This window comes from Hevea brasiliensis, chromosome 5 (genome assembly GCF_030052815.1).
Source record: "Hevea brasiliensis isolate MT/VB/25A 57/8 chromosome 5, ASM3005281v1, whole genome shotgun sequence".
Lineage (NCBI taxonomy): Eukaryota > Viridiplantae > Streptophyta > Magnoliopsida > Malpighiales > Euphorbiaceae > Hevea > Hevea brasiliensis.
The window spans coordinates 25,826,641-25,898,729 of record NC_079497.1 but is presented as its reverse complement, the minus strand read 5'-3'; the positions used below and the strand labels follow the sequence as shown (position 1 = coordinate 25,898,729).

Below are 72,089 nucleotides of genomic sequence, written 5' to 3'. Positions count from 1 at the left end.
AATTCATGTAAAAAATATCAAAAATAATAATAATCATTATTTTAGCACATATAAAATAATAATAATAATAATAATAATAATAATAATAATAATAATAATAATAATAATAATTGTGACACCCCTTACCCGTCTACAGTATAGCCGAGTAAGATATATCACACAGTGTACCGGACATCCTATTTTGTTTCAATCATTTTTTTATCCTTCCTAATTTATTTTTTTTTTCAAAGTTATGAAGTACAATTTGTGAAATATAATTCATTTAAGTCATTTATTGAAATTATAATTTATTTGAGGTTCTGCAAATTTTATAGAAAATCCAGCAGAGTACCGGTTAAAAATGGAGAAAACAGTTCTTCGGAACCTGTGAAAAACACTTCCAATATTTTCAATCAATCTCAAACTCCATTTCATCAATAAAATCTCAATATTTTTTTCAACAACATTTCCATTTCTCAATTATTCATCTCATAAGATAATCATGTAAAAGTCATAAATAAATATTCACTTTTTCATTCATAAACACAAATTCCACTATTTACATTAATACCAAAATACATTACATAAGTTTCAATTACATATGAGAAAATAAAATTTAATTACAAAATACCCAAAATGAAACCTAGTGTCCTACCAATGCACTGACGTCGGTGAGGTGACACGGACACTATGCAGAGCTGCAGAAGGTCTCACCCAGTCTGTCGTCTACTGGGCTCTCGGTTGGTCTCTCCAGAACCTACGCGTGGCAAAAGCAACGCGCTAAGCAATAATGCTTAGTGGTGCCAATAATAAAATAAAAAAAAATAACAGAAAATAAATATGCTGTGAATGTATTAATGTCTCATTGTAAATAAATTTTCGATGAGTATTTGTAGTCTTACTTATTTTGTACTTGTTATATTCATTATTTCATTAAATTTATCCACTTTCATTTTTGGTTGCCTAAGTAACCTATACTGGACGACTGAACTGGATAAACGGGTAAATTGGCACTGGGTATTAAGTACCTCGGGCCGTCACACCATCGTCACATATGTGTCTCCCGGTATGCAACAGAACAGTTAATAAGCCGAAATAACATTAGGCACAAGGCCAGGTCTCAACACAATGTCAGAATGGCTAAAAGCCATGAAATCACAGAATGGCATAATGCCATGTGCAGTACTACTAACTGAACCCTATTGACTTGCCAACCTATCCAAACCAATCTTGCTAGGTGTACTAGGGCATGTTATACTTTTAAATTTTACAATTCTTGAAATTTAAGTTTAGGTGTTACTATTCATTTCATTAGCCAACTAAAATATTGACTTTTGCATTGACAATAGGCATATTGGTTTAAATATTATCAACATACCACATTTTGCATTTTAAATTTATTGGTATTGGTTGCCAATACCAATTCTAAGCTTAAAGTTAATTAGACATAATTTTCAGTTTTCAAGCTTTGGGTTTACTGTTCCATTGGTCATTTTTGTAGTGGGAATTTGGCAAAATGATCAACACGAAAGTTGTTTCTTATTTTGTCTAGTTGAATTTCTTTTTTTGAATCATTCCATTTAGGGTTTTTTAGCTCAAGTTATGGCCCAAAGACCACAACTGGCCGGATTGAATGTTTGTCCAGAATTTCTGGACTGACCAAATCTACAGTGTTATAAATAGTGACTGCAACTCACTTTTTGATTATGTTCTGCTCATAATTTGGGTTAGGTTTCTTCATGAAAGTTGTTGGTCTATATCTCAGCTTATTGCTGGTAAAATGTCAGGTCAATTGAACCTTTCTACACTAAGTTATGGTCAAATGACCAAACACTGTTCATTTAGTTATTTTGCCCAGGCAGACTGCAGGTCACCTGGATTAGGGCAAGCTTTTGGTCCACTTGATTTGGTTTTATGGGCATGGTTTCTTCACCAAAGTTGTGCCATTATGTGTTTAGTTTCATGTCCAATTTGCCTTACACCAATTGAACCTCTACAATTCAAGTTATGGCTGCACAAACCTACTGGACTCATACTCAGTCCTGCAGGTCAGCCAAGGTAGCTCACCTAAACTCAAATCCAACATCCTTACTCACTTCAATTCCTTCTCACACACATTCAAATGGTCACTAATTGACCATTACAAGGTTAATAAACCATTACATGAGCAAACCCTATTGTTGTTAATTGTCCACATTTTCCATGTTTATACATGCCTAAACTTTGTATTTCACTTACACAACTCGGTTCAATTACTCATTTAATACCAAGGGCAGCCCATGAACCACTTTACTTCAAGCAAACTCATCAACCCTAATCAACCCTAAGCTGCAAAAATTATAGGAAATAAATACACATAATTTTTATTTTGTTTTTCTTACATTTTCTACTTACTCATGGCATTAAGCATGAATTAAGTAAAAATAGTAAGAGTTTGGACACTAACCACTTTTGACCACTTTCTTGGCTTGTTAAAACTTCAATCTCCCTTCAATTTTCTGCTACTTAAAGCTTCCTCAAGGTTTAGGGATAATTTTTTTGTGAAGGAAGTTTAGGGTTTTGGGGTGGAAAGCTTAGGGAAAATAAAGCTTGAGCAAGAGCTTTCATGGAGGTCTTTTTTTTTTTTTTTTCTCTCTCTCTCTCTTTCTCTCTTGGTTCAGCCCGTATGAAGAAGAAACTGCTGGTTTCTTTTTTTTTTTTTTTTATCTCATTTTAAGTTCATTTTTATCTCTTTTTATTAGTTTGTCAAATGATGATTGGGTGGGGGTATGTTAATGACATCATGTGATGTCATAATTCCTAATTTCTTTCATTTTTCTTTCCTTTTCTTTTCTACTCATTTTCAATTTAATTTTTAGCAATATTTATTTACATTTTATGTCATAATAATTATTTAATTAACTGGACAAGTCGGCCAAGAATCGTCTCTGAAGGCGAAATGACCAAAATGCCCTCCGTTTGGCTTGTTGAGCCAAAATCGTATGTACCGATCGAAAATTTTTTCCAAATATTTTCTTGGCATTCTAATGCCATAAAAACCTCAATGACTCTTCTTTGGAGTCTTAAAAATTATTTTATGAATTTTTTCCTAGGTCTAGGGCTATTAGTTGCGAGGACCGCAACTTCCCTCTAGGTTACCCATCGCTAGGGCACCGGCTTATTTAACTTGGTTGTATTTTATTTCTAAATTTTTATTATTAATATTTGAGTTGATTATGGTTCCTCACTTTAGTTTAAATATTTTTTCGGACATTCTAACTGTCCGGACTGATACTGGTCACTGGAACAGTAGAATATACGGAGTTGCTACAGGGAGGAGGGTGTTACAACTCTTATCCTCTAATTTAAATTTCGTCCTCAAAATTTACCTGATGCAAACAGTTGAGGAAACTGTTGTCTCATCGTCTCTTCATTTTCCCAAGTTGCCTCCTCGGTGTTGTGGTGCCTCCAAAGCACTTTCACCAGTGGAATCTGCTTATTTCTCAACTCGTTTACTTCCCAAGCTAGGATCCGTATTGGTTCTTTTTCGTATGTCAAATCCGGTTATACTTCAATTTCTTCCATGGAGATGACATGTGAAGGATCTAAGCCGTATCTTCTTAACATAGATACGTAGAACACATTGTGGATCTTGTCCAGCTCTGGTGGTAAAGCTAGCTTATAGGCCACTGGACCCACACGTTCAATGACTTCATATGGGCCAATGAACCTAGGGCTTAACTTACCTCTTCTTCCAAACCTCAGTACCTTCTTCCACGGTGACACCTTGAGGAACACTTTGTCGCCAACTATGTATTCTATTTCTTTTCTTTTCAGATCAGCATAAGATTTTTATCTGTCTGAGGCAACCATTCAGATTGGCTTTGATTATCTTTACCTTCTCCTCAGTCTATTTCACCATGTCTGGCCCTACTAGTTTATCTTCGCCCAATTCAGTCCAGCACACTGGAGTTTTACATTTCCTCCCATACAGTGCTTCATACGGGGCCATTTGGATGCTAGCTTGGTAGCTATTGTTATATGCAAATTCTGCCAGTGGGAGGTATCTATCCCAACTTCTCTTAAACTCAATGACACAACTCCTCAGCATATCCTCAAGGACTTGACATATATTTCATGTTATTATTATCATTTCAGTTTAATATTTGTACTAGCTCAATTGGTTTTAATTGTTTACCTGGATTACTCTTTCTAATTGCCCATCCGTCTGAGGATGGAAAGCTGTGCTGAAGTGGAGTTGTGTACCCAAGGATTCATGCAATTTCTTCCAAAATCTCGATGTAAACCTTGGGTCTCGATCAGATATGATGGAAAGTTGAATTCCATGCAGTCTAACTATCTCACTGATATACAATTCTACTAACTTCTCCAGTGAGTAGTCAGTCCTAACTGGCAGAAAGTGTGTTGACTTTGTCAATCTATCTACTATCACCCATACTGCATCATGCTTTTTCTGGGTGAGAGGTAGACCACTTACAAAATCCATGGTGACCCGATCCCATTTCCATTCAGGTATGCGTATAGGCTGTAGCAAACCCGATGGAACTTGATGTTCTGCCTTGACTTGCTGACATGTCAAGCATTTAGTCACATAGTCAGCTATGTCCTTCTTCATACCAGGCCACCAATACTGAAGCTTCAGATCATGATATATTTTTGTACTTCCTGGGTGCATAGCATACACACTGGTGTGTGCCTCTTTACGATACTAACCTTCAATTCCCCATTATCTAGTACACACAGTCTTCCTTTGTAGTATAGACACCCATATGTTTTCACTTCATAGTCAGTTTCTTTCCCTTCTATGATTTTTCTCATAATAGCCTTTAGCTTCTCATCTACCTTCTGCCCATCTAAAATTTGCTATAGCAGGTTTGGCCTCACTTGCAACTTTGCCAAAATAGCTCCATCTCGAGCCAAGGATAGATGGGCATTCAATGATCTCAAAGTTGTGATGGATTTTCTGCTCAAAGCATCGACAACTACATTTGCCTTCCCAGGATGGTAGTCAATCACATAATCATAGTCCTTCAGGAACTCAATCCATCGCCTCTGTCTAAGGTTGAGCTCCTTCTGGGTTGGTAAGTATTTTAGACTTTTGTGGTCTATGTAAATGTAGCACTTTTCACCATACAAGTAGGGCCTCCATATCTTCAGTGCGAAGATAATTGCTACAAGTTCTAGATTATGGGTAGGGTAATTCTGTTCATGTTGCCTTAGCTGCCTGGATGCATAAGCAACCACCTTCCCCTCTTGCATCAACACACACCCGAACCCATTATGAGAGGCATCACTGTAGACCACAAAGTCCTTTCCTAACACTGGCTGTGTTAACACTGGTGCCTCTGTCAACATAGCCTTCAACTTCTCAAAACTGATCTGACACTTATCATTCTAGTCAAATCTGAGATTCTTGTGTAACAACTTGGTCATTGGAGTAGCTATTAAGGAAAATTCCTTCACAAATATTCTGTAATACCCAGCTAGCCCCAAGAAACTTCTGATCTCAGTTGTATTCTTGGGAGGCTTCCATTCCATCACTGCTTCTATTTTCTTGGGATCCACTCTAATCCCATCAGCTGACACTATATGTCCAAGGAATGCAATCTCATTTAACCAGAAGTCACATTTGGATAACTTAGGATACAGCTTTTTTTCTCTCAGGGTTTGCAGAACAATCCTCAAATGCTCATCATGTTCTTCCCTGGTCTTGGAATACACCAAAATATCATCAATAAAGACCACTATGAACAGATCTAGATATGGATGGAAGATACGGTTCATAAGGTCCATGAATGCCGCTGGTGCATTTGTTAGGCCAAAGGGCATCACCAGAAACTCATAATGCCCATACCGGGTCCTGAACGCAGTCTTTGGCACATCTGCATCCTTCACCCTCAACTGATGATACCCTGATCTGAGATCAATTTTAGAAAATACTCCTGCTCCTTTCAATTGATCAAACAGATCATTAATTCTAGGCAACGGATATTTGTTCTTCACTGTCACTTTATTCAACTGCCGGTAATCGATGCACAACCTCAAAGTCCTATCCTTCTTTTTCACAAACAGTACTGGAGCTTCCCATGGTGACACACTGGGGCTTATGAATCCCTTATCCAGTAACTCCTGTAACTGGATTTTCAGTTCTTTCAATTCTGTGGATGCCATCCTATAAGGAGCAATAGAGATTGGTGCTGTACCCGGCAGTATCTCAATAGCAAATTCGACTTCCCTTTCTGGTGGCAAGCCAAGCAATTCTTCAGGGAACACATATGGGAAGTCTTTTGCTATGGGTATGTCACACAGATCTGGCTTAGCCTACCTCGTATCCACCACATATTCTAGGTATGCTTCACAGCCTTTTCTCATCAGTTTTCTTGCAACTGTGGTTGAGATGACATTGGATAAGAAATCTGTCCTTTCCCCCACAACTGTAATCTCATTACCCTCAGGAGTTTTCAAAGAAATCCTCTTCAGTTTACAATCAACCATTGCCTGATGACGTGACAACCAGTCCATTCCCAAAATCACATCAAACTCATGGAAAGGTAACTCAATCAGGTCTGCCAAGAATTCATACCCCTGAATCCTTAACGGGCAACCCTTGTACACTTTGTTCACTACTACACTGTGGCCCAATGGATTAGTGACTAGGATGTCTTGGTCACTCTCCCCTACTAGTATTCCCCTTTCTATGGGTAGGTTGATGCAGATGTATGAATGAGTGGATCTTGGATCTACCAATACATGCACAGATGTATTGTAGAGGGAGAACGTACCCTTGATGACGTCCAGGGCATCTTGCTCCTCCTGAGCTCTCATGGCATAGGCTCTGGCAGGTGGTCTACCCTCAGGCCTCTCTGCTGGGTCAGATGTAGGCCTCTGTGATGGTCCCACTGCCTCAGATTTGCTAAATTTCCTACCCCTTTGTGGTGCAGGAGTAGGTCTGTCTGCTTGTGTTGGAGCAGCTGTAGTAGTTCTGCATGGACAGTTCCTCAGTTAATGCTCTGTCGACCCACACCTTAAGCAGGCACCAGTCACTCTCCAACACTCCCCTTTATGCCACTTTATGCAATGTGGACATGCAGAAGATGCTGGGGTTGGTCCCCTAAACTCCATCCCTGGAGAGCTGTCCACTGATGGTGTGGACTGACCTCTCCTAGGGGTGAACTGTGGCCTGGGCCCCTGAGACTGACCCTGACCTTGTGGTTGACCTGAATTCTGTGCAGGTGGACCTTTGAACTTCTTCCTAGGTGCAGGAGATGAGCTAGACTGACCTGGGTCCCTCTTTTACTGTCTCTCTCTTCTGGTCTGCTCACTTATTCTAACCTTTTCAACTTTTATTGCAGCTTCCACTAACTTGGTGAAGTCTGTGATTCCCAAGGCAGTAATCATGATCTTTATGTTGTCATTTAATCCCTCTTCAAATCTCTTACACCTTTCGACCTCATTAGGGACTATCTCCCTTTCGTAGTGGCTCAATCTGACAAATTCCTTTTCATATTCGGCAACTGTCAACTGTCTCTGCCTCAAGTTAATGAACTCTCTTCTTCTCTCTTCCAGGTATACACTACCCACATATTTCTTCTTGAATTCTGGGAGGAAGAAGTCCTAAGTTATTACTTTTGGCTGTGCTTCACTGGACACTGTATCCCACCATTCATATGCATCATCTTGCAACAGAGATATAACACCTTCTAGGTTTTGCTCTGGAGTGCAGTGGAGTTGTTTTAAAACCCTTCCTATTCTGTTCAACCAATTTTCGGCAGCAACAGAATCATCTTCTCTCTTGCCAAAGAAATCCACTACTCTAAATTTTCTCAGTCTTTCCAGGTGTGATTTCTGCTGTGGAGGTGGTGGTGGTGGTGGTATTAACCCAGCCATTTATCTGAAAGACTTGGCCATTTGCTGAAACATGGCCTGTGGAGGCTGAGCAGGCTCTGCTGGAGCTAGCGGAGCAGGTTCTCCCCTACCCCCAATCTCAGCTACTGCAGGTGGAGCATGACTCTCCACTTCCTCCTCAATTGCCCTCTGAGATGTGGGGTCCATATCCTAATCAAAATAACAAAGACAAACAGATCTGCATTAGTGTCACCTCGACTCTTACAAATACAATGCATAGTATGGACTCAATCTAGGCCTAGAAACGCCTAAACCGTGCTCTGATACCACTAAATGTGACACCCCTTGCCCATAGCCGAGTAAGATATGTCACACAGTGTACCGAAACACCCTATTTTATTTTAATCATTTTTTTATCCTTCCTAATTTATTATTTTTTTTTTCAAAGTTATGAAGTATAATTTGTGAAATATAATTCATTTAAGTCATTTATTGAAATTATAATTTATTTGAGGTTCCGCAAATTTTATAAAAAATCCGGCAGAGTACCGGCTAAAAATGGAGAAAACAGTTATTCGAAACCTGTGACAAACACTTTCAATATTTTCAATCAATCCCAAACTCCATTTCATCAACAAAATCTCAATTTTTTTTTAAAAAACATTTCCATTTCTCAATCATTCATCTCATAAGATAATCATGTAAAAGTCATAAATAAATATTCACTTTTTCATTCATAAACACAATTTCCACTATTTTCATTAATACCAAAATACATTACATAAGTTTCAATTACATATGAGAAAATAAAAGTTAATTACAAAATACCCAAAATGAAACTTAGTGTCCTACCAATCCACTAACGTCGGTGAGGTGACACAGACACTATGCAGAGCTGCAGAAGGTCTCACCCAGTCTGTGGTCTACTAGGCTCTCGGTTGGTCTCTCCAGAACCTATGCGTGGCAAAAGCAACGTGCTAAGTAATAATGCTTAGTGGTGCCAATAGTAAAATAAAAAGAAATAACAGAAAAAAAATGCAGTGAATGTATTGATGTCTCATTGTAAATAAATTTTTGATGAGTATTTATAATCTTACTTATTTTGTACTTGTTATATTCATTATTTCATTAAATTTATCCACTTTCATTTTTGGTTGCCCAAGTAACCTATACTTTGACGATCGGATCGATAAACAGTAAACCGCACTGGGTATCAAGTACCTCGCCGTCACACCATCGGTCACATATGTGTCTCCAGATGCATAATGAGCATGTAATAAGCTGAAATAACATTAGGCACAAGGCCAAGTCAACACAATGTCAGAATGGCTAAAAGCCATGAAATCATAGAATGGCATAATGCCATGTGCAGTACTACTAACTGAACCCTATTGGCTTGCCAACTTATCCAAACCAATCTTGCTAGGTGTACTAAGGCATGTTATACTTTTAAATTTTACAATTCTTGAAATTTAAGTTTAGGTGTTACTATTCATTTTATTAGTCAACTAAAATGTTGACTTTTGCATTGACAATAGGTATATTGGTTTAAATATCATTAACATACCACATTTTGCATTTTAAATTTGTTGGTATTGGTTGCCAATACCAATTCTAAGCTTAAAGTTAATTGGACAAAATTTTTAGTTTTCAAGCTTTGGGTTTACTGTTCCATTGGTCATTTTTACAGTGGGAATTTGGCAAAATGATCAACACGAAAGTTGTTCCTTATTTTGTCTAGTTGAATTTCTTTTTTTGAATCACTCCATTTGGAGTTTTGTAGCTCAAGTTATGGCCCAAAGACCACAATTGGCCGGATTGAAAGTTTGTCCAGAATTTCTGGACTGACCAAATCTATAGTGTTATGAACAGTGACTGTAACTCACTTTTTTATTATGTTTTGCCCATAATTTGGGTTAGGTTTCTTCATGAAAGTTGTTGGTCTATATCTCTGATTGTTTCTGGTAAAATTTCAGGTCAATTGGACCTTTTTACACTGAGTTATGGCCAAATGACCAAACATTGTTCATTTAGTTATTTTGCCTAGGCAGACTGCAGGTCACCCGGATTAGGGCAAGCTTTTGGTCCACTTGGTTTGGTTTTATGGGCATGGTTTCTTCACCAAAGTTGTGCCATTATGTGTCTAGTTTTATGTCCAATTGTCCTTGCACCAATTGAACCTCTACAATTCAAGTTATGGCTGCCCAAACCTGCTGGACTCATACTCAGCCCTGCAGGTCAGCCCAGGCAGCTCACCTAAACTCAAATCCAACATCCTTACTCACTTCAATTCCTTCTCACACACATTCAAATGGTCACTAATTGACCATTAAAAGGTTAATAAACCATTATATGAGCAAACCCTATTGTTGTTAATTGTCCACATTTTCCATGTTCATACATGCCTAAACTTTGTATTTCACTTACACAACTAGGTTCAATTACTCATTTAATACCAAGGGCAGCCCATAAACCACTTTACTTCAAGCAAACTCATCAACCCTAATCAACCCTAAGCTGCCAAAATTATAAGAAATAAATACACATAATTTTTATTTTGTTTTTCTTACATTTTCTAGTTATCTCATGGCAGTAAACATGAATTAAGTAAAAATAGTAAGAGTTTGGACACTAACCTCTTTTGACCACTTTCTTGGCTTGTTAAAACTTCAATCTCTCTTCAATTTTCTGCTACTTAAAGCTTCCTCAAGGTTTAGGGATAATTGTTTATGAAGGAAGTTTAGGGTTTTGGGGTGGAAAGCTTAGGGAAAATAAAGCTTGAGCAAGAGCTTTCATGGAGGTCTTTTTTTTTTTTTTCTCTCTCTCTCTCTTTCTCTCTTGGTTCAGCCCGTATGAAGAAGAAACTGCTGGTTTCTTTTTTTTTTTTTTATCTCATTTTAAGTTCATTTTTATCTCTTTTTATTAGTTTGTCAAATGGTGATTGGGTGGGGGTATGTTAATTACATCATGTGATGTCATAATTCCTAATTTCTTTCATTTTTCTTTCCTTTTCTTTTCTACTCATTTTCAATTTTATTTTTAGCAATATTTATTTACATTTTATATTATAATAATTATTTAATTAACTAGATAAGTCGGCCAAAAATCATCTCTGAAGACGAAATGACCAAAATACCCTCCGTTTGGCTTGTTGAGCCAAAATCGTCTGTACCGATCGAAAAATTTTTCTAAATATTTTCTTGGCATTCTAATGTCATAAAAACCTCAATGACTCTTCTCTAGAGTCCCAAAAATTATTTTATGAATTTTCTCCCAAGTCTAGGGCTCTTAGTTGCGAGGACCGCAACTTCCCACTAGGTTACCCATCGCTAGGGCACCGGCTCATTTAACTTGGTTGTATTTTATTTCTAAAGTTTTTCCTAAATTTTTCTTATTAATATTTGAGTTAATTATGGTTCCTCACTTTAGTTTAAATATTTTTTCGGACATTCTAACTGTCCGGAGCGACAATGGTCACCGGAACAGTAGAATATACAGAGTTGCTACAGGGAGGGTGTTACAATAATAATAATAATAATAATAATAACAATAATAATAATAATAATAATAATAATAATAATAATAATAATAATAATAATAATAATAATCAATATATGGGTGAATGTGTATATATATTATTAGATGACAGTGGATGGAAGGAAAGAGAGAGAGAGGAAGAGAGAGGTGGGTGTGGGGGTATTTTTTTTAGATAGAGAGATGAGTGGGTTGTGGGGTGTACATATATTATTAAAGAGAAACTCATGCGATGCAGCAAGATTAGTGTTTAAAATACCAAACTTCTGCTACAAAGCTAATAGAAAAACAACATCTAATTCAGTGATTTGTATCTTCAATTAATTTTCCTCATCTTTTGCCCTTTTCCTACAACAATATGTATGGATAAAAATCAATACATATTAATTTAAAGCGACGCATGGGAAAAAATATATGTTTTAATACATACTTCAATCTTATTTTTTTTTTAATAATTGATTTCATCTGACTCAAAGTTTAGATTTAAAGATGGATCTGATTGGGAAGAAGTCGTATCCGATATTGCAATGAAAGGATACACTCGCTTTAACATCTAATAGATAAGGTTTTTTTGAATGTTTTCCATTATTTGTCCTCAAAGCAAGCTGTGCACAAATATTGGACCCTTAACACATCATTGGCAATTGAGACAGTGAGAGTGCAATTTCATGTTAAAGGTCAAGGCATTATCTAACTGTTTCTCTGTGAAATTGATTTTACTCAATTTACAAGTGTCAAAAATAAACATGGCCTTTCCTCACATGTGAACTAAATTGTGGGTGTGCCAAGGATGTGTATGATACCAATGTGAAATAAATGTGCATCGATCTGACTTCTTAACAGAATGATTGACAGGAAAGAAAGGACCTAATATTTCCTTGGGTTCCCTAACTCCACTAAGATGTACTTCCTTAGGATCTCTACTCGTTTAGTTTTGTGAAAAAATGGAAAAGGACTTCATCACTTGAGAAATCTTGAAAGGAGGCTTGTGCATTGAAAAGTAAAGTGTGCTTGAAAAGTAAATTGTTCATTGCAAAAAATGTAAAGGTTGCATTAGAAAAGTAATTGAGCACTTAACTAAAAGTTAAATCTTTGCAATGAAAAACTAAATTGATAGGTTGGGGCGAAAAGTAAATTTGTGCATTGAAAACATAAATTGATTGCTTTACAGAAAGGTAAATTGATCGCTTTACAGAAAGGTAAATTGATCGCTTAGAAAAGTAAATATGTGCATGAAAAAGTAAATGATCGCTTGGTAGCAAATTAAATCATTACTTGAAAAGTAAATTGGACATTGAAAATTAAATGGGTTGATTGCTTGAAAGAAAATATGGATAGAAAAGCAATAATTTGCATTGAAAAGTAAAAAGATCACTTACAGGAATTAAAATATGTGTAGAAAAAATGTAAATCGATCGCTTGAATTGAAAATAAAAGACTAATTGCTTAGCTGAAAAAATAAAGATTGCTTAAAAATGTAAAGATTGCTAAACTAGAGAAAACTTGAACTAAGATATTGTGTCTATCAGGTGTTAATTGATTGGCTGTGTCCTTTGCTTCTGCCCAACACATCAATTTATAGAAAAATCTAGCTTGATGGCCAATTCAGATAGTTACCACCTCTCCAGCCCTAGCACCTTTCTCTAGCCACTACTCCATTTCCATAACTTCCATAACCACCAAGTAACTCCCATAACCACCCATTATCTTCTATAACCAGCCACTATACTACTTTTTCCACTTATCTATTCACCCAATACTCCACTCTAATTCTTATCTTCCATACATATTTTTAGACACTAAATAAATAACACACACTTATACGGATAATTATTTAATCATTCTGACTCTACATAATTAGTATTCACTGACTGTTGGTCTTCTGCCAGTTTGAGTTATGGGCTTGATCTCATTAAATTAGTAACTTAATTTAATATTTTAGATCCATTAGTTAATTGGGGCCCAAAAAATTAAAATTAAATTATGGTGTAAACACTAACAAACTATAAAAAAATAATTTTTTTTTGTTTAATTAGTATTCATATTCATTGCATACTATATATATAAAATCCTTTCGTGTTTTAGCATCAAATGTCCAAATTTATAGACTCTTTATTTAACAAATTCTCATAAATGAATCTTCAAATGCTTTTTTAAAGGTCAAGGTATGAAATGTCCACAGCAGCAAAATTCCAATCTTTAAGTATTTAATTAACGAATTCTTAAAAATTAATGTTCAAAAACGTTTTTTTGGTACTCTTAAAAAAATATTAAATATCAATTATTTTTTTTAATTAGTATATATATATATATATATATATATATATATAAATGTACCAATGAGAATGAGGGGGGCTAACTTTTGAATGGACACAAATACTCATAATTTTTAAATTATTTATTATTTTATATATAATTTATTGTAATTTATTCAAATTAATTTTATAATTTACATAAATTTTAAATTCATAGTCCTAATTGTGGTTAACGTCTACTTAATTAATTTTTTTTTATTGCAAGTCAAAACAAAATTTTATAAATAAGAATCCATTAAAATTATAAAATATTTTTTCATTAAAAAATCATAATTTTCATATTCTAAAAAAAATATCAATTTTTATTAGAAAAAAAATAAAAATTAGATATTTATGCTTATCTAAATATAATTATAATAAAAATTATAATTATAATTTAAATCAAAGTCAATTTGTGTAAACTCAAAGTGCTTTTGATTTTACTTTTTTTTTCCTTTTTTTTTTAAGATTGATTTTTCAATTAGTTATTAAAATTTATTGCTTTATCATAATATGTGAAAATATAAATGATAAAGAGCATATCTGTCTATAATTCTATAATTAATTAATAATATATATAATTGTACAAATGAGTAGGCGAACTTTTGAATGGATAAAATATTCTTAAATTTTATATTATTCACAATTATACTATTTTTAATTATTTATTAACTTTTGAGTTTTTATAAATTTAATATTCTTACTCTTACTTATAATTCTGATTAACAAAAATTTCTATACTAAAATAAATTAAAATTTTATAAAAAAAAATAATTAATCAATTCATATTTCCTTAAAAAAAGAGATTGTGAATTTATATTTAAAAAAACAATTTCAAATTAATGTGCTTTTAATTATACTAATAACTAATACTCTAAATTTTAATTAATAAAATTCTTTTTTTCTCAACTCTATTCTAATTTGGAAATGTAAAAATTAGATAAATAAAATTTAAATTTCAGGAAAAAAAAAGAGTAAATACTATACTTACTTAAAGGAAAATAAAATTTCTGGAATCATAAAGAGAGCTTCCGTGATGAAAGACAAAAAAAAAATCTTTCAAATCTTTGTTAATGATATGTGTAATCTAGTACCTTAAATATAGTTGCTAAAACATTATATAAATATGACAAAAGTTTTTATATACAATTAAGGGTGGGAATAGAATTAAAAATAGATGAAAACAAAAATTAAATAGTCATATAATTATTATAATCAATAAAAGAAATTACAGATTATGCTATTATCAAACACAAATCATATTTTATTATAAATCATATATTTTATTAACTTTAAATAATTAGGAATAACTTAATAAAAAGGTCCATAAATCATAATCAATATTCATTGTAATATTCTTCAGCTGTTGATTAGGACATTAATTTTTAGAGAATTTAATTTATGATTTGGGGATTAAAGAATTAAAATGCCATAAAAAAACTAAATTTGACGTTTAAGAGTTTAAGTGTGTGTAAATAAATTTTCAAATTAATTATGTTTAAAATACTAAATTGTAATTGTTTCCTTAGAAAATAATTTGGTTGGCTAACAACTTAGGAATGTAGGTGTGCCAGCTACTGAGTGTATCAGCTGTGTGCTTTTTTAACTTTTCTCAAATGAGTGTGGGAACCTGACTAGATTAAACACAACTTCATAAAAATCTTACTTCAAATGAAAAATTAAAGTAACAAAAAATTATATTAATTCCTAAATATTTAAGTACAAGGCTTGAAAAATAAATGTAAAGCTTGAAAAATAAAAAGACAAATAAAATTAAAGATAAATAGACTGTTAGAGTCTGTTGTTATTGATTGATTGATTTGAGTGGTTGGAGTCTTGAATATTGTACAGCAGAGCATATTTATAGTAACACCTGACTAATCCTGTAAAAGATTTTGGAACCATCATTTGCTTCACGTTGCATGTCCAATATGTTCCTGTAACTCCCTAGTACCAATTTCTTAATCATTGATAACTTACCCATGACCTGGTAACTTCCTGTAGTTTGATTAACTCCTTATAACTTCCTTTCGATAAGCACCAAAATAATATCTAATTATTCAATTCAGGCCTCATAATTAGATTAATGCAATAAAATTAATTAAATTAATTTTACAAAAAATTAACTTAATTAATTATGGGCATAAAATAATTAATGAGTTGATTAAATTATTTTTGGTGTAAAGAATTGCCCTTAACACATTTATTGGCTGGTGAGGCCATTCTAATGTGGTCAATTAATTATCCTTACATACTTGAACCTCTCATGCTCCTTCAAATAAATTTACCATAACTTTACCTACTAGCTTGTTTTAAGAATTTCAATTAAGATAAAATTCAATCTTTATGAGTCCTAATTCAATAGATTTCTTATCAAATGTCTACTTAATTTCTCACCCTCCCAAAGCAATTTATTACTCCACTTTAATTGCTTTTCTCTTTCCTACAACCCATTCTCTTCTTCTTATCATTTACTTTCTAATCTTCAAAGAAACTCATTACCCTCATACCAAAGAGCTTATCATCATCCTTCCTTTTACAATCACAAACCCATCAAGCTTAAATTTTTCTCTTTTCCTCTTCCTTCCTTTTCTCTGTGCACACCACTCTCTCACTGTGTGATTTCCTTGCCATTAGATCATCATTCACTAGCCACACCACCCACAACTTCCATTTTATTATTACTTCTTAGATTTTGGCAAACATCACCGATTTTGCTTCGGGGAGCATCATTGGTGTGCAATCCTTGGTGTGATTCTACATTTTTCGGTTGACACCCATCACATATACGATACTCTTTCCCTTTTTTTTTTTTTTTCAATTTCAAGCTTTTTTTTTTTTAATCAATCTTGGCTATGGGAGTCATTTTTGATAGTATAGATATGGGGTGTTATCTGTGTGTTATTGATTTACATGAAATTTGAAGAATTTGAGAAGGATTTGGAAAGAATTGTAGCTACTGTGAATTTTGTTTATTCGAAAATGAAATTGGTACCTTTGTGCTATCTTGATTCTCTTTGTGCACTTGGGGCATGTAGGATAACTTAGTTGCATTATGCTTATCTTTAGATTTTCTGCTGTCAATATGTCATCCACTGCACCTAGTACCACATTGTTACAACACCTGATACTCCATTTGGTACAACATCTAGAATCTCACTAGGAATCATTGCTGGTGTAACATCTCATTTGGTAGTATCTCCCCTGAATTCCTCTATTTTGGGGAGTTGGTGCTTCTTCTACCCTGAGGGTTTTCTCTCCACCCAGCTTCCCGGTGTCCATTATTAATCCTTTCCCCATAGTATTGTTGTGCAAAATCTCACAAGTGAACGGATCATTAATAAGTAATACAATAGTGAGTGAGTATCGTTCCCATGAGGAACTGGGTGAATACTAAACTAAACACAATTATGGCTATTTAGACTACTAAATATAGCTATGAGAATTTAAACTAAGTTATTCTAATCTAATGCAAGCAGAGGGATACTAAGCAATTTAATTAAAGAAATCAATGAATAAAAGCAATTCCAGACTTAGGAGTTCACACTTCAGCTAATTACAAATCTAATCTCATCTATTCAATAAATTGGATGTTTATTGCTTTAAAGGAAATTAATCCTTGATTATCTTAAGTCCTCTCTCTAGGCACTCAAGGTGAATCCTAAATAATATGAATCCTATTTTCATGGCGATCAATCTCAATTAAGATCTTTTAAGTTCTTTGATTATTATGCACTCCACATAGAATTTCAGCCTATCTTTAGGCCAAAACTCTAAGTTTAATATCTTGATTCTCTAATATTAATTGTCACCTTTCAGTCATTCAATTAGTATTTAGAATCATAACTAAGTGGAGCTTTTCTCAAAGCATGCATTAAGATCACAAGAAATTGAATCAAAGAACAAGATTCTGAATTTATTAAATGAAGTCAATGTAAATCCATAATAGAATTGAAAGTGATACATCCCTAATCCTAGAATTAAGAAAATTACTTACTCATGATGAGTTTAATAATTAACATAAAAATAAAATAACAATGATAAAACATCTGAAGAAATAAAACAAAGAAATCCAGGTAGAAGACTACTTAGCTTTGAGCTTGTGGAACTTCTGCTATGAATCTCTCTTTAGAATTTTATGCTAATCTCTCCAGATTGTTTAAAAAACTAGGTTAGAATGTAAATAATTTAATCTTTGGCTTATTCTTAACTTCCTGTATTTATATCTGGCATAAAAACCTTTAATTTAGAGTTCTAAAGACCTTAGAAGTCTAACCGGGTTGAGCAAAATAGAGTGGGAGTCAAATTGGAGTCTGAGCTAGAACATTTTACACGCCCCATGCTTCATTACACGAGGCAAGTTGTGTAAGTTTCTGGAGCTTTTGAGGCTTGAAATTCTTTAGGTGGTAGAAAGTTACACGGGCTAGGGACCTTTACACGGCCTGTGTACTTGCTCTTTTTTAGTAGTTTTCCTGGCAGCTAGTTACATAGGCCAGGGCACCCAGTGTACGGCTTGTGTAATTCTCTACGGTGCAAATTCTACTCCTTTTGACTTCAAAACTTGTTCAAATGTGTTCTAGGCCTTTGAATTGCATAAAATCAACTAATAAAATATAGAGATCATGGAATTAAGCTAGAGTAACTAAAAAAAATCCTAAAAAAGCAATGAAACTAATAAGAAATATGCAATTGACTAACTAAATGCTTATGAAATGTCGTAAAATGTACCTCAAAATACCTATATAACATAAGTGTATTAAGTACTCCCAAACTCAAATCTTTGCTTGTCCTTAAGCAAATCAAAGCTTAAAAATACATTAGGGTTTCTTGCTTTCCTAGAATTACAAGCAAAAACTCAATTTTGCTTCCAAATGAACTCTTAATATCCACATTCCAATTCCTTTCCTTCAACGCATAAAAGAATTAATGATTGCTTGTTAGAAATCCTTCTTTCTCATGAAATGTTAACCAATTATTCTAATTACAAGACTATTAATAAGTCACAAAATATTATCTCACTGAGATAAATTTAAGAAACAATCACTAACTTAATATGCCCCTATTGTGAATGATTGTATATAGGATGGATTATGTTCCCAACCCCATACGCATATCTTAATTCTTTATCTTTACTAATGTAGCATACTTTTTTCAAAAGATCAAAAGGTCTTTTATAAAGTTATAATGGGGTTATAGGGTTGCAAATGTGGTTACAAGGTCTTAAGGAATACAAAATATGAGAAGAAACACCTTGCAAAATATAAATGCACACTAAATTTTGACTTTCCTTTTGCCAATGGAGAAAAGGAGCTTTTTTTTGCAATTTGAAGCTTAATGCCAAGTATGCTTCACTTTTATATTTTTATGGGAACTTTGGCATATAATTTGACTTTTGTTTATGCCTTTTTGTCCCCTCTTTTTTGGCGCTTAGCCCTAAACTCACTCTTTTTACTAGTTTGGAAGTGCACTTCTCTCTCTCTCTCTTTCTCTCTCTCTCTCTCTCTCTCTCTCTCTCTCTCTCTCTCTCTCTCTTTCTTATAGCATATTTGTGCCAAGTTTTCATTCACTCCTTTCCTTATCTCTTTGTATACCTAATGTGCTTTTCACTTTACATTTTGACTTTTCTTATAAGGTTAGGATAAGTGTTTGGACTAAGGGCTAAGTTATTCTTGTGGGTTAGCAAGGAACATATAGAAGTAAAATTATAGGCTCAAATTGATTGTGAGTGATAATTTTAATTAAGGGTGGCTAATGCTTTAATGAGGTTAATAATTAAGAATGCCTAAATCATCTATTTTTCAAGTGCATGCTAGGATTTTGCCTCGATAGATCAAAGAAATCTATTCTATGGTTGGTGAGAGATACCTAAGCTTATTCATGTTTCAAGAATTATCTCCTAGCTTTACAAATTCAGTATGACAAACTAATAGTTATGAATTAGTTTAATTGGTCATCCTCGACTTAGAAAATAGGTCTTTTATAAATAATAAATCCAATCTTTTAGACTATTTGGTACATTCATGCCATTATCCCATGAGAGAACAATTATTTGCTAATTTGAATTTTAGTCATATTCTTAAGGAAAGCATGAAAAATTTTGAAAATTTTTAGAATTTTGAAATATTTTTCTGCACTTTGATACACAAGTATAGTAAAAGCATGAAAAGGTATTGCAAATGCAAATATTAACTAAAATGCAAGAAAATTGCATACACACCCCAAAACTCACACTTAGCAGTGTCCTTAATGGCATTATAATATAATATGCAAGCTATGAAAATTAATAAAGCATAATTACTAAAGGAAGTAAGGTGTGTGTGTGTGTGTGTGCGTGTATATATATATATATATATATATATATATATATATATATATATAATGTACTGAAGTTTAACAAAATAGACTAGAACTAGGCCTATCCCTATGCAAAATCCATAATGTGGCCTAATATAAGCATCATAGTCTAAAATGTCTCTGAAGGTAAGGTGGGTCTACTCTTGTCCTCTCTCTCCAGGAGCATATCTAGTTTGTTATGTGCTTCCTAGAGGCTGTCCTCTATCTCTAAAGCACTGGGTAAAGGTATGTAAGGACAGGATGAGCGGAAGATGGTGTGAAGGGTGGGACTCGGGCTGGTGATGCCTAGAGTATTGGGTCTGGACCCTCATACTACTGCTGCTCCATAGGTTACTCCTCTTCTAGCTACTATTGTGCTCCTAATGATTCATCTCGCTTCTACGACTGTGCTCTAGGTGCCACATTCCCACGTTCATCTATAAGGAGGCATGTGTCCACTACCCTCCCACAAATGCCTATGGAGATGCAAATGGTTATGTTTATACTTGTCATTCCTATGATAGGATACAACCATACATGAGTGAGTAAGAAGCTGTAGTGTATCGCTATGGTGGTGATGAGGCTGCCACTCACTATGTGTCTAGTGGTCTAGTGAGAGATCCTCCTGAAGTGTTAGCAAAGAAAATATCCAATGCTATATCTCTACCCATGAACCATGCACCAAAGAAAGAATAACTCATTGGCATTCACCACGCCTAAGCTATGTCCTCGCCCCATAATGGTATAAGCCGCGAGGCGGTGAATATATCTCAGTGCCAAGATTGTAAAGTGCTCTCATCTTATGTTGGAGGCTAGCCTGTCAAACCCCAACATGGCATTAAACACATCTATGTTCAATGCTCGATCCACTTCTAGAAGCTAGAATTGGATTTGCCCCTATCCACTCTATCCATAGCTCATAAGTTGGCTTGGAAACTCCCTAAGAACTCTAGTGTAAGGTCTTTGTAGGTAAAGAATCGCAATGTGGCAAAGTGCTCTCATTCTATGTTGTGCAAATAAGTGTCCACTTGTGCCCTTATTCCCATTTGTTCCAAGATACAATCATCAAGGTACTTTATAGGGGTTTTTTGTGCTTTGAGAATCAGAAAGTAAGAGCCTTATAATGTGCATCTTTGAATGGCCATGCCAACTTAAAGTCTTAATGTGGTCGTATTCTTGGTGGTACTTGTGGTTATTATTATTGGGGTTGGCTTTATGGTTAGGGTTGGGGTTGTTCCTCCTCCCTTTTTGTTTGCCTTATTTTTGGGCATGATGGAGGGGAAGGTGAATCATTTCTTATCCAGGAGGAAGAGGGACGATGATATGCTCTTTTTGCTAGACATGGGGAAGGGATGTGATTTAGAATCTAGGGTTTGGAAGAAGGTTTTGTGAGGGGAAGGGATTTGAGAGAAATTTGGGAGAGAGAGAAGTGTGTTTGTGACGAGTTTTGGTCTTTAAATAGGGATTTTTGGTCAGTTGGGGGTTGGGACATAAATTTTCACATGAAACAGTACAAATTTAAAATGCGGCTGTGACATTCTACATAAGGCAATGTAACGTTACACAAGTTGGCCCATGTAACTTTCTATCCACTTTTGTACATTTTTTTTTGTTTTTCCTTTATGTAATGTTACATGGGTTAACCCATCTAACTTTCTGTCTACTTAATTAAAATTTGCCTTTTAACCTAAAAGTTACACGGGACATGCATGTATGCACAGAGTATCCCATGTAACTTTTTGTAGTGGCTTTCCCTTTTATTCCTTGAGTTTTCTAGGTTACACAGGGTGTGCTTTAATGCATGGGGTGCCCCGTGTAACTCTTTAGACTTAGAATTTTTCAAATTTTTATGGTCCTTCTAATTGTGTTAGGTTGTGTTTCACTATTTAGCTACTGAAGACTCCTTAAAATGGCACCAAGGATGCACAATGATACCCTATTTCCATCCCTATGCTAATTCAATTCTAAGTATGTCAATGCAGCACATAATTAGTAAGTAAGGAGACTTCCCTAATTGTAATTCACTTCTGTTGCATAGTTTTTTTCCCTTGTTCTAGTCCGTCCCATTTTGAGATTCGTGCTTCTCCTCTCTTCTCTTGAAATAATTTAAGGTAAGAACTTTGTTATGAGTGTGCAGTAAAAGAAAAAGATTGCAAAAGTAAAAGAAATAAAATTAAAGCTTTAAAAACTTGGATTGCCTCCTTAGGAGCACTTATTTATAGTCTTTATCTTAATTGTACTGTTAGCTTATTGAGGGGTAGGTGGATCAGCAAAGGAGTGTGTTACTCCTTTCTCAATAGGTTCTATAAAAAAGTATCGCTTGAGGTACTATCTATTGACTTTGAATGCTCCTGCTGTCTCACTCCATATCTCTACTACTCCATAAGGGAAGGTATACAGGACTTTAAAAGGTCCGAACCATTAAGATCTCAACTTTTTAGGGAATAGCTTTAATCTAGAGTTGAATAGTAAGATAAGGTTTTCTTCTTGTGATATGCTTATCATGCTAGTTCTTTGTCATTTCCTTATATATCCTTGCATTATCATAGACGTCTTGCCTAATTTCTTTCAATTCATTTAGTTGTAGAAGCCTCTTTTCTCTAACACTCTTTAAGTTAAAATTTAGTGTCTTTATTGCCTAATAAGCCTTATGTTTAAGCTCGACAGGTAGGTGGCATGATTTCTCGAACACTAAGTGGAATGGGGTAGCTCCAATAGGTGTTTTGAAGGCTGTGCAGTTGGCCTAAAGTGCATTATCGAGTTTAAGGACTAATCCTGTAACACCCCTATTTGCATAGCCTAGTATATTTCACTGTTCCGATGACCGGTGTCGGTCTGGATAATTAAGGGGATTAGAACAACATCTAAGACAACTAGATAAGCCCTGAAAATAAATAATTAGTAATTGTCAAATGGTTAAGTATAAATAAGAAAAATAGAACACAAGAAGTTAAATGAGCCGAGAGTCACAACGATGGATGACCTTCTCCGGAAGGACTGCGAGGTCGACTTAAACTCAAATTTTGAACAGTAAAATGTGAAGCCGCGATCCTTAGGACTATTGCAAACACAGTGAAAAAGAGAAAATCATGAAAAAGAATTGTTAAGTAGGTCAAATAATTAGGTCAAGGATCCGGAAGAAGTATTGAATTATTTGTAAACCGGATCGAACCGGCGAGGGGCAATTTGGTCAATTCACCTCTAGAGCTGACTCCTGACCTAACTGTCCAATAAAATCAGAGAAAAGAAGATTTTGGGATTAAGAATTAAATTAAAGAACTAAGGAAAAATAAATGAAAAAAAAAAGAAAAGAAAAAAGGTTGTTTACATTACTTGGATGACATCATCATGATGTCAAAATTATTTTTAAATTCCTACAAATTTTGACCAATTCAAATACATGAAATAAACACACTAAAATGACATAAAAAAAGAAAAGAAAACAATTACATCTCCCTCCCAAACCAGCCGGCTCTCTCTCTCCCTCACTTCACCCTTAGAAAAACTCCATTAAAGCTCATTTTGAGCTTGATCAAACCCTAAATCCCACCATAGAAACTTTAGTTTTCATCATTAAACCTTGTTAACTTCACTTAAAAAGAAGCTTGAGCAGGAAAAGAAAAGAGGAAAAGGAAGGAATTGAGGAAGAGGAACTTCAAGTTGAGGTAAGAAATTAAATTGAAATTTAATGTTTAAAATACATATTTTGAGTTACTTTAACTTAGATGTCATCCTTAAAATCAAAAGAAAACTTGGTTGATGGACCAAACATAAATTTTGGCCAGCTAGGGTTTAGGTTTGAGAATGAATGATTTTGATGAAAATGAAGAAGTAGTTAAGTGCAAAAGAGTGTAAAGGTATATATGATGCATTTAGATTTCATCAATTGAGCTAAGCATAAAAGTTAGGGTTTTGGCACCTAGGGTTTTGGGAGGAAAAATGTAAGAATTAGCCAAATGATGTGTTTGACCTTGTTTGAGTTGAAAAATAGTAATGTATAACCAATTGTGGTGTGTAGGAAACCAAATTGAAATTCGGATTGGATATGGCCATTTTGTAGGCAGCATGACCAAGGTCCCTTTCAGGGACAAAAAATGAAAATTTACCTACCCAATTGGTGTGAGGCCAATTTGGAATGAAACTAGATACAAAATGGCACATTTTTCATCTAGGAATCATGCCCAAAAAGTGACCATAGCATAGTGAACAAATTGGCCAAAACCGGATTAGGCAAACTGACCTGTACAAAAATGACCAAATGAATAGTATTTGTTCATTTCACCATAACTTGGGCTAGGCAAGTCCAAATGACCTGAAATTTTACCAGTAGAAAGCTGAGACATAGCCCTACAACTTTCATGAAGAACACAAGTCTAAATTATGCACTTAACAAAGTCATTTAGCTACCCAAATTTAATGACCTAAAACTGCCAGAACTAAGTTGGTGTCCAGAAAATCTGGGTTAGACTAATCTGGCCAGCCATATTCAAATGGCTATAACTTGAGGTAAAAAACTCCAAATGGAGTGATTCAAAAAGGAAAATAAATTTAAGACAATAAGGAACAACTTCTATGAAGAAAACTTAGCCAAATTCTAACAGCAATATGACCAATGGAACAGTGAAAAATAAGATACCAAAACTGAAAATTTGAAATTTGTGCCTAAAAGACTTATGTTTTGAGAAAAGAACCAAAACCAACAAATTAGGTAACCAAAATATGGTATGTGGGTAAAATTAGAATTCCCATACCTATTAAGTATTAGAAAGTCAATAAATTGACTTGAATAGTATCATGAATATTAACCCTAAAATACAAATTTCAAAGAATATCAAATTAAGCATATTAAAGTTAGATTTGAAATTATTTTTGGACTTATGATAATTTTATGATATAGAAACACTGTGAAATTATGTGTTTCAGTTGAAAAAAATACTGGGAAAGAACCTGAGGAATCAAGTCAAGGCCAAGAGGCAACTCGTATAAGGTTTGTGCACAACATAGAATTTTTCGTAAATTTTCTTTTGCAAATTATTTTGAATGAATTATGAAATTAAATTGTGACTTAATTATATTAAAATGTTTATTATGCTTTTGACTTAAATGGTTAAAAGTTTACTTGTATGTGTTTGAAATGACAATAAATGTTTGATAAATTGTTAAGATAGTTTTGAAACCACAGTGTCATGACCATATATTTGAATACCTCACTAGCATGACTAGTGGGGGAAATCAGTTTCAAATTTTAATTCCTTCTCTGGCTGAAGTATTGAGGTGTATGCCAGTAGAAGAAGAAATTGAATGGATATCCATATATTTGAGCTAGCTAGCCTTGTGATGTGACTTCTCATAAGCCTTTGGCTATTGAGATGATTATTGTTTCGAATGGCATGATATAACTGTGTGTTTTTATGAAATTTATTTTGAGACTTTCGAAATGAAATTGTTTGAATTAAATGCATATAAATCATGTTTTGTATTTATTTCTCATGTTCGGTTCAATTTTTGAATAAGTATGATTTAAATTCTGCATAAAGGTTATTTTAATATGTTGTGCACCATTGAGTCATAGTACTCAGCGATGGCTGTTATTACTGTCGCAGATATAGAGACTAGAGGAGCAGCAGAGTGAGCTGCTGAGGATTTTGGAGCCACCATTCCCTGAAGTTTTATCGGGTATATTTTATACCCTGATTGTAATAATTATTTTGATATATGTAAATGTATGTACATGTAGAACTGGTCATAAGTAGTTGTATAAAGTTTGTAATAATATTAGTTAGATTTTTCTAATGTAAATTTTGGATAAATGTAATTTGTTTAATTGTAATGAAATATGAATGAAAGTATTTTGTTTTAAATTGAATGAAATTACTTAGTATTATTTTGGATGTTATTTGATTTGGAAATTTTTCTAAAATTTGCGGAAAATAAAAAGGGACAAAAATTTTAACTAGTTTATAAACTCTAATTAAATTTTTTAATACCTATTATAAAATGCTCACCACTTCTAAAAAGTAAGAAAATAATTTTAAAATCCCTTGTAGGATACTTAATGAGTTATCGGTAGGTGAAATTCGATAGTTCATTAGGTATTCTATGGGATCATGTTATGCCTTACAGAGGGGTAAGGTGTCACGACCCAACCTATGGGCCGGACCGGCACTAGGACCTGGGCCAGCTTAAAGCCCCCGAGGCCCGTAGTAAGCCTAACTATTCCTCAAATCCATAACCAGGCCCACAATTTAGGCCCAATATGCATATAAAATAATTTAAATCAAACTGTTATAATTTCATTTCGCCAACTTAGCCAAATTTTCAAACTAAAATCGAGCCCACTCAACCTCATACCTCATTTACAAACTGTTTAAATACCATACAAATCTTCATTTATTAATCTTAAAAATTTAAGTTAACACAACCTCTACCAAGGTCCACACTATTTCTAACACATGCGGAGTTCTAGATTTTTAATTTATAAAAGATAGTAAAACAATTAAATAATTGACGTTAAACCTGCGAGGAAGAAAACAGGTTGCTCTGTAAAATAACTCCTCCTGTGGCCTGGAAAAATTTTTGAACAGGAGTGAGCGTTCGACTCAGAGAGTAAAATATCAATTTTAACCATAATCTCTATAACTATCTAAAACTAATGCAACCTGTGGAATGAAGTGCAAAATCAGCAATAAATTCACATCATAGCATCAAAAAGGTAATTTGGAGCACTCACACACCCTGTAGTATCAATCATAACATATGGGAGCTGATCCCCTATACAGCTCTCTTAAATCCAACCTGGTGCCAGCGAATTACTCAAGCTCGGACTTCCACTTAATAACCAAATCGAGGGTCCCAGCGAATTACTCAAGCCGTGACTACCCCTCGAAGGATCGGGTCCCAGCGAATTACTCAAGCCGTGACTACACCACATCACACGCACGCCAACGCACGCACACTGCTCCAAATTACCACAACAACATCAATGGCACATCAACAGTTATGAATGCAACATAAATCGTGCCTAGAGTTTAACTACATAAATATATGCATATAAGTGATGCATGGGCATGCTTGAACATATAATAATATCGAAATTACAATTAAAATTAATATTTTACTCACAGTACACCGTCGACTATTGTGGCTGCTGGATGCAGGAAAATAGTTGATCTCGATCACCTAATAATTAAATTATAAATTTATTAGTACTAACTCAAAATAAAACTCTAAAGAGGCAATAGACAGCCTAATTCATGCCGAAAATCCGGCAGAGTTTCCCCTATACCTGGGACCTACCCAACCTGCAAAGAGGCTCAAATAACACTTCTAAATTCTCAATTTCCACAATCACATCTCATTAATATCACATGGCCCCTCCTGGGCCCTCCAAATCAGACTATACTCAAAATCTTAAAAATTACGTTTTAGTCCCTATAATTGATATTTTTCAAAAACCCACTCAAACAAGCTCTAAAAATTTTAAAATTTTGCACCGCGGTCTTTAATAATATTATAAGGCTATTGCAAAAGGAATTATAATTTTCTAATCACCCATGATTATTTTATTCAAGAATTTTACTCAATTCCATGAGATTCCAACATCTAATATATTCTTAATTCAACCTAATTAAATATTTACATATTTAAACTTCCATCCTCAAGCTTCAACCAATTATATAAAATTTAATTATCTAAATTTCAAACAATCTTATTGAAGGAACGGAAGCGTGAAAAACACAAGATTATACCATTGAATTCAAAAATTTTCACCTAGGGTCACAAGCACCATGCAAGATTTATTTTTATCTATTTGATTTCAATGATAAACAACATATTAAAACTCTTTTAATATGTTTTTGGATCTGTATTTGCCATTTAAGATTTTAAAATTAATCAGATTAATTTTAGAACCCTAGATTAAATCAAGAACGATTACACTAACCTCTTGATGTGCTTTGAGATTCGTCTTCAGGACACCATATGTTGTCCCTCTAGCTTGTCCACACCAAGAACACCTATGGCAGCCCTTGAACAGCTTCTAAAGCCTTTTCTATTAATTAGAAATTCAAGTTCTGCCTTTTAAGAGATTAGAGATGCAAACAGGACACTAGAAACAATTTCTAGTGTTCTTAATTCAAGAGATTGATGGCTAATCTCTTTGAATTGATGAGAGATGAAGAGAAATAGCTGGAGAGGCTCAAAGTGGCGTGACATATGAGAGGAGAGGCTGCTGGTTATGTTTTCTTTTCATAACCCCACTTAAATAGCTAGGTTAACACATTAAACCCTAGCCACATGTCACCTTTTGATTAGCTCTAGGTTTAAGTGACCCAATCACATTGTGCCAAGTGTCAAACCTATATTTAATCTTGATTTTAATCATCTTACGTGATTAAAAATATTTGGCAAGCTTATGTGTTATGCCATGTGTCACCATCTCATGGTGCCACGTGTCACACTGCAAAATGACCAAAATGCCTCGTGTCTTAATTTTGAGTTCTTAACCCAAAATAATTATTTTCTTCTTCTAATTAATTTATATCAAATATAAATTAACTAATTAATCTCTATTAATTAATTTCTCATCAATTAAATTCATATTTAAACACTTTAAATATAAATTTAATTTATCTTACATCCAATAATCTAGATTTGGTTTCAACTCATGCTAGGGACTTTGCAATTTAATTGCAAACCAAATCTATTTAATTAATCAATTAAACTCTTTAATTAATTAATTAAATCATATTTACATAGGTGATAACTTGTGTATGTGTGTGACTTACTAGGCTCATCACTAATTGGCAATGAGACATGATATCAACTCTTAATATCATCGAACTCTTTCTTACCATAAATGATTTCTCTAAATCATTTTATGAACCTCATAGACCATGGTTAACACCTAGCATAGCATGCCATGGCCACCCAATTAGTAATAAGATTTACCTTAAATGAACCTATAATCATATGTTACCATGCACTAGAATCTCTCATTACAAAATCCCAACTCAAGCCGAGTCATGGTTTATGTCAAACTCCATTTGCTATGAATATTATGTTCTCTTTTAATTCCAGTTCTTGATTAAAAGATTTTTCTCATCGAAACTCTTTCGAATAAATCTATCTGTCTGCCAGAACTTGAAACATCAAGAACAATTAAATGAATATAGGATTTTAACTCTATTTCCTTAGAGGAACAGATTCCATCTTGATCAACACCTACCTCCAGATATACCTAGTAGGAGCCAACAGATGCCCCTATACCCATACACGGTACAAGTATGAAAGCGATCAAACTCAAACTACCTATATACAAGATAACTGCTATCTCGTGTCTAAAGATTATATGCACGATATGATTTATGACAAAACATTGACAAGAGTAAACTCCATGTGCTTGTCATAAGTGTCACCGGTTCGCCTACTTATCATGTATAAGTGCCTATCATGTATGTTATATGGCATGAGACTCACCATTCCATCTTATTTATATCTCATATAAATAACTTGGGAACAAACATGAATACAATCTTTCTGGATAAGTCATGTCCTTATTATGAAGTATCCTTGATTGTGAACCTATTTATGATACTTTGTGCTAGAAATATTGTCACTCATATTCTTAACAACTTAAGAATAATATTTCTAACAAAATATCAATGGACCTTTTCTATTACACATAAATATATTATGTAAACGGAAAAGTGGAAATGCCTTTTATTAATAAAATATATACAAGATACATACTAAATGATATGCTCTAGGGCATACTACTAACAATCTCCCACTAGCACTAGAGCCATTCATTACAATACCTTAGACCCATCTTCTCAAGATGTCAGTCTAACTGAGCTTATGACAAAGGCTTAGTGAATGAATCAGCCGCTATTTTCTGCATGGCTATATTGCCTTGCCCAACTATATCTCTGATAATGTGGTAGTGCCTTTCTATGTGTTTGGATTTTGGGTGAGACCTTAGTTCCTTAGCCTATATGATCGCTCCATTGTTGTCACGATGTAATGGAACCACGACTCAATGGAAGGAACTACCGTAAGTTCTCACGAACTTCTTCATCCAAATGACTTCTTTTGCGATTCGATGCGAATATACTCACCTCGAGTGGAATCTGCAATGCGTGCTCGCTTGGAACTCTTCCAACCGATCGCACCTCCATTACAAATGAACACATATCCAGAGGTAGACTTTCTATCATCGATTTCGATTGGAAATCGAATCGATATAACCATCCAATTGCAAGTCTCCACCTCCATAAATCAAGAATAAATCCTTAGTTCTTCTCAAGTACTTAAGAATATTCTTGATAGCTATCCGATGTTCCAAACCTGATTGGATTGATACCGCTAGTCAAACTAATAAAGATATGCGATATCCGCCTAGTACACAACTTTGCATACATTAAACTTCCAATAGCCAAGCATATGGAATCCTGCCATCTTATCTCTTTCTTCAGATGTCATTGGAGACATCTCTATAGAAAGATGGATACCATGTCTCACTGGTAACAATCCTCTCTTGGAATCAAGCATGTTAAACCTCTTTAACACCTTTTCCAAGTATAAACTTTGGGATAAACCTATTATTCTTTTCGCTCTATCTCTATAGATGCGAATACCAAGAATATAGGTTGCCTCCCCTAAGTCTTTCATGGAGAATGTATTTGACAACCATACCTTTATAGTCGTCAACATACCTGTGTCATTACCCATCAACAGTATGTCATCCACATATAAGACAAGGAAAGTGACAGCACTGTCACTAACCTTCTTATATACACATGGCTCATCCTCATTTTTTGATAAAACCAAAGGATTTAATGGCTTCATCAAAACGGATGTTCCAACTCCTCGAAGCTTGTTTCAACCCATAAATGGATCGCTTTAGCTTGCATACCTTGGAACCATCTTGGGATTCAAATCACGTAGGATGTTCCATGAAAATGTTTTCTTCAATGTATCCATTGAGAAAAGCCATTTGACATCCATCTGCCAAATCTCATAATCATAGTATGCAGCTATTGCTAATAAAATCCTAATTGATTTAAGCATGGCAACAGGCGAGAAAGTCTCCTCATAGTCGATTCCTTGCCTTTGGCGAAACCTTTTCGCTACTAGCCTTGCCTTATAGGTCTCTACCTTTCCATCAGAACATATTTTCTTCTTGAAAACCCATTTGTTCCCTATAGGTACAATACCTTCAGGTGGGTCAACAAGATCCCAAACTTGATTCTTATACATGGAATCAATCTCGGATTTCATAGCATCAATCCATTTTGAAGAGTCTATATCTGATATAGCTTCTTCATAGGTAAGTGAATCATCTCCATGATCTACTTCTTCATGAGTAGACAACTCTTGTTCTTCTTCATGAAGAAAACCATATCTCACTGGTGGGTGAGATACCCTGGTTGTTCTACGAGGAACAGCTGTAGATGTTTCATCAATGGGTATAGGTTGACTAGATGGATTTATATCCATCTAATCTGTTGGTTGGTCAGAATTCTCCAATTCTAACTCTATTTGCCTTCCTTTGCCTCCTTCTTGAACAAACTGTTGTTCAAGAAATGTGGCATCTCTACTTATAACAACCTTTTGTGAAGTAGGCAAATGAAATAATATCCAAAACTATCTTTTGGATATCCAACAAATCGACCTTTTTCTGATTTGGTCTCCAATTTATCAGTGTTCAGTTTTTTGATATAAGCTGGACAACCCCAAATCTTAACGTGCTTAAGACTTGGTTTTCTTCCATGCCATATCTCATAAGGTGTGGAAGAAACTGATTTTGATGGAATCCTATTCAGAATATACAAAGCTGATTCTAATGCAAATCCCCAAAAGAAGATTGACATATCAGTATAGCTCATCATACTATGTACCATATCCAATAGGGCACGATTTCTCCTTTCAGATACACCATTCAGCTGTGGCGTTCCTGGAGGAGTCAGCTGAGAAACAATGCCATGCTCTCTCAAGTATTCATCAAATTCAGTACTCAAATATTCACCTCCACGATCTGATCGAAGAGCTTTAATATTCTTTCCTGTTTGATTTTCTACTTCTGATTTAAATTCTTTGAACTTTTCAAAAGATTCATGTTTGTATTTCATCAAATACAAATACCCAAACCTTGATTTATCATCAGTAAAGGTAATAAAATAATGAAAACCCCTCTAGCCATTTCTTTAAATGGACCACATACATCACTATGTATTAGCTCTAAAATATTTTCAGCTCTTAGCCCCTGTCCAACAAAGGGTGATCTAGTCATTTTGCCCTGAAGGCAAGATTCACAAGTTGGAGTAGGCTCAGAGCCCAATGAGGATAGAATCCCCATTTTCTCCAGTTTTGCAATCCTATCTTCTGCAACATGACATAACCTTAAGTGCCAAATATATTTTGAACTTGAGTTGTTTTTCACCATGGCATTGCATTCTTTTAGATTGCTATACTCTAGCCAGTGGAAACACTTTCTTACTGGCAATGGAAACACTTTCCTATTGGCAGTGGAAACACTTTCCTTTGCCTTTGTCAGCTTTGGTCTTCCCTTTCTGTTTAGCTATTTTCTTGGAAGGACCAGGAATCTGAGGTTTCTTTTTATTATTGCCCTTCTTCTTGTTGGACATTCCAGTAGAAGAAGATGCAACCAAACTACCTCTTTTCCTTTATTGCCTGGCTTATTCTTTTGGACAATAACCAGCATGTTGAGTAAACCAGCTAAGGTGCATTCCTGTTGAGTCATATGAAAATTTGTCACAAAATTCCCAAAAGACTCAGGAAGGGACTGAAGGATCAAATCCATTTGTAGTTGGAAATCCATGTTGAAGTCAAGATGTTCCAACTGCTCAATCAGCCGAATCATCTTGTGGACATGATCCCCAACATTCTGTCCCTCAGACATCCTCATACGGAATAGCTGTCTAGATATCTCATACCTAGCATTCCTGCTGTGCTCACCATACAACTCTTGTAGGTGAAGGAGGATCTCACTAGCACTCTGCATGTTCTCATGTTGCTTCTGTAACTCATTACTCATGGAAGCAAGCATGTAACACTTAGCTCTCATATCATGCTCCTTCCACTTGTCCAAAGTATCATGTTCCTCTTATGTGGCCTCTGGAGGTAAGGGACCAGGAACATTTGAATATAGAACATATCCTATATGTTCAAGGTTCAGGACAAGTTTCAAATTTCTTAGCCAATCGCATGATTAGGTCCTGTCAACTCTGTTGTGATCAAGTATGCTTGCAAGGATATTGGATGGTGGTGGTTGTTTTGTGCTCATTTTTATCGTAAAATTAATTGCGAAATAACAGATTAATTAGTAAATGTATCATGTAATTAACCAAAATGATTATGGTCTTTTAATCAAATTGGTCCTCCCACTAACTTAGCGAATCCTACACTTCCAGAGTAGAAAACGGAAATCCTAGTTGGATGGATTTCTAGTGGGTGATTGAATTCTTATAATTCTATTGATCATCCTCAGGTACATCCATTATTGGAATTACAATAAACTATAAGTGAGCAACTCCTTGCCCATCACATCTCATGTGAGGTTCAATCCTTTACTAGCCCCTAATGCTCAAAATCTCGTACATCCAATATTGACTTATCTTGCATTAGTTAAGTTGATCCCATTGAGCCAGTAATTATGCAAATAATTTTAATGTCCCTCAGGTACATCCAATATTGGCCACCAAACCATTTACATATTTACAACATCTCATGCTTAACAATTATTCTTAAGAAAATCTCTTAAATTAATTGCATCTCATGCAACTATTTAAAATTTCTTAAAATAATTGCCCCAATGGAGGGCTTATGTTATAATTACTTTAATTATAGCATTTCCAACTTAATCATTTGTTTGGAAGATTTTATAGCCATTCTATTTACTATTAAGGTCTCACTTTGCACATTATCCATTTAGCATGCATATATCATATAATTGCATACATTCCCATACATCTCATACATTCATGGATAAGCAGTAAATATGGTATGATCATGGACTTTCTAAGGGATTCAATTCTGAGCCACCAAGAATTGAATCAGGGCATTCCTAGGTGCATTTCATTCATTCATTTTACAAGAGTTGCTGAAGGAGTACATAATCAACACTTGATCTTGAATTCCTCCCACTGGTCCCACCAATGCTCTTGACCTCCTTGAACTTCTTGCAATCCAATATTACATAGTAATCCTTGGCATACCAAGGCAAATTTACAAGAACTTAAATAAATGAAATTACAACCCAAAAATTATTACAAACTTAATAATACATGCCCAAAATAAATTAAAATAAATTAATTAATTTACAATCCCAAAGAAACATAAAAGAAATAAATCCAATCACATTGGTCTTTTATAGTCCATGATCATCCATCATGCATATCACTATTTAACAATTAAATAAAACATACATACTTAAATTAAATTGAATATCTCATATTCAACTTAAAATTCAGATTTGAATATGATTCAAATAAATTTAAAAATTCAGATTTGAATCTCATTCAAACAAATTTAAAAATTCAGATTTGAATCACATTCAAACAACTTTAAAAATTCAGATTTGAATCACATTCAAACATTTTTTAAAAAATCAGATTTGAATCTTATTCAATCAATTTTAAAAAATCAGATTTAAATATGATTCAAACAACTTTAAAAATTCAGATTTGAATCACATTCAAACAACTTTTAAAATTCAGATTTGAATCACATTCAAACAATTTTTAAAATTCTGATTTGAATCATAATTTAATTGTGTGATTAAAACAACTAATTAAACACTTTAATTAGTCAAAGAATAGGCCTTAGATCATACAATAATTGCAGAATTAAAAGCCAAACCTTGAACCACCCATGGAACCATTGTTGCCGCCACCAATGGTGGCTCCACCATGTGTGCCGCCACACCTCATGATCCAACCAGCAATGAATCTCTTAATCTCATGATCAAACACACAATTAAATTATATAATCAACAATCTAAATGGCAAATATAGTGGCTCGATACCAATTGAAGGAACAGGCGTGAAACACACAAGATTATACCATTGAATTCAAAAATTTTCACCTAGGGTCACAAGCACCATGCAAGATTTATTTTTATCTATTTGATTTCAATGATAAACAACATATTAAAACTCTTTTAATATGTTTTTGGATCTGTATTTTCCATTTAAGATTTTAAAATTAATCAGATTAATTTTAGAACCCTAGATTAAATCAAGAACGATTACACTAACCTCTTGATGTCTTTGTGCGCCTTTGAGATTCGTCTTCAGGACACCATATGTTGTCCCTCTAGCTTGTCCACACCAAGAACACCTATGGCAGCCCTTGAACAGCTTCTAAAGCCTTTTCTATTAATTAGAAATTCAAGTTCTGCCTTTTAAGAGATTAGAGATGCAAACAGGACACTAGAAACAATTTCTAGTGTTCTTAATTCAAGAGATTGATGGCTAATCTCTTTGAATTGATGAGAGATGAAGAGAAATAGCTGGAGAGGCTCAAAGTGGCGTGACATATGAGAGGAGAGGCTGCTGGTTATGTTTTCTTTTCATAACCCCACTTAAATAGCTAGGTTAACACATTAAACCCTAGCCACATGTCACCTTTTGATTAGCTCTAGGTTTAAGTGACCCAATCACATTGTGCCAAGTGTCAAACCTATATTTAATCTTGATTTTAATCATCTTACGTGATTAAAAATATTTGCAAGCTTATGTGTTATGCCATGTGTCACCATCTCATGGTGCCACGTGTCACACTGCAAAATGACCAAAATGCCTGTGTCTTAATTTTGAGTTCTTAACCCAAAATAATTATTTTCTTCTTCTAATTAATTTATATCAAATATAAATTAACTAATTAATCTCTATTAATTAATTTCTCATCAATTAAATTCATATTTAAACACTTTAAATATAAATTTAATTTATCACATCCAATAATCTAGATTAGGTTTAAAGACATTCTAGGGAATTTGCAATTTAATTGCAAACCAAATCTATTTAATTAATCAATTAAACTCTTTAATTAATTAATTAAATCATATTTAAATAGGTGATAACTTGTGTATGTGTGTGACTTACCAGGCTCATCACTAATTGGCAATGAGACATGATATCAACTCTTAATATCATCACAACTCTTTCTTACCATAAATGATTTCTCTAAATCATTTTATGAACCTCATAGACCATGGTTAACACCTAGCATAGCATTCCATGGCCACCCAATTAGTAATAAGATTTACCTTAAATGAACCTATAATCATATGTTACCATGCACTAGAATCTCTCTGTTACAAAATCCCAACTCAAGCTGGAGTCATGGTTTATGTCAAACTCCATTTGTATGAATATTATGTTCTCTTTTAATTCCAGTTCTTGATTAAAAGATTTTCTCATCGAAACTCTTTTACGAATAAATCTATCTGTCTGGCCAGAACTTGAAACATCAAGAACAATTAAATGAACATAGGATTTTAACTCTATTTACTTAGAGGAACAGATTCCATCTTGATCAACACCTACCTCCATATATAACTAGTAGGAGCCAACAGATGCCCATATACCCATACACAGTACAAGTATGAAAAGCAGTATCAAACTCAAACTACCTATATACAAGATAACTGTGCTATCTCAGGTCTAAAGATTATATGCACTGATATGATTTATGACAAAACATTGACAAGAGTAAACTCCATGTGCTTGTCATAAGTGTCACTGGTTCGGCCTACTTATCATGTATAAGTGCCTATCATGTATGTTATATGGCATGAGACTCACCATTCCATCTTATTTATATCTCATATAAATAACTTGGGAACAAACTTGAATACAATCTTTCTGGATAAGTCATGTCCTTATTATGAAGTATCCTTGATTGTGAACCTATTTATGATACTTTGTGCTAGAAATATTGTCACTCATATTCTTAACAACTTAAGAATAATATTTCTAATAAAATATCAATGGACCTTTTCTATTATACATAAATATATTATGTAAACGGAAAAGTGGAAATGCCTTTTATTAATAAAATATATACAAGATACATACTAAATGATATGCTCTAGGGCATACTACTAACACTTATATGCCCATATGCTAAAAATCTAATTAAAATCCATCCATATTTCTCAAAAATATTCTATAATCACTCAAAAATTCAACTAACACCATAGAATATCTCCAAATAATTTTACTTTCATCATATATTTTTCTTAGAATTTTTCTCCAATTTTTCCTGTTTAAGAAACACTGTATTTATGCTCCACAGACAAAGAAATAATAGAGATTGTCTTACCCGAAGTTTATCTGTGTCTCAAAAATTCCAAAAATTTATGAGGAAGCCTCTGGAAGTTGAACCATCTCCATAGCTCACAGGAGCCACCACGGCGCCACGGTGGCCATGGCGACATTTGCCGGGTCTGATCATACCACCATGTTCCTCTCCTCTTCCTCAGTCCATATGTGGTCTCGGATCGTCGATCCAACGGTTGGATCGTCGTAGATCTGACGAAAAAGCTTGAAAAACCTGAAACTTCTCTCCTCCATATCTCACTCATCCGACCTCCATTTGCTTCAAAATTGGTATCAAAAGAAAGCTCTCGGAACAAGCTTTCCAACGCCACCGAAATCGCCTCGATTGGACGTCGGATGAAGCCGGAATCGCGCCGGAAAGCCGCTGTCCACTGTGAGCGCGTTTTCTCTCTCTTCTCCCTCCCTTGCCGCTGGTTATGGCCGTCGAGGGTCGCGGCCGGTGGGAGCTGCTGGGACGTCGCGGTCACCGGAGAAAGGAAGAAGAAGAAGAAAGGGAAGGAGAGGGAAAGAAGAGAAATGGGGGGGGGGGGGTCCTCCTCCCGTTTTTCTTTTGAATTTTTTTTTTTTTATTTTTTTTTTTAATAAAAATGGCTGCTGTGACAGTGGGAAAACCCACTGTCACACGCCAATTCCCATCAATCAAATTTTTTTTTTTTTTTTTTTATCCTGGATGTTACATAAGGTGTGACAAATCCTTCCTTGAACGATTCACTATTTTCTCAAGTATTCTCTTTTGCTCCCTATTTGAAATCGCCACTTGCCTGCTTGTTTATAGGCGTTATGGTGTTGCCACTTTGTGAGTCACTCCATATTTTCTGAGTAGTGCTTCAAATTGGCTATTGCATAAGTGATTTCCCCCATCACTGATTATGGCTCTTAGCATTCCACACCTTGTAAAGATGTACTTTTTTAGGAATTTGATGACCAATCTAGTATATTAGTTGGTGAGGCTAGTGCTTCTACCCATTAAGATACATAATCCATATCAACTAGGATATACTTTTTCCAAATGAAGATGGGAATGGACATAGAAAGTCTATTCCCTGTACATCAAAAAGCTCATCTTCAAGTATTCCATGTAGGAACATCTCGTTCCTTCTTGATATATTTCGAGTCTTTTAGCATTGACTGTATGTAAGTACAAAGTTTCTTACATCTTTAAATAAGGATGGCCAATAAAAACCTACTTGCATTATCTTTGCTAAAGTCCTTATTGTGTTGAAGTGTCCTCCATAAGGTGAGGAATGACAATGCTAGAGTATGCTTTCTACTTCCTCCTCTAGAATGCATCTTCTGATAAAACCATCATTGCATCTCTTATATAGAAGAGGCTCTTCCTAAGTATAGTCCTTTAAGTCAAATAAGAACTTTTGTCTTTACCGATGGGACATATTTGATGGTAGCACTCTGCATACAAGATAATTAACTATATCTGCATATCATGGACAGGAGGTGCTCATTTGGAAAGGAGTCATCAATTGGTGTGTCCTCAGTCATATCACCCCTTTCTTCATGCTTTAGCACGGAAAGATGATTAGCTACTACATTTTTGGCTCCCTTTTTGTCTTTAATTTCTAAGTCAAATTCCTATAGGAGACATATCCATCGAATTAGCCTTAGCTTTACCTCTTTCTCATTTAAGAGATACTGAAGAGCTGTATGGTTTGTACAATGACTTTTGATCCCACTAGGTAGGATCTAAATATGTCAATTGTAAATACAACAACCAAAAAACTCCTTTTCTGTAATTGCATAATTGATATGTGCATCATCAAGTGTTTTACTGGCATAGTAGATAGCATGGACTTTCTTGTCTTTTATTTATCTAAGAACTGCTCCTCCTGTTGCATCACACATGATCTTAAATGGTAGCTCCCAATGTGAGGTTGCATTATAGGTGTAGATATTAATGCTTTCTTTATCCTGCAAAAAAAAAGTAAGGCAGCTTTCATAAAAATCAAAGGGTAAATCTTGATTTAGCAAGTTTGTCAATGGCTTAGCTATTTTTGAGAAGTCTTTGATGAATCTTCTATAGAATCCTGAATGTCCCAAAAAGCTTTGCACTCTTTTGACTAATGTTGGAGGTGGCATCTTTTTTATGATTTTGATTTTTGCTGTCCACCTATATGCCTCTTTCTGATACCAAGTGACCAAGAACTATGCCTTCTCTTACCATGAAGTGGCATTTCTCCCAATTAAGTATTAAGTTTTATTGCTTACATCTTTGTAACACTTTAAAAATATTAGTCAAGCAATCATAAAAAGTAATGCCATAGACAAAGAAATTATCCATAAATACCTCTATTATATTTTTAATAAAATCCAAGAAAATAGCCATCATACATCTTTGAAAAGTAACAGGGGCATTACATAGACCAAAAGGCATTATTCTATAAGCAAAAGTGCCATAAACGCATGTGAAAGTGGTCTTTTCCTAGTCTTCTAGGTGAATTGGGATTTGGAAAAATCCCAAGCATTCATCTAGATAATAGAAGTTTGAATGCTTGGCTAGTCTTTCAAGCATTTGGTCAATAAATGGAAGAAGGAAGTGGTCTTTTCGGGTGGCACTCTTCAGTTTCCTATAGTTAATGCACATTCGCCAATCGGTGTCAGTCCTAGTAGGGATTAACTAATTATTTTCATTTTTAATTATAGTCATCCCACCTTTCCTAGGTATTGCATGTGCTGGACTAACGCATTCACTCCTGCATCTAATAGTTTTAAGACTTGTTTCTTTACTACTTCTTTCATGTTTGGGTTCAGTCTCCTCTGTTAATCTATGGTGGGTCTACTATTCTCTTCCATAGGTATCCTATGCATAAAAATGAAAGGGCTAATCCCTTTTGAGTCCTCTATTTTATACCCAAAACTTTTCCTATGGGTTCTTAGTTCCCTCAATAATTTTTCTTCCTCTTGCTCATTTAGGCTAGCACTGATTATTACAAGATAAGTAGAGTTTGAGCCAAATAATGCGTACCTGAGAGTGGAAGGAAGAGGTTTGACTTCTACCTGTTTTGTTGCCTCCTTGTCATTTGGCGTTGACATGGTTGGAGTTTGCTTCAACTCCTCCATTTGAAGTGCTTAAGCCAATGGTAATGATGGGCTAGCTTCTAGTGATTGTTTGACTGCTGTAAGTTCTTTGTTTTCATCTTATGTGGTGCACTGTGCACAACACAAGTTTCTAGAGGGTCTTTTAGATATCTCTTGTTGAACTCCTCTTTAACTAGCTCATCAATTATATCAATCCTTAGACACATGTACATGTCTTGCTTTTGTTTCATGGCGTGAAACATTTTGAAATCAACTTCTTCTTCACCCACTTTGAGAGTTAACCGCTTATTTTTGACATCTATGATAGCTCTGGTAGTTTCTAAGAAAGGTCTTCCCAAGATTATCGGAATTTGAACATCCTCCTCCATCTCTAAAACAACAAAGTCGATTAGTATAAAGAATTTACTGACCCTTATGGGGATGTTCTCTAGGATTCCTATTAAATACTTAACAGATCTGTTTGCTAGTTGTAATGAAATTATAGTCGGTTTCAGTTCTCCAACATTTAACTTTTGATAGATAGATAGGGGCAACAAACTAACACAAGAACCTAAGTGATAAAGGGTCTTGTCAATGTTCATGTTCCTAATAAAATAAGGTATTGAGAAGCTTCTAGGGTCTTTTAGCTTTGGAGGTATTTTGTTCTACAAGATCACACCACATTCCTCAATGAGAGCTACTGTCTCATAGTCATCAAGCTTTCTCTTGCTTGATAGTATCTCCTTTAAGAACTTGGCAAATGATGGTATCTGAGATAGAGCGTCTGTGAAGGGAATGTTGGTATAAAGTTTCTATAGAACTTTTAAATATTTCTCAAACTACTTGTCTAGCTTAGCTTTCTAGAATCATTAAGGAAAAGGCAATGGTGGTTGGTAGGGCTTTGGTAGCTCCTTGTGAGAAAGGGGGGGGGGGGTCGTAGTAAGGTGTGAGGTGAAATATCATCCACTAGAATTAAATAAAATGCACCAGGTAATGCCCAAGAAAGATGGTGGAGTCACAATAGTCTCACTTAAGTATGACCTCCTTAGACAACATTTCGTAGACATGCACTTCCTATAATTCTAATAGAATCAAACCATTAGTAAGTACTGTCATCCCATAAAACTACCACGGTACTAAGGATTTATGCCATGAAGGCATAGATAGGCAAGAGTCACCACCTGGGTAATAACTAGGACATATTCAGTGTTTCTTCCAAGGGTTATGGATGGCAACTTACTCCTTGCAGAGTTTCCACAACTGTCATTACCATAGCTCAATGTCTAGGTTCAGGATAGTAGGCGCGTAAGAGAAAGGTGTTGGGCATGTAAGGGAAAGTTGTTAGGCACCTCTTACGCCTGGTCTAACCTCGTTAATTCGAGTGCCAGTCCTCTACTAATGTTTCTAGATGTCTTATTCATTATTCCTCAATTAAACTTTATCCTAAAAATGCAATTCTAGTCCTACACACGCAAGTAATTCACAAAAAGGTTGTTGTTTACCAATAGTTTTCATGCACAAGTAATTCCTATCTATAGGATTGCTAATTATTTAAATGATATTTACCGGATGACTAAAATTAATTTACTATTGAGAATTTAATTTACAAACAAATTCAATTTCAAACAACCCTAAGTTTCTATTTAACCTAATTAATTAATTTTTCACCAAGTTACCCTAAGGATAATTAAACTAATTAATTATGTACATGTGTAATTTATTCTAATATCACATAAAACCCAAACAATCACAACCTAATAAAGATTTCTAATATGTAAATTTATTTTACAATTACCAAGTATTAAATTAAATTTATTTTATATGCCAATATTAGTTTAATTTACAAATAAGATTAATTTTAATTTACCAAGTATTTATTTAAATTAATTGCTTAAAAAAGTCAGTTAAATTAAAAAACAAAGTTAATTTTAATTTACCAAATAAAAATCTTATTATTACTATATTTTCATGCCAACAATTATTTTAGGAATTTAGGACTACTTACTTGTTGATAATTACAGTTACCATTAGGTCAAGCTACCCTTAAAAAAGGGCCTTCTCTTCTAGTATGACAATGATATCCCTAGCTTACTCTCATTTAGTTCTACGTAAATGCCCTTTTTGATACTTATCTTAAGGCTACTTACCAATTTTGTTTGTAACAAAAAAAAGAAGAAAACTTAAAAAAATTAGATAAACTTAAAGAAAATAAAGGAAGTAAAGAAAATAAGAAAATATTAATAACAATACACATTGGATTCTAACTCTAGTCTCCTAAAGGGTTAAGATTCCTAATTAGTTACAACTACCTAATGGTCCAGGTCTTCTAACATATTCCAAACACTTCATAACACTTCTTGAATTAAAAGAACATAGAAAAATAGATCAAATATCAATTAGAACTCAAGAAGATGCATAAACATTCAATTCCCAGATTCTAACAGATTGATAGTAATAAGAAATCTGATTTTTAAAAAAATAGTTAGACATGCCTTAAAATCATTAAAAAATTACAGAAGACAATCAAAACATCGTACAAGATCATAAAATTTATAAACCAAACAAAATCCTAGTTGAATGGTTTACACAAATTGTAACTTTTTCTAGTGACAGAATCACAAAATTTTTTTGTAAAATTCATAACTTATCAACCACAATAGATATGAATGCAAAACCAATTAGAAAAGATTCATAAGATTATGTGTCATAGATCTTGAAAAGAAGATAACAAAAACCAACCTTCAAGAAATCTTATAGAAATCTTATAAGAAAATCTTCTTGAAGAAAAGAAAAGAAATAAGAAAGAACTAAAAAAGTTTTGAATATCTCTAAATTTTCTATAGCTCTTTCTAAATATTTTTTAAACTCTTTTTTTTTTCTTTTTTCTTCTCCCCCTTTCTTTTTTTTTTATCTTCCTTTTTTTTTTCTTTTTTGTTCTCCCCTTTCTCTCTACCTCAGTAGGTATTTATAGGATTTTGGGAGAGAGGTGTGGTAGGGTTTGGAGTCCTAGGTTGATAAGGTTTAGATAACTTAAACAACAGGGATTGGGGAATTTGGATAAGACTGGGATATGGGTGAAGTGTTTTAACCAATAAGAAGAGAGGCAGAGGGAGTGGCTTCAATAAGGAGTGAGGAAGAGAGTGGGGTCAAGTGGGAGAGAGAATTTGTATGGGAGAGGGAAAGAGATGTGGTAGGGTTTTGAGTCCTAGGGTGATAAGGTTCAGATAACTTAAACAAATAGGATTGGGGAATTAGGGTGAGACTGAGATAGGGGTGAGGTGTTTCAATCAATAGGAAGAGAGGGAAAGGAAGCGACACTAATAGGGAGTGGGGAAAAGAGTGGGGCCAAGTGAGAAAGAGAGTTTGTGTGAGAGAGGGAGAGAGAAAAAGATATTTTCTTATTTTAATTTTCAGAAAATAAATTAAATGAGTTCTATTTAAAATTTTTTACTATGCTTTCTTGGGCCCATGGGGCCCAATTAAACTTAATTAGGTTTATTTAAGAATTACCCACATTAAATTTAAATAAAACAAAATTTTATTGAAATTTAATTAAATTAATTTCCCAAAAAACATATTATTATTTTCTTTTCAAGATCATGCCACAGAATTAATAATTCAACTCCATACCTCCAATTACATCATACAGTCATATAATTTTTCATCATCGAATTCTCCACAGCCTCAATGCACATACTCATAATAAATCATAAAATAAGGGTCTACAATTTAACCCTCACTTTGGCGAAAGTTGAAATCAATGCGAAAGCATTGTTCAAGTTTCATTAAGGTGAAACTCAATCTTCTAATAACTAGGAAACATTGGCTATAAGGATCGAGTATATCTTGCTTGGTCAACATACTCTATATTATGAGACTAGCTATGTGTTAGTAGTATGCCCTAGAGCATATCATTTAGTATGTATCTTGTACATATTTTATTAATAAAAGGCATTTCCACTTTTCCGTTTACATAATATATTTATGTGTAATAGAAAAGGTCCATTGATATTTTGTTAGAAATATTATTCTTAAGTTGTTAAGAATATGAGTGATAATATTTCTAGCACAAAGTATCATAAATAGGTTCACAATCGAGGATACTTCATAATAAGGACATGACTTATCCAGAAAGATTGTATTCATGTTTGTTCCCAAGTTATTTATATGAGATATAAATAAGATGGAATGGTGAGTCTCATGCCATATAACAAACATGATAGGCACTTATAAATGATAAGTAGGTCGAACCAGTGACACTTATGACAAGCACATGGAGTTTACTCTTGTCAATGTTTTGTCATAAATCATATCAGTGCATATAATCTTTAGACCTGAGATAGCACAGTTATCTTGTATATAGGTAGTTTGAGTTTGATACTGCTTTCATACTTGTACTATGTATGGGTATATGGGCATGTGTTGGCTCACCTAGTTATATATGGAGGTAGGTGTTGTTCAAGATGGTTTCTGTTCCTCTAAGTAAATAGAGTTAAAATCCTATGTTCATTTAATTGTTCTTGTTGTTTCAAGTTGCTGGCAAGGACAGATATATTTATTCATAATTTAGTTTGTGATGAGATAATCTTTTTAATCAAGATCTGGAATTAAAAGAGAACATAATATTCATAGCAAATGGAGTTTGACATAAACCATGACTCAACTTGAGTTGGGATTTTGTAACAGAGAGATTCTAGTGCATGGTAACATATGATTATAGGTTCATTTAAGGTAAATCTTATTACTAATTGGGTGGCCATGGCATGCTATGCTAGGTGTTAACCATGGTCTATGAGGTTCATAAAATGATTTAGAGAAATCATTTATGGTAAGAAAGAGTTCTGATAATATTAAGAGTTGATATCATGTCTCATTGCCAATTAGTGATGAGCCTAGTAAGTCACACACATACACAAGTTATCACCTATTTAAATATGATTTAATTAATTAATTAAAGAGTTTAATTGATTAATTAAATAGATTTGGTTTGCAATTAAATTACAAAGTCCCTAGCATGACTTGAAACCAAATCTAGATTATTGGATGTATAATATAAGTTAAATTTATATTTAAAGTGTTTAAATATGAATTTAATTAATGAGAAATTAATTAATAGAGATTAATTAATTAATTTATATTTGATATAAATTAATTAGAAGAAGAAAATAATTATTTTGTGTTAAGAACTCAAAATTAAGACACAGGGGCATTTTGGTCATTTCACAGTGTGACACGTGGCACCATGAGATGGTGACACATGGCATAACACATAAGCTTGCCAAATGTTTTTTTTTTTTTTAATCATGTAAGATGATTAAAATCAAGATTAAATATAGGTTTGACACTTGGCACAATGTGATTGGGTCACTTAAACCTAGAGCTAATCAAAAGGTGACATGTGGCTAGGGTTTAATGTGTTAACCTAGCTATTTAAGTGTGGTTATGAAAAGAAAACATAATCAGCAGCCTCTCCTCTCATATGTCACACCACTTTGAGCCTCTCCAGCTATTTCTCTTCATCTCTCATCAATTCAAAGAGATTAGCCATCAATCTCTTGAATTAAGAACACTAGAAATTGTTTCTAGTGTCCTGTTTACATCTTTAATCTCTTAAAAGGCAGAACTTGAATTTCTAATTAATAGAAAAGGCTTTAGAAGCTGTTCAAGGGCTGCCATAGGTGTTCTTGGTGTGGACAAGCTAGAGGACAACATCCGTGTCTCAAGACGAATCTCAAAGGCGCAGACATTTGCGATTGCATCAAGAGGTTAGTGTAATCGTTCTTGATTTAATCTAGGGTTCTAAAATTAATTTGATTAATTTTAAAATCTTAAATGGCAAATACAGATCCAAAAACATATTAAAAGAGTTTTAATATGTTGTTTATCATTGAAATCAAATAGATAAAAATAAATCTTGCATGGTGCATGTGACCCTAGGTGAAAATTTTTGAATTCAATGGTATAATCTTGTGTTTTTCACGCTTCCGTTCCTTCAATTGGTACCAGAGCCACTATATTTGCCATTTAGATTGTTGATTATATAATTTAATTGTGTGTTTGATCATGAGATCAAGAGATTCATTGCTGGTTAGATCATGAGGTGTGGCGGCACACATAGTGAACCCACCATTGGTGGCGGCAACAATGGTTCCTTGGGTGGTTCAAGGTTTGGCTTTTAATTCTGCAATTGTTGTATGATCTAAGGCCTATTCTTTGACTAATTAAAGTGTTTAATTAGTTGTTTTAATCACACAATTAAATTATGATTCAAATCAGAATTTTAAAAATTGTTTGAATGTGATTCAAATCTGAATTTTAAAAGTTGTTTGAATGTGATTCAAATCTGAATTTTTAAAGTTGTTTGAATCATATTTGAATCTGATTTTTTAAAATTGATTTAATAAAATTCAGATCTGATTTTTTAAAAAATATTTGAATGTAATTCAAATCTGATTTTTTTTAAAAAATGTTTGAATGTGATTCAAATCTGAATTTTTGAAGTTGTTTGAATGTGATTCAAATCTGAATTTTTAAATTTATTTGAATTATATTCAAATCTGGATTTTTAAGTTGAATATGAGATATTCAATTTAATTTAAGTATGTATGTTTTATTTAATTGTTAAATAGTGATATGCATGATGGATGATCATGGACTATAAAAGACTAATGTGATTGGATTTATTTCTTTTATGTTTCTTTGGGATTGTAAATTAATTAATTTATTTTAATTTATTTTGGGCATGTATTATTAAGTTTGTAATATTTTTGGGTTGTAATTTCATTTATTTAAGTTCTTGTATATTCGCCTTGATATGCCAAGGATTACTATGTAATATTGGATTGCAAGAAGTTCAAGGAGGTCAAGAGCATTGGTGGGACCAGTGGGAGGAACTTAATATCAAGTGTTGATTATGTACTCCTTCAGCAACTCTTGTAAAATGAATGAATGAAATGCACCTAGGAATGCCCTGATTCAATTCTTGGTGGCTCAGAATTGAATCCCTTAGAAAGTCCATGATCATACCATATTTACTGCTTATCCATGAATGCATGAGATGTATGGGAATGTATGCTATTATATGATATATGCATGCTAAATGGATAATGTGCAAAGTGAGACCTTAATAGTAAATAGAATGACTATAAAATCTTCCAAACAAATGATTAAGTTGGAAATGCTATAATTAAAGTAATTATAACATAAGCCCTCCATTGGGGCAATTATTTTAAGAAATTTTAAATAGTTGCATAAGATGCAATTTATTTAAGAGATTTTTTTAAGAATAATTGTTAAGCATGAGATGTTGTAAATATGTAAATGGTTTAGTGGCCAATATTGGATGTACCAGAGGACATTAAAATTATTTGCATAATTACTGGCTCAATGGGATCAACTTAACTAATGCAAGATAAGTCAATAATGGATGTACCTGAGATTTTGAGCATTAGGGGCTAGGTAAAGGATTGAACCTCACATGAGATGTGATGGGCAAGGAGTTGCTCACTTATAGTTTATTGTAATTCCAATAATGGATGTACCTGAGGATGATCAATAGAATTATAAGAATTCAATCACCCACTAGAAATCCATCCAACTAGGATTTCCGTTTTCTACTTTGGAAGTGTAGGATTCGCTAAGTTAGTGGGAGGACCAATTTGATTAAAAGACCATAATCATTTTGATTAATTACATGATACATTTACTAATTAATCTGGTTATTTTCTGATTAATTTTACGATAAAAATGAGCACAAAACAACCACCACCATCCAATATCCTTGCAAGCATACTTGATCATAATAGGTTGATAGGACCTAATCATGCGATTGGCTAAGAAATTTGAAACTTGTCTGAACCTTGAACATATAGGATATGTTCTAGATTCAAATGTTCTGGTCCCTTACCTCCAGAGGCCACACAAGAGGAACATGAAACTTTGGACAAGTGGAAGGAGCATGATATGAGAGCTAAGTGTTACATGCTTGCTTCTATGAGTAATGAGTTCTGAAGCAACATGAGAACATGCAGAGTGCGAGTGAGATCCTCCTTCACCTACAAGAGTTGTATGGTGAGCACAGCAAGAATGCTAGGTATGAGATATCTAGACACCTATTCCGTATGAGGATGTATGAGGGACAGAATGTTGGGGATCATGTCCACAAGATGATTCGGCTGATTGAGCAGTTGGAACATCTTGACTTCAACAAGGATTTCCAGCTACAAAAGGATTTGTTACTTGATCCTTCCTGAGTCTTTTGGGAATTTTGTGACAAATTTCCATATGACTAAACAGCAATGCACCTTAGCTGGTTTACTCAACATGCTGGTTATTGCCCAAAAGAATATGCCGGGCAATAAAGGAAAAGAGGTAGCTTTGGTTGCATCTTCTTCTGTTGGAAAGTCCAACAAGAGGAAGGGCAATAAGAAAAGAAACCTCAGTTCTGGTCCTTCAAGAAAATAGCTAAGCAGAAAGGGAAGACCAAAGTGACAAAGGCAAAGGAAAGTGTTTCCACCGCCAACAGGAAAGTGTTTCCATTGCCGAAGAAAGTGTTTCCATCGGCGGTATAGCAATCTAAAAGAATGCAATGCCATGGTGAAAACCAACTCAAGTTCAAAATATATTTGGCACTTAAGGTTATGTCATGTTGCAGAAGATAGGATTGCAAAATTGGAGAAAATGGGGATTCTATCCTCATTGGGTTCTGAGCCTACTCCAAATTTTGAATCTTGCCTTCAGGGTAAAATGACTAGATCACCCTTTGTTGGACAAGGGCTAAGAGTGAAAATATTTTGGAACTAATACATAGTGATGTATGTGGTCGTTTAAAGAAATGGCTAGAGGGGCTTTCATTATTTTATTACCTTTCTTGATGATAAATCAAGGTTTGGGTATTTGTATTTGATGAAATACAAACATGAATCCTTTGAAAAGTTTAAGGAATTTAAATCAAGTAGAAAATCAAACAGAAAAAGTATTAAAGCTCTTGATCGGATCGTGGAGGTGAATATTTGAGTCTTGAATTTGATGAATACTTGAGAGAGCATGGCATTGTTTCTCGGTGACTCCTCCAGAACGCCATACGGTGAATGGTGTATCTGAAAGGAGAAATCGTACCTTATTGGATATGGTACGTAGTATGATGAGCTATCTTGATATGCCAATCTCCTTTTGGGGATTTGCATTAGAATCGACTTTATATATTCGAATAGGATTCCATCAAAATCGCTTTCTTCCACACCTTATGAGATATGGCATGGAAGAAAACCAAGTCTTAAGCATGTTAAGATTTGGGGTTGTCCGACTTATATCAAAAAGTGAACACCGATAAATTGGAGACGGATCGGAAAAAGGTCGATTTGTTAGATATCCAGAAGATAGTTTTAGATATTATTTTTATTTGCCTACTTCACAAAAGGTTGTGATAAGTAGAGATGCCACATTTCTTGAACAACAGTTTGTTCAAGAAGGAGGCAAAGGAAGGCAAATAGAGTTAGAATTGGAGAATTCTGACCAACCAACAGATCAGATGGATATAGATCCATCTAGTTAACCTATACCCGTTGATGAAACATCTACAGCTGTTCCTCGTAGAACAACTAGGGTATCTCACCCACCAGTGAGATATGGTTTTCTTCATGAAGAAGAACAAGAGTTGTCTACTCATGAAGAAGTAGATCATGGGGATGATCCACTTACCTTTGAAGAAGCTATATCAGATATAGACTCTTCAAAATGGATTGATGCTATGAAATCCGAGATTGATTCCATGTATAAGAATCAAGTTTGGGATCTTGTTGACCCACTTTAAGGTATTATACCTATAGGGAACAAATGGGTTTTCAAGAAGAAAATTGGTTCTGATGGAAAGGTAGAGACCTATAAGGCAAGGCTAGTAGCGAAAGGGTTTCGCCAAAGGCAAGGAATCGACTATGAGGAGACTTTCTCACCTGTTGCCATGCTTAAATCAATTAGGATTTTATTAGCAATAGCTACATACTATGATTATGAGATTTGGCAGATGGATGTCAAAACAGCTTTTCTCAATGGATACATTGAAGAAAACATTTTCATGGAACAACCTAAGGGATTTGAATCCCAAGATGGTTCCAAGGTATGCAAGCTAAAGCGATCCATTTATGGGTTGAAACAAGCTTCGAGGAGTTGGAACATCCGTTTTGATGAAGCCATTAAATCTTTTGGTTTTATCAAAAATGAGGATGAGCCATGTGTATATAAGAAGGTTAGTGACAGTGCAATCACTTTCCTTGTCTTATATGTGGATGACATACTGTTGATGGGTAATGATACAGGTATGTTGACGACTATAAAGGTATGGTTGTCAAATACATTCTCCATGAAAGACTTAGGGGAGGCAACCTATATTCTTGGGATTCGCATCTATAGAGATAGAGCAAAAAGAATAATTGGTTTATCCCAAAGTCTATACTTGGAAAAGGTGTTAAAGAGGTTTAACATGCTTGATTCCAAGAGAGGATTGTTACCAGTGAGACATGGTATCCACCTTTCTAAAGAGATGTCTCCAAAGACACCTGAAGAAAGAGATAAGATGGCCAGGATTCCATATGCTTCGGCTATTGGAAGTTTAATGTATGCAATGTTGATTACTAGGCCGGATATCGCATATGCTGTTAGTTTGACTAGCAGGTATCAATCCAATCCAGGTTTGGAACACTGGATAGCTATCAAGAATATCCTTAAGTACTTGAGAAGAACTAAGGATTTATTCTTGATTTATGGAGGTGGAGACTTGCAATTGGATGGTTATACTGATTCTGATTTCCAATCAGATATCGATGATAGAAAGTCTACCTCTGGATATGTGTTCATTTGTAATGGAGGTGCAGTCAGTTGGAAGAGTTCCAAGCGAGCACATCGCAGATTCCACTCACGAGGTGAGTATATTCTTTGCATCGATCTTTGCAAAAGAAGCTGTTTGGATGAAGAAGTTCGTGACAGAACTTACAGTAGTTCCTTCCATTGAGTCAGCAGTTCCATTACACTGTGACAACAATGGAGCAGTCATACAGGCTAAGGAACTAAGGTCTCACCCAAAATCCAAACACATAGAAAGGCACTACCACATTATCAGAGATATAGTTGGGCAAGGCGATATAGCCATGCAGAAAAATAACATCAGCTAAAAATTCAGCTGATCCATTCACTAAGCTTTTGTCACAAGTTCAGTTAGACCGACATCTTGAGAAGATAGGTCTAAGGTATTGTAATGAATGGCTCTAGTGCTAGTGGGAGATTGTTAGTAGTATGCCCTAGAGCATATCATTTAGTATGTATCTTGTACATATTTTATTAATAAAAGGCATTTCCACTTTTCCGTTTACATAATATATTTATGTGTAATAGAAAAGGTCCATTGATATTTTGTTAGAAATATTATTCTTAAGTTGTTAAGAATATGAGTGACAATATTTCTAGCATAAAGTATCATAAATAGGTTCACAATCGAGGATACTTCATAATAAGGACATGACTTATCCAGAAAGATTGTATTCATGTTTGTTCCCAAGTTATTTATATGAGATATAAATAAGATGGAATGGTGAGTCTCATGCCATAAAACAAACATGATAGGCACTTATAAATGATAAGTAGGCCGAACCAGTGACACTTATGACAAGCACATGGAGTTTACTCTTGTCAATGTTTTGTCATAAATCATATCAGTGCATATAATCTTTAGACACGAGATAGCACAGTTATCTTGTATATAGATAGTTTGAGTTTGATCTTGCTTTCATACTTGTACTATGTATGGGTATATGGGCATGTGTTGGCTCTGCTAGTTATATATGGAGGTAGGTGTTGATCAAGATGGAATCTGTTCCTCTAAGTAAATAGAGTTAAAATCCTATGTTCATTTAATTGTTCTTGATGTTTCAAGTTCTGGCCAGACAGATAGATTTATTCGAAAAGAGTTTCGATGAGAAAATCTTTTAATCAAGAACTGGAATTAAAAGAGAACATAATATTCATAGCAAATGGAGTTTGACATAAACCATGACTCGGCTTGAGTTGGGATTTTTATGAGAGAGATTCTAGTGCATGGTAACATATGATTATAGGTTCATTTAAGGTAAATCTTATTACTAATTGGGTGGCCATGGCATGCTATGCTAGGTGTTAACCATGGTCTATGAGGTTCATAAAATGATTTAGAGAAATCATTTATGGTAAGAAAGAGTTCTGATGATATTAAGAGTTGATATCATGTCTCATTGCCAATTAGTGATGAGCCTAGTAAGTCACACACATACACAAGTTATCACCTATTTAAATATGATTTAATTAATTAATTAATTAAAGAGTTTAATTGATTAATTAAATAGATTTGGTTTGCAATTAAATTGCAAAGTCCCTAGCATGACTTGAAACCAAATCTAGATTATTGGATGTATAATATAAGTTAAATTTATATTTAAAGTATTTAAATATGAATTTAATTAATGAGAAATTAATTAATAAAGATTAATTAATTAATTTATATTTGATATAAATTAATTAGAAGAAGAAAATAATTATTTTGGGTTAAGAACTCAAAATTAAGACACAGGGGCATTTTGGTCATTTCACAGTGTGACACGTGGCACCATGAGATGGTGACACATGGCATAACACATAAGCTTGCCAAATGTTTTTTTTTTTTTTTAATCATGTAAGATGATTAAAATCAAGATTAAATATAGGTTTGACACTTGGCACAATGTGATTGGGTCACTTAAACCTAGAGCTAATCAAAAGGTGACATGTGGCTAGGGTTTAATGTGTTAACCTAGCTATTTAAGTGTGGTTATGAAAAGAAAACATAACCAGCAGCCTCTCCTCTCATATGTCACGCCACTTTGAGCCTCTCCAGCTATTTCTCTTCATCTCTCATCAATTCAAAGAGATTAGCCATCAATCTCTTGAATTAAGAACACTAGAAATTGTTTCTAGTGTCCTGTTTACATCTTTAATCTCTTAAAAGGCAGAACTTGAATTTCTAATTAATAGAAAAGGCTTTAGAAGCTGTTCAAGGGCTGCCATAGGTGTTCTTGGTGTGGACAAGCTAGAGGGACAACATCTGGTGTCCTGAAGACGAATCTCAAAGGCGCAGACACGCTGCAGTGCATCAAGAGGTTAGTGTAATCGTTCTTGATTTAATCTAGGGTTCTAAAATTAATTTGATTAATTTTAAAATCTTAAATGGCAATTACAGATCCAAAAACATATTAAAAGAGTTTTAATATGTTGTTTATCATTGAAATCAAATAGATAAAAATAAATCTTGCATGGTGCATGTGACCCTGGGTGAAAATTTTTGAATTCAATGGTATAATCTTGTGTTTTTCACGCTTCCGTTCTTTCACTATGGTCTCATAACAATGATAACTGTGTCATGTGAAAATTGAGTACATCTTGCACTGTCAATACACTCTGTGTCATGAGACTAGCTACGATCTCATAACAATGGTAACTATGTGATTTGAAATGTTATGGATTCGTATTTAGGATAGCGGTCCTAAACTACCTACGTATCCCCCTCGCTATCCTAAGGAAGAATCAGACCCACTTGTAGTTTGACACTTGAAATTGTGGTGATGCATGTTCTTCTATGCCTTACACAACTATGCCATATGCCCTAAACAATGTCTAAGGACTTACTAAAAAACATCTGTCATGAAATGTTGTGGGTTCATATGTAGGACTGTGGTCCTAAACTGCCTACGTATCCCCCTCATTATCCTGAGGAAGAATTAGACCCACTCGTAGTTTGACACTTGAAACTGTGGTGATGCATATTCTTTTATGCCTTACACGCCTATAGGTGACATGTTGATATGTGTTCTTCTATGCCTTACACAACTATGCCATATGCCCTAAACAACATTTAAGGACTTACCAAAAAGTATTTGTCTTGAAATGTTGTAGGTTAGTATTTAGGACCACAATCCTAAACTGCCTACGTATCCCTATCGTTTTCCTGAGGAAGAATCAGACTCACTTATAGTTTGATACTAGAAACTGTGGTGATGCCTATTCTTCTATGCCTTACACATCTACAGGTGACATATTGATGCATGTTCTTCTATGCCTTACACAACTATGTCGTGTGCCCTAAACAACGTCTAAAGACTTACCAGAAAATATCTATCATGAAATGTTATGGGTTTGTATTTCGGACTGCGGTCCTAAACTGCCTACGTATCCCCCTCGTTATCCTGAGGAAGAATCAAATCCACCCATAGTTTGACACTTTGGTAATGCATGTTTTTCTATGCCTTACACACCTATAGGTGACATGTTAATGCATGTTCTTCTACGCCTTACACAACTATGTCGTGTGCCCTAAACAATGTCTAAGGACTTCTCAAAAATATCTAATTCATGATTTGAAAAAATTGAGATGTCTGGGTCTCAAAACTCTCTCTATGATTTTTGTGCTTCCTAAATGCTACTTCCTATCATGGGCATGCCAATGTTACTAGAGATTCTGAAAAAAACTTAGTCCTCTAAGGGACCTCTTTTTGCAAAAACTTTCTTTTAGCCTCAAAATTTTCAAGAAAAACTGTTCACCAAAAAGACTTCCTTAAGGTCACAATACAATTTCCATCTGATCTTTCTTTTTCTTCTCTCCTCCCATGGTTCATTATTCTAAAGATATTTTAAAACCTTGTTCTACCTTGATTTATTTCTCTTCCATGGACTCTATTCTTTGTGCCCTAACTTTTGCCTAAAATGCCTTTTCAGGTTTTCATCTCAGCGGGCTTGCTCTAACTTTTCCTTAAGCGGCCCTTTCGGGTTTTCCACCTAGCGAGCTCTCTCTCCGCGCCCCCCCCCCCCCAACCTTTTTTTTTGAAATTAGACAATTACTAGGGCATTCGTATCAAGCACCTATTCCATCATGCTCACAAAAAGCACAAATTAAATCAAAACAATGGAGTTTAATTGCTTAATCATTTGATGTATCTCTCAAGACATAAATATTCACAATCATAATTAAATAAAACCTATTCCTAGTTAATGCAATAAAAACTTCTTTATTTATTCAGGTAGACCATTACTCCCTCTTACATTTAGTCTTACCAAATTTTCAGCATTCCAAAATTAGAAATAAACTTTATAACCTCTCGAATGGCCTTTTTAGGTTTTCCATCTAGATCGTCTCTCATCTCTCCTTTTGCCTATACCGCCTTTTGCAGGTTTTTATTCTAGCATTTTTTTTTTCTTTTCTTCTTCTTTTTTCTTTTTTTTTTGACCCTTACTTTTACCTAGACCGCCTTTTGTAGGTTTTCAACCTAATAGGCTTATCTCACACAAAGCATCATTTGAGCCTGTGTAAGTTGACTAGTTCTTAAAATCCATTCCATCTAGGTCTGATATTCTTATAGCACCTCCTGGCAAGATCTTTTTGACTATGTATAGAGTATCCTAGTTTGGTTTAAACTTTCTTCTTGGATCAAAAGGGACGGGCTAGGCTTGTTTCAAAACCATGTCTCCCTCTTTGATCTTTCTTGGCTTCACCTTCTTGTTAAAGGCCCTAGCTATCTTCCTCTGATAAGCCTGCATATGATACAAGGCTTGCATCCTTTGTTCATCAATTAAAGTTAGTTTTTCATATCTCTTATGGGCCCACTCATTTTTTAAGATCTAGCTTCTAGCATCACTCTTAAGGATTTAACCTTTAGCTCAATGGGTAGCACTGCTTCAGTCCCATACACTAAAGAGAATGGGTTTGCCCCCGTGGATGTTCTTACAGTAGTGCGAAGAACATACAGGAGTTTCTCAGGCCAATCCTTATAAGTTTTAACTATTTTTCTCAAAATGGTTTTCACATTCTTGTTTGCTGATTCTGCTGCTCCATTAGTTTATGGCCTATATGGTGAAGACATATGATTTTTAATCTTGAACTCTACAACTAACTCTAGAAAATCACCCTTAAGCTGACTGCCATTATTTAAGACTATCTCATGGAGTACTTCAAATTGGCAGATTATATTTTTCTGTACAAACTTACTCATTTGCTTAGCACCCACTACTCTGTAGAACTTAGTCTTAACCTATTTAGTGAAGTAGTCCCCACCATTATAAATCTATGGCCATTAGAAGCTGTGGGAGAAATCTTCTGAATGATGTCTATACCCAAATGGAAAATGGCCATGGTAAGTCATACTGTAGAGCTCACTTAGCTGTAGATGGTTCAAGTTTACATGGATTTAACATTCATGGCTTTGCGCAATCAGTCTCCATAGTAGATCAGCAATAACCCAACTTTAAAATTTTCCCAGCTAGAACCTTTCCATCCATATGGGGACCACTCAATCCTGCATGTACTTCTTTCAATATTTGCTCAGCATATTTTTCTATCACCCATAAGAGTTTGTAGAGTTGCCCCCCAGCTAAAGTAAATTAAGTGGCTAATCTATGAATTATTGCTCTATCTCTTTATTGGCTGATTGCAGGTATTCTGTCACTTTCAAATACCTCCTTATATCTACATACCATTGTCCTTCACCCTCTAGGTCCACATGTGTTGCTACTAATCCTTCATAGCACAAAATTTTATTCCTCATTAGGATAACAAACTAAGTTAACTTTTGATCACCATTTTCCTATAGGGACACCAATGTGACTTGGGAATCGACCATCTGATTCTAAGCTTGAGGTATGTGCTTCATGATCACTTTATCAAAAATTAGCTAATAGTTTATTTATATATCCCAAGTATGGCCTCAATTTTCCTTCCTTCAATTCCCATTCAACTTTAATATAAGAGACCACTAGCATCGAATCTCTAATTATCTCTTATTTCCTTGCCCTAACATCTATCAATTCTTCTAGGCTACAAATGCAGGCCTCATATTCAGATCTGTAGGGATCTTGTGTTATACTATGTCTCGGTCAATTCTTGACATATCTTTCTAAGACTAGGCAAATACTTCTTGGTACTTTGTTAATAAGGCTATAAATTTATCTCTTTCTTCTTGGGTTAAATCTTCAGCTAACTTAATATCTTTAAGATTATTTGGTGTACCCAAATTAATAGAGATAGATTTTGATGCATTAATAGAAACATATTCTAAATGATTATGAATGCCATGTATATGCCTATTAGAATAAACATCAAACAAGTAAGCAAAAGGACTAGTTATATTATTAATATTTGCCTCGAAATCTTCATCAAATACATTAGAAATGGAAACATCAGTATCACTACTGTGAGCATTATAAAAGACAAACTAAAACTTAGGAGTGCAGCTTTAGGTGCTTGGCTTCCATACAGTTTTTAGATCAATGGTGCTAATTTTCTGCTCCAGCTTTTTCACATGTGGTAACCCCTAATCATAAGTCCAGGTAATTGCCCCCTCTTTCAAGAACTTAGGAGGCTTTGGCTCTTTCTTCCTCTTTTGTTGGCTTATAGAACAAACCAGAACTCATGATCTGCTTTTTCATCTCAGGAAAAGTTACCAAGCCATCTACATATTTTCTGCCCATGCCAAAAAAAAAAAAAAAAAAAAAACTTCATCCCTTTCTTCACAGTAGCCACTTTTGGATCCATCCTTTTTTCATAGATCCTAGTAACTTGAAAACCAAACATTGGTGGGGCTAAATCATCTACTTGTAATGCAACTACCTCCTCATCAGAATTTGTCCAGACATCCAAAGGACCCTCATCATACAAATAATTATCACAAATGTCAACAACCATTATAGACTGAGGTTCATTAAGCTTTTAGATGGGTTGGATAAAGTCAATAATTTTGTTAGGGTTATTTGGGGAGGTGGAGATCATGCAGAGACCTAGTAAAGGTGGAAAATTTGGTTAAGCATATGGCAGGTATAGGTGTTTGGTCAGTTTTCTGGGTCATATATCTTTTTGGCATCAATTAAGTCTTAGATATCATACTTAAGTTGTAAGCATCAGTCGGTGTCATAACCATGGGTTTTGTGAAACTGGTAATATTGGTTGATATCATAACTAGGTGGGAATGGATTTGGTGGTGGTCTGGGTGATAAGAGCTGTAGGAGGTCTTAAGTTTTGAGACGCTAAAAAACTATGGATAAGGAATGGTTAAATTGGGAAAATCTCCTTGAGGTGCAAGAAATAATTTAAACCTTAATAACTTTAATGCCACTTAATTGGCCTACCTCAGGGCCTCCTTCCAAGACTGAACACAATTTTCTCTTCTAGTCAAACATCTTAGCATTCAAGGTTTCATCAAGCATGGCCATAGTTTCTTCCGTCTTATGTAGTGTAGGTGAGATCCTTACTAGTCTCTTCCCTTCCCTAACCCAAGTGACCTGATCGAAAGTCTCTTTGGTGTGTTTCGAGGCTATATTTGCTCAAATAAATTAGGATTTAAGGGTTAATCTAAATATGCTATGTGCATGAATGCAATGCATGAATGGACCTTTTTTTTTTCTTTTTTTTTACCTTTACCTTTACAAAACCAAAATCGAACCATAACAATAGAACTAAAACTAAACCAAAACTAAGCCATATAAACTGAACTAAAATTGGACTAAAGATTGAATCAAAAATAAAAGAAAAAAAATCTCCAGAATTGAATCTTTGCCTCGTTATACCTTTAACTCTCATGCGCATGGTAAGAAAAAGAATTCTATCCTAGGTTACGATACACTGGACACACCAACAAGGGATGGTCTAGGATGATCCTTCCCTCACGAAAAAAGGATTTATATCCTTAAAGTTTAACCATAAGTAAACATCTTCTTGCTTAACACGAGTTTTGAACTAGACTTGGGCCTATACACACATTGGGTTTATGCATAGGCCTAGGTTCATCTCAACTACCATAAGAACTTATGGTTTAAACAGTAATGTTATAAATCCAGTACAATAAAAATCTACGAGGTACCTAGTGCTGAAATTTATGGCTCATGGGCTTCATCGGGAAGGAAAAGGGTCACCCATTCGAGAGCTTATCCATTAAGCACAACGGTGAGGCTCTTTTATATACTCAAAGGTATGGGAATGTGGTGCTAGCATTCACTAATTTGTCATAGCTCGAGTGGAACTATGGTCTCCTTGGCTAGTATTAGTAGGGCTAAAAAGGGTAAGGGTGATCCATGTGATAGTGTTGTGCAATGTAAAAAGTTTAATAGAGGAATAATATTAAACTAATAAAAACATATTGGAGTAACTATCCATTTAGTATCTAGTAGAGTTGCCAAACTATAGGAAAGGGGGGGTCGTAGTAAGGTGTGAGGTGAAATATCATCCACTAGAATTATATAAAATGCACCAGGTAATACCCAGGAAAGATGGTGGAGTCACAATGGTTTCACTTAAGTACCACCTCTTTAGACAACATTTTCTAGACATATACTTCATACAATCCTAATAGAATCAAACCACTGGTAAGTACTGTCTTCCCATAACACTACCACGATACTAAAAATTTATGCCACGAAGGCATAGATAGATAAGAGTTGCCACCCAGGTAATAACCGAGACATATTCATTGTTTCTTTGGAGGGTCATGGATGGCAATTTACTTCTTGCAGAGTTTCCACAACCGTCATTACCATAACTCAATGTTTAGGTTTGGGGTGGTGGGCACGTAAAGAGAAGGTGTTAGGTACCCCTTACTCCTGGTCTAACCTTGTTAATTTGAGTGTCAGTCCTCTACTAATGTTTCTAGAAGTCTTGTATATTATTCCTCAATTAAACTTTATCCTAAAAATGTAATTCTAGTCCTACACACACAAGTAATTCATAAAGGGGTTGTTATTTATAAATAGTTTTCATGCACAAGTAATTCCTATCTATGGGGTTACTAATTATTTAAATGATATTTATTGGATGACTAAAATTAATTTATTATTGAGAATTTAATTTACAAATAAATTCAATTTCAAACAACCCTAAGTTTCTATTCAACCTAATTAATTAATTTTTCACCAAGTTACCCTAAGGATAATTAAACTAAATTAATTATGTACATGCATAATTTATTCTAATATTATATAAGGCCCAAACAATTATAACCTAATAAAGATTTCTAATATGCAAATTTATTTTACAATTACCAAGTACTAAATTAAATTTATTTTATATGCCATGGTTAGTTTAATTTACAAATAAGATTAATTTTAATTTACCAAGTATTTATTTAAATTAATTGCATACAAAAGTCAGTTAAATTAAAAAACAAAGTTAATTTTAATTTACCAAATATAAATTTTATTATTACTATATTTTCATGTCAGTAATTATTTTAGGAATTTAGGGCTACTTACTTGTTGATAATTGCAGTTGCCATTAGGGCAAGCTACCCTTAAAAAAGGGCATTCTCTTTTAGTATGGCAATGATATTCCTGGCTTACTCCCATTTAGCTCCACGTAAATGCCTTCTTTAGTATTTATCTTAGGGCTACTTACCAATTTTGTTTGTAATAAAAAAAAATAAAGAAAACTTAAAGAAAATAAAGGAAGTGAAGAAAGTAAGAAAATATTAATAATAATTCACATTGGATTTTAACTCTAGTCTCTTAAAGGGTTAAGATTCCTAATTAGTTATAACTACCTAAGTGTCTAGATCTTCTAATATATTCCAAACATTTCATAACACTTCTTGAATTAAAAGAACAAAGAAAAATAGATTAAATATCAATTAGAACTCAAGAACATGCATAAACATTTAATTCCCAGATTTCGGCAGATTAACAGTAATAAGAAATCTGATTTTCTTAAAAAATTGTTAGACATGCCTAAAAATCATGAAAAAATTACAAAAGACAACCAAAACATCGTGCAAGATTATAAAATTTATAGACCAAACAAAATCTTTGTTGAATAGTCTACACAAATCGTAACTTTTTCTAGTAAAAGAATAGCATTACTTTTTGGTAAAATTCATAACTCATCAACCACAACAAATATGAATGCAAAACTAATCGGAAAAGATTTATAAGATTCTAAAATTAATTTTGGACACCAGATTTTCAAAAAATGGAGATATGGGCTTCAAAAGTTGGGTGATACACTTGTACTATATAAATTTTAAGCACAATTGTATAACATTTCATAGCATTTAGATAGGTAATTGCATGCACATGTGATTATTTCATTATTTATCGTAAATTTCATTGATGCACTCTAAAATCTATGTTTTCTACATATTTTTAAGTGCATTATAGGAAATTCAAAGCATAGAAGCAAAGGAGGGAGCTTGGAAAAACTTAAGGAGCAAGGCAAGCTGCAGATATTTCTTACATGGGTTATGTAAACTCAATTTCAGACCCGTGTAACCTTCTGCTCGGTGAAACTTGAAGAAGTGTAGAAAAGCTACAATGTACGGGTCATGTAACTTGGCTCGTGTAACCTTCAGAGACCCATGTAACTTTCTGGGACCAAGGCTTGAAGGAGCAAGCAGAGCATTCACAAGTACATAGGCCGTGTAAGCTGACCCGTGTGAAGCCTCTAAGACCCGTGTAACTTACTGTACTCCATCCAAAGAGATGCCATCTGTAACACCCCTTACCCGTCTACAGAATAGCCGAGCAAGGCATGCTACACGGCGTGCCAGAGCACCTAGTCTGTGATTATCACATTTTCTAAACTCATTTTGACTTTAAGAAGTGTTTATGTGCTATTCATAGCATACTGGTTCTATTTTCACACTTTACTAAAGTCAGTGTTTTAAGACTGGTAATAAAAATTTGGCAAGGTGCCATCTATATTTCGGACAAACTGTCAGTCCAAACCTGTTGAAAACAGTTTAATATGACAATATCAAAATTTCAAATATTTCACAGTCACTATTTCTCAATAAAGTCTATAGATTTTTACAGTCATTAAACAGTTCCATAATACAGTCCATAATAATTTAAATATATACAGAACATCTCCATGTTAGTTAATATGTATAAGATATTACAAACTTTAGAGCTTTCATAATATTTAAAAAAAACAAGACCAAATTTCAAAAATACAACAAAAGTACAAAATACAGGTTATCCTAAGTCCTACCATGTATGCAATGCAATGTAGATGACTCTGGACTCCTGTGCAGATCTGATGTCTCACCCGGTCGTAGGTCTGCTGAGCTCCCCAGCTGTATCTCCAATACCTACGCATTACAAAAGCAACGCGCTAAGCAATTTTGCTTAGTGGTGCCAAATATAAAGAAATATATACTAAAATAAAGTAAATAAAGTGTTTACAAATTTTTGGTGGTGCTGTATGTCAGTAGACTGGATTTATGTATTTGAATTTTTAATAGTACTTGAATTACTGCCCGTGTAGCCTATATACTGACTAGACTGGATAAACGGATATATTGGCACTGGGTACCTAGTACCTCGGGCCGTCACACCATCGGTCACAAAGTGTCTCCCGGTGTGCAAATAGTGTGGCTAAAAAGCCATATAGTTAATCTGGTGATAAGCCAAAAATAAATACACAATATGTATGGCCGTAGGCTATTAAAGTCACAGTGCAGCATAATAAGCCGTAAAAACACAGTATGGCATGAAGCCATTTGCAGAACAGCTGTCAGAATCCTATTGGCATGCCAACCTATCCATACTAGTCAACTAGGCAAACTAGGGCACATTATAAATTAATTGTTTAATTCTTTAATTTTTGGAGTTTACTAACTATTATATAATTCACAAGTCAATGCATATGTTGACCTTTTTAGGTAATATGGACAAGTTGTTTCTAGCATAAATATGTCACAATTTATATCTCAATATGCTGCCAATATAGTGCAATTTACCATTTTTACAAGTTGGCATTCATTGCCAAAATGCTTCAAGCATCATTGTATGCAAAATGTCAAATTCTCAATTTTTGTGTGCTAGATTAGTCTAGCTTAAAGTCCCATTTCCTTTGGTTTTTAGCTTCTGGTCAAAGAAGAAAAATTGTAGCTCTATGTCTTATTGCACGTGGGGCAAAATTGCAGGTCATTCTGAGTTGTGTAGACCAAGATATGGTCAATTTACTAAAGCTGGACAGATTGCACTTTTAGTGCACAATTTGGTCAAATTTTAGGTCACTTTTGGTTCGGCAGTTTTTGTGCCCGAACTTGTGCAAGCCATTTGACTTGGTTCTGGTCATTTCTGGGCTTTGGTGTCTTCACAAGACTTGTAGATATAGGTCTTAACTATTCATGGTCAAAATTTCAGGTCAATTGGACTTGTTTTGAGTGAGTTATGGCCTAAGCACTAACTGCTGCCCAAATGGTCAGTTTTCAGGCCTCAAATGCACTAATCCGGATTTGGTCACTTTTTAAGATCAGTTTCTAGGCAGAATTTTGGCAACCTTTCTACATGAAAGTTGGCCTATTTGGTGTCTAGTTTCACCCCATATTGGCCTCATACCAATTGGGTTCATAGTTTGGCACTTATGGCCTCATTTAGGTGCTGCCTTCAATACACAACCTGCACAAAGCTCATACACTTTCAATTTAATGTTCCTCCTCCTCCTCATTACTACAATATTCAATCAACAACACTTCTATACATATATTGTACACAATTTCAGCAACAATTCTGGGCAGAATGTTCAAGTGCTCAATGCACACAATCTATCATTAAGTTCAACATTCACTTCCACCAAAATTCAACATACTTCAATGTTAATATTACACATAAACTTCAACATATTCATACTTCAACATCACTTACACTTGCTGCCCACAAATTGACATTAACATATATCATTAATAACCATATATTCACACATAAATTCATGCTATTAGGGGCTGCCAAACATGGCAGTTTGCTCAAGGCTTCAAGGTTCCATTTCCCACCTTTAATCTAAACACTACATGTACATACTTGTGCACAAACTTACTCTAACTTTCATTTGAATCAATCAACCTTCATTTTCATTCATTAGAAATAAAAATAACTCAAGCTCAACAAGGGTTCATGGCTGCCAAAAATGGACAAATTCTTTTCTCACTATTTCTTTCATTTCTCTTCACCAAAACACTCACCTCAACCTAAATACAAGCTTTACCAAAGCAAGGGAGAGGTTTTGGATACTTACCATTTTTGAAGCTTGTTAAAACTTCACCAAATCTCTTCCTTTTTGTTCTCTATAATCTGCCCAAGAGGTGTGGACCAAGTTTAATGAAAGAATTTAAGTGGAAACATGGCGTGAAGGTGCTTGCATGAGAGATTAGGAAGCTTTGGCCATGGTTTTTTCATGGTGGTCCATTTCGGCTGGAGAAGATGATGTAGAAAACTGAAGTGTTTAGTGGACATACACATGTCCTTTAGGTGTTTAAATACCCCTTAGTGCTCCACTCACTTTTAATTAAGTAAATTTATATGTTAAGATTTTAATTATTCACTTTATACCCCATTTCTTGCACTATTAATATAATGTACCACAATTTTAATTTTTAAGACATTTATAAAGTGTAATATCATTTATTTTTAATGGACATTGAGGTCAAAAGGAAACTCTAGGTGTCAAATGACCAAAATACCCCACTTCGAGTTATATTCTTGATTTTTCGGTAACACCAATTTTTGTATGTTTCTCGATTTTTTTGTTTTTCTTTGTACTAATTTATTAATTTTTCTTTGATATTTCTAGTGTCAATTACATTTCAATGAATCGTTATTTATGTCTCAAAATTAAATTCCGAGGGTTCCCTGCGGTCCTGGGGTCGGCAACGGCCTTCCGGCATGATCACCCATCATGTGGTGCCGGCTCGTTTAACTTAGCTTCGTTTTCTCTCTTTCATTTTTTTTTGATTTTTCTTGTATTTTCTTTTTATTTATTTCATCATTATATGTCTGTTCACCATCATCGAAGTGTAGTTCCAGACATCCTGACTTGCCTGGACTGTTATTTGACTACTGGAGCAACAGAACGTACAGAACACGTGCAATGGGGATGTTACAACTCTTCCCCTCTAAATAAAAATTTCGTCCTCGAAATTTACCTAATGTGAAGAGCTGAGGGAACTGTTGTCTCATTATCTCCTCGCTCTCCCATGTTGCCTCTTCCGTGTTGTGGTGTCTCCATAGGATTTTCACTAGTGGAATTATCTTATTTCTGAGCTCTTTTACCTCTCGTGCCAAGATTTTAATTGGTTCTTCTTCATATGTCAGGTCAGGTTGTACCATAATTTCTTCTGCTGAGATGACATGTGAAGGATCTGATCTGTATCTTTTGAGCATCGAGACATGAAACACATTATGTATCTTGTCCTGCTCAGGTGGTAAGGCTAATCGGTAGGCTACTGGTCCCACACGTTCAATAACTTCATATGGGCCAATAAACCTAGGGCTTAGTTTTCCCTTTTTCCCAAATCTCAACACTTTTTTCCACGGTGATATTTTGAGAAATACTTTCTCGACAACTTCATATTCAATGTCCTTTCTTTTCAAGTCAGCATAAAATTTCTGTCGGTCTGAGGCAACTTTCAAATTGGCCTTTATCAGTTTCACCTTTTCCTCTGTCTATTTTATCAGGTCTGGCCCCACTAGCTTATCTTCACCCAATTCAGTCCAACATACAGGTTTTCTGCATTTTCTCCCATACAGTGCTTCATAGGGTGCCATTTGTATGCTAGCTTGATAGCTATTATTATATGCAAATTCTGCCAGTGGAAGGTATCTGTCCCAACTTCCCTTAAACTCAATAACACAACTTCTCAGTATATCCTCGAGGACCTATTATAGATATTCAGTTATTACTATCATTATTATCAGTTTATTGTTTACAATAACTTAATGAGTTTCAAAATTTACCTGGATTACTCTTTCTGACTGTCCATCTGTCTGAGGATGAAAAGCCATACTAAAATGGAGTTGTGTGCCCAAGGATTCTTGTAATTTCTTCCAAAATCTAGATGTAAACCTTGGGTCTCTATCAGATATAATGGAAAGTGGAATTCCATGTAGTCTAACTATCTCACTGATATACAATTCTGTTAGCTTTTCCAGTGAGTAGTCAGTTCTGACTGGCAGAAAATGTGCTGATATGGTCAACCTATCCACAATCACCCATACTGCATCATGCTTCTTCTGAGTGAGAGGTAGACCACTGACAAAGTCCATAGTGACTCGGTCCCACTTCCATTCAGGTATGTTTATGGGCTGTAACAAACCTGATGGAACTTGATGTTCTGCTTTGACTTGCTGACATGTCAAGCATCTAGTTACATAGTCAACTATGTCCTTTTTCATACCTGGCCACTAGTGTTGGAGTTTCAGGTCATGGTACATTTTTGTGCTTCCTGAGTGCATAGCATACACACTATTATGTGCTTCTTTCAGAATACTAGTTTTCAACTCTTTATCATCCGGTACACATACTCTTTCTTTATAGTACAGGTACCCATTTTCCTTCACTTCATATTCAGTTTCCTTCCCCTCAGTGATTTTGCCCATAACAGCCATTAATTTCCCATCTGTCTTCTGCCCATCCTCAGATCTCTGTATAATGATTTGGCTTCAATTGCAACTCAGCCAAAATAACCCCATCATGAGTTAAGGATAGTTGGGCATTCAGAGATCTTAATGCTACAATAGATTTTCTGCTTAAAGCATCAGCGACTACATTTGCCTTCCCAGGGTGGTAGTCAATTACACAATCATAATCTTTCAAGAATTCAATCCACTGCCTCTGTCTCAAATTAAGTTCCTTCTGGGTTGGCAGATACTTCAGACTCTTATGGTCTGTGTATATGTAGCATTTTTCCCCATACAAGTAATGCCTCCATATCTTCAATGCGAAGATAATTGCTGCTAACTCCAAATCATGAGTAGGGTAATTCTTTTCATGTGGCCTTAACTGCCGGGAAGCATATGCGACCACTTTCCCTTCTTACATGAGTACACACCCTAACCCATTGTGTGAGGCATCACTGTAGACTACAAAGTCTTTTCCAGACATTGGTTGTGTTAACACTGGTGCCTCTGTCAACATAGCCTTCAGCCTCTCAAAACTGGCTTGACACTTGTCATTCCAGTCAAATTTCATATTCTTGTGCAGTAATTTGGTCATTGGAGCAGCTATCAGGGAAAATCCCTTTACAAATCTTATGTAATATCCAGCTAACCCCAAGAAACTTTTGATCTCAGTTGTATTTCTGGGAGGCTTCCATTCCATCACTGCTTCAATCTTCTTGGGATCCACTCTAATCCCTTCAGCTGATACTACATGTCCAAGGAATGCAATCTCATTCAACCAGAACTCACACTTGGACAATTTAGCATACAATTTCTTCTCTTTTAAAGTCTGCAGAACAATTCTCAAATGCTCATCATGTTCTGCTTTATCCTTGGAATACACCAGGATGTCATTAATGAAGACCACTACGAACCGATCTAAGTATGGATGGAAGATACGGTTCATAAGGTCCATGAAAGCTGCTGGAATGTTTGTTAACCCAAATGGCATCACTAGGAATTCATAATGCCTATACCGGGTTCTAAATGCAGCCTTAGGCACATCTGCATCCTTAACCCTTAGCTGATGATACCCTGATCTGAGATCAATCTTAGAAAACACACCGGCTCCCTTCAACTGATCAAACAGATCATCAATTCTAGGCAACTGATACTTGTTCTTCATCATACTGTTTAATCGCAGTAGTCAACACATAACCTCAGTGTCCCATCTTTCTTCTTTACAAATAGTACCGGAGATCCTCACAGTGACACACTGGGGCGTTTGAACCCCAGTGTTTTCTTGGGTCCAAAATGACCTCCACATTCATAGGCATGACAAAAAGCAAGAATAGATTGAATCTCATTATCAGGAACACATCTCCTAATAATTTGATATGAATAAAATTTCTACAAATACGAGTCATCCCACACATAATACTTAGCCTCACTTTTCAATTTCTCTTTGTTAGCTCTACTCAAATCAAAAGGTACAACCTTAGTAACCAAATAATTCACCAAATCAGTATACCAAGGGATCATACCTTGTAATTTAAATAACTGCTAATTAGGAAAAAGTTTCTACAAAGGAAGTGGATCTTTTTGTGTCACTAACCTGCTCAAATGATCTGCTATCAGGTTCTCAGCTCCTTTCCTATCCTTTATTTGAAGATCAAATTCTTGCAGCAGAAGGATCCATCTAATCAACCTTGGTTTTGCTTCCTTCTTTACCAAGAGATACTTCAACGCTGCATGATCAGAGAAGATAATTATTTTAAAACCAAGCAAATATGATCGAAATTTATCAACAGCAAAAACTATAGCCAAAAACTCTTTTTCGGTCGTAGAATAATTGCGCTGAGCTGAATTGAGTGTTTTGGATGCATAATAAATCACATGAAAGAGCTTCCCAACACGCTGCCCTAAAACTACTCCCACTGCATAATTACTTATGTCACACATAATTTTAAATGGTATAGTCCAATCAGGAGCCTGGATAATAGGGGGTGATGTCAATGTAAATTTCAATTTGTCAAAAGCCTCCTTGCACTCTTCACTTAACTCAAAAGGAACATCTTTTTGCAAGAGTCTAGACAAAGGTAATGCTATCTTAGAGAAATCCTTAATGAACCTACAATAGAAACCTGCATGAGAAAAAAAAGAGCGTACTTCTCTCACAGTTGTGGGGTAGGGTAAGTTCACAATTAAATTAATTTTAGATTTATCCACCTCAATACCCCTATTAGAGACAACATGTCCTAAAATAATCCCTTGTTCCACCATAAAATGACACTTCTCATAATTCAAAACAAGATTTTTCTCAATGCATCTCTCAAGAACAGAAGTTAAATGATGTAAACATGCATCAAATGAATCACCATACACAGTAAAATCATCCATCAAGACCTCAATGCAAGTATCAATGCAATATGAAAATATGCTCATCATGCATCTCTGAAATGTGGCAGGTGCATTACAAAGCCTGAAGGGCATCCTTCTAAAAGCAAAAATTCCAAAAGGGTAAGTGAAGGTAGTCTTCTCTTGATCCTCCGGTGCAATCACAATTTGATTATATCCAGAAAAGCCATTGAGAAAACATAAATAAGACTTACCTACGCTCAAGTATCTGATTAATGAATGGCAGTGGGAAGTGGTCCTTCCTTGTTGTTGAATTTAGCTTGTGGTAGTCTATGCACATTCACCATCCACTCTGAATCCTTGTTGGAACAAGTTCATTATCTTGATTTACTACCACAGTGACTCCTGATTTTTTTGGCGCTACTTGGATTGGACTTACCCATTTGCTGTCTGAAATTCGGTAAATAACTCCTGCATCCAGTAGCTTTAAAATCTCCTTCTTCACAACCTCCATCATCTATGGGTTCAATATCCTTTGAGCTTCTCTACTTGGTTTAGCCTCATCCTCTGGTAAAATCCTGTGCATGCACATTGATGGACTTATAACGTTGATGTTAGCTGTTGTCCATCCAATTACTTCCATGTGTATTCTCAGAACTCTAATCAATCTATCTTCTTGAATCTTTGTTAAATTACTTGAGATGATAACTAGAAGTGTCTTATTGTCTCCCAAGTAAACATACTTCAAATGCTCAGGTAAAGGCTTGTCACACCTTACCCCTCTATAAGGCATAACATGATCCCGTAGAATACCTAATGAACTATCGAACTTCACCTACTGGTAACTCATTAAGTACCCTACAAGGGATTTTAAAATCATTTTCTTACTTTTTAGAAATGGTGAGCATTTTCTAATAGGTATTAAAACATTTAATTAGAGTTTGAAAACTAGTTAAAATTTTTGTCCCTTTTTATTTGTCCGCAAATTTTAGAAAAATTTCGGCAGAGTGCTGTCTGTATTTTAATAAAACAGTTCTTCAAATACCTATAAAAACACTTTCAATGATTTATTTCATCAACTCAACAACTACCACATCATTTCTCAAACTCCAAAATTCAAATTAATAATTTCCAATTCAAATATCATAAAAAATAATACTAAGTAATTTCATTCAAATTAAAACAAAATAACTTCATTCATATTTCATTAAAGTTAAAACAATTTACATTCATCAATCCAGAATTTACATTAGAAAAATCCAAACTAATATTATTACAAACTCTATATAACTGCTCATGACCAGTTTTTACATATACATACAGTTACATACACAAATATAAACATTAGATTCAGGGTATAAACTTATACTCAATAAAACTTCAAGAAAGGTGGTTCCACGATCCTCAGTAACTCACTCTGCTGCTCCTCTAGTCTCTATATATACAACAGCAATAACAGCCATCGCTGAGTACTATGACTTAGTGGTGCACAACATACTAAAATAACCTTTATGCATAATTTAAATCATACTTATTCAAAAACTGAACTGAATATGAGCAATAAATACAAAACATGATTTATAAGCTTTTAATCCAAACAATTTCATTTCGAAAGTCTCAAACAAATTTCATAAAAACACACAGTTATATCACGCCATTCGAAACAATAATTATCTCAATAGCCAGAGGCTTATGAGAAATCACATCACAAGGCTAGCTAGCTCAAATATATGGATATCCATTCAATTTCTTCTTCTACTGGCACACACATCAACACTTCAGCCAGAGAAGGAATCAAAATTCGAAACTATTTCTTCTGACTAGTTATGCTAGTGAGGTATTCAAATATATGGTCATGACACTAGGTTTCAAAACTATCTTAACAATTTACTAAACATTTATTGCCATTTCAAACACATACAAGTAAACTTTCAATAATTTAAGTCAAAAGCATAATACTCATTTGCAATATAAGTAATTCATTTCATGCACTTTGTAAGTGAATTTTAAATAATATTGATATTGTGCACAAACCTTATGCGAGTCGTCTCTTAGCCTTGACTCGATGCCTCGGGTTCTTTCTTGGTATTCTTTTCAACTGAAGCACATAGTTTTATAGTGTTTCAATACCATAAATTATCATAAATCCAAAAATGAATTCAAATCTACTTATACCTAGCTTTAATATACTAAACTTGACGTTCTTTAAAATTTATATTTCGGGGTTACTATTCACGATATTATTCAAGTCCATTTGTTGACTTTCTAATGCTTAATAGGTATGGGAATTCTAGTTTCACTCACATACCACATTTTGGTTACCTAATTTGTTGGTTTTGGTTGTTTTCTCAAACTTCAAGTCTCTTAGGCACAAATTTCAAATTTTCAGTTTCGGTGTTCTATTTTGTATTGTTCCATTGGTCATATTGATGTAGAAATTTGGCTAAGTTTTTTCATTGAAGTTGTTCCTTATTGTCTTAACTTTATTTTCCTTTTGAATCACTCCATTTGGAGTTTTGTAGCTCAAGTTATAGCCATTTGAAAATGGCTGGCCGGATTTGGTGTTACCCAGAATTCTGGGCAAATTCTGGATTTTGGCAATTTTTGTGGTTGACTTCAAGTGGATTTTCAAACAGGTATGATCAAAATTTGGGTTTGTTTTCTTCATGAAAGTTGTAGGTCTATGTCTAATATTTCTACTGGTAAAATTTTAGGTCATTTGGACCTTCCTAGACCAAGTTATGGTCATTTGTGTAACTACTGTTCATTTGGTCATTTTTATACAGGTCAGTTTGCCTAATCTCAATTTAGCCAATTTGTTCACTAAGTTATGGTCACTTTCTAGGCATGATTCCTGAATGAAAAATGTGCCATTTTGTGTCTAGTTTCATTCCCAATTGGTCTCACACAAATTGGGTTGGTAAATTTTTAGTTTTAGTCCCTGAAA

At 34.5% G+C, this 72,089-nt stretch overlaps 1 protein-coding gene and 1 long non-coding RNA gene across 2 annotated transcripts; both read right to left on the bottom strand.

Annotated features, from left to right (window-relative positions):
* Window positions 1–26,351: 26,351 nt before the first annotated feature.
* On the bottom strand, window positions 26,352–37,424 carry LOC131180222 (uncharacterized). The gene is made up of 3 exons (XR_009149028.1): window positions 37,335–37,424; window positions 27,108–27,164; window positions 26,352–26,549 (listed from the first exon to the last, which is right to left on the bottom strand). It is a non-coding gene; the product is annotated as an uncharacterized LOC131180222 (long non-coding RNA).
* A 3,037-nt stretch (window positions 37,425–40,461) lies between these two features.
* Window positions 40,462–40,983, bottom strand: LOC110654598 (uncharacterized). The gene has a single exon (XM_021810654.2). It carries the CDS (start codon window positions 40,981–40,983, stop codon window positions 40,462–40,464), a length of 522 nt encoding a protein of 173 aa, XP_021666346.2.
* Between the last annotated feature and the right edge of the window lie 31,106 nt (window positions 40,984–72,089).

Excerpts from the sequence above, each read along its gene's own strand:
- LOC110654598 (XM_021810654.2), bottom strand. The coding sequence starts at position 40,983 with ATGAACATTGACAAGACCCTTTATCACTTAGGTTCTTGTGTTAGTTTG.